This window comes from Muscardinus avellanarius (genome assembly GCF_963383645.1).
Source record: "Muscardinus avellanarius genome assembly, chromosome: 14".
NCBI lineage: Eukaryota > Metazoa > Chordata > Mammalia > Rodentia > Gliridae > Muscardinus > Muscardinus avellanarius.
The window spans coordinates 82251311-82320750 of NC_137800.1; the positions used below are offsets into that span (position 1 = coordinate 82251311).

A 69440-nucleotide genomic window follows, 5' to 3' on the forward strand; every position below is an offset into this window, starting at 1 on the left:
TAGGTTCCTAAAAGGCAGAGCCATGCCTGCTTTCCCTGAGGAACTGCCACCACCCATAGCCAAATGGGGACCACGATTACAGTATGCAGAGCCTGGCAGCTTCCGCTGGTTCATAGATGGCTCAGCCAAGCTGAAACCCCTAGGGCTAAAGTGGGCTGCAGCAGTTGTCAACCTGAAGACGGGGGACATCATCACAGACAGTGGGCAAGGCCGCAGTGCCCAGTGGGCTGAGCTCTATGCAGCATGGCTGGCGGTGTCCCACACCCCCATTGCTGAGCCATGCTACATCTTCACCGAGTCCTGGGCGATAGCCAAAGGCCTGGCAGTGTGGTCTGGAGCTTGGCAATGGGACAACTGGACAATCCTGGGCAAGCCAGTGTGGGGCGCCACCATCTGGCAGAAGCTGGCAACCCGCTCCAATCTTTTTGTTACTTATGTGAATCTCCGCAAGAAGGGCCTGTGGGTCAAGAAAGATCCCCAGGAAGAAGAGGCTAGCCGAGCTTTCACAGAGGAACTGGAGATGCCAGACACCAGGGAAGCGGCAGACATTGCCCGGAGAGTTTCTGTTGCAATTTGGGTACATCACCGAACAGGCCACGCTAACACTGCCACCATGGCCCAGTGGGCCCAGGACCGAGGAATCACTCTTTCGTATTCAGAAGCCACCGATGCCATCAAGAACTGTGAATCTTGTCAACTTCGGGCTTGTGCCCAAAAAGGGCAGTTGATACGCATTCCCGAAGGAGCTGTGCCCACGCGGGTTTGGCACCTGGACTACATAGGGCCGCTGCCCAGCTCCGAGGGGTATCAGTATGCCCTCACTGCTGAGGACACGCACACTGGATACGGACTGGCTTTCCCGGTGCAGCGTCCTACTGCCGCAAACACTGTGGCCACATTAGAAAACAGTCTGTGCCACATTTTTGGGTACCCTGATGCCATTCAGACAGACCAAGGCCCAGCATTCATCACCGAAGCCACACAGTTCTGGGCACGAGCACATGGCATTCGCTGGACCCTCCGTGTGCCCTATGGCCCACAGATGGCAAACCCAGCAGAAAGCTTCAAGGAACGGTTAAAGAAGGCCTTAGAGAAGGAACACCCAGAAGGAAATTTGCAAGGATGGACTACGCAACTGTCAAGGGTCCTCTGGACTTTAAATGCCTCTGTCCAGCGCCAAGGAAGCAAAGCTTCAGGGCACTTGATGGCGTGGCATGCTGCTGGGGTCATAGAAGGAGTCTTGAGGCTGCGGGTGCGGGTGGTGGACAGGCAGGCGCAGAGCGGGGTGGTAAATGCTGAGCAGGAGGCGGATAGGGAACCCACGCGAATGTGGGACCCGGATCACCTCGACAGGCCCAACAGAACCTCTTACCAGTCCTTCTTCCCACTGCAGCCATCCGCATACTTCCCCGAATGGTGGGAGGTGCGCGCTGCTTGGCGGACACCAACGCTGGGAGATTCTAACCTTGAAGTGCTGACCCCACAGGGTGCTGTAGTCCAGTGGACAGGGCCGACTGGACCCCAGGGCTCCATCAGTGACCTGAAGGGGCGACGCGTGGCTCTGGTGGGGCCCCCGGTGACACCAGGGCACATCCTGGGATATCTGAGAGCCATGGTAGTGGTTCCACCCATGGGACCCTCTGACCATGCTGGGAGGAGGGTGTGGGTTAGAAGGGACGCAAGATGGCAGCCAGGAGAAGTGCTGGCCGAAGGCCAGGGACAGACAGACTGGGTCACTACCCCAGATCATCCCTGGCCTTATCTGATAGGCAGGGAACACCTGCGGCCTCGGGAGGGCCGGGGGGTGGGGAAATAACCTGCCAGTCTGCTCTTTCTGCAGGCGCATACAGCACAGGCCTTGAAGCACCATACCCCCTTATGGCTTTCCCAAGCTGCGGCCCCCGAGGGAAACCCGAGGAACCGTTGGATTTGCCGTCCTGGAACTTATTCTGTCACCAGCCAGCCCTTGTCTTGCCAGTAATCACAGAGGCTGGCACGCCGGCACCACGGTGCACATCACAGAACCCAGGCCCTGCTTACCAAGTAAGACCTGGCCCCCACACGTGGAGGGAGCTGGAGTACTCTGTTCTAAGTGAACAGGGGGAAGGCTGCAGAATGCCACACCCACAGCTAACAAAACCGTACGTAGACGCCCTTGTGACTCTGGAGAAGTGTCCCACCAGTGTCCCAGATGCTTCTCTCCTCTGTGCCTCTAGTTCTCAGCGTGCTGTACAACGCGCGGGGAATGCGGGGTCAGCCTGGTGCTGCCTTGGGCAGCCCCAGCTCTGTCCCGGTCTCCCCTAGAAGCAGTTGTTTTTCAAAGCTATCCCAATGACTCCTGCTGCTTCTGAGGTGTAGAACTTCAAGCAGGTGCTTTAAGGGCTTCTCAGCTGCAACATAAATGGTGCATGCACAGTGGAGTTTCCACCCGCCCTCGCCTTGCCTTTCTGCAAGTAATAAACCTGCTTCACATAACTTGTGCAGTTGAGTGTGTTCTGTTGTGGTGAACTCGGGTGATTGGTAAAACCATAGCAAAATGCAGAGGTCAGAAGTGTTAACTCCCCATTCCTAGTGGTAGACACAGAGCTGTTCCACCAACGACCTCTTTCTTCATTACACTTGATATTCTTAGATCTACATATTACTTGCCTCTGTAATATTTCAATTTAAAACTATTCCCATGGGACCCGTTTCCCACATTCTTCCTTCCCTACAACTTCCTTTCTGGGCAGCTCAATCCCAACCTTTAAATGATGCCATTTTCAATTTTCAAGTATTAGTCTCTGGCCTGCTTTTGCTTTCAATCTCTCCCACCCGCCGTGGCACTGGGGATTGAGCCTTGGGACAGTCTGCCTCCCAGCTGTACCCCCATCTCTAATTTATTTTTATTTTGAAACAGGGTCTTGCTAGGCTGATGAGAGTCTCACTACTTGCCGGGCTGTCCTTGAACCTGCGAACCTCCCAAGTACTAGGATTAGAGGTGTGCACCATCATCCCTTAGCTATATGCATCTCTCTTCATACCTGCAATCCAGAACTTGCCTGTTCTCTACTGAGTCTATCTCTTGCCTATTCTTGCCTGAGTCTGTACTCTGTATCCTATTACCCAAGGTGTATCCCTACTTGGGTAACCATGAATCTTAAACTCAGCATATTTAAAACTGAGTACTTAATTTTTTCCCCAGAAATGATTGAGGAAAATCTTGCCCTCTCTCTATTGTTCTCTGTTGCTGCATAACAAGCCATCTCAAATCATGGTGTCTGCTTAAACAATAGTATTTGTTTTGTTCTCAAATCTGCAATTTGGGTAGGCTCAGTTTATCTTTTGTCTACAGCTGGGGGCAGGGGTCAGCTGGAGGACCTACTTTTAAAATGGCTTGCTTACATGGCAGGAACGTCAGGGCTGGCTTTGGCTGGTCATGTAGCCCGTGCCATGTGCCGGGGCTTTGGTTCTTTTCTGAGAGGACACAACCTTGGCTGCTGCAATGGGGTTTATTAGGGTCACTCACCAGGAGGGGGAAGCAGGAGTTATAAAGATCCCTCAGCACTGCATTCCAACTCCTAAAGAGGGTTTCTGGCCCTTGGACCGCGGAACTTACAGCTGCATTATTAGGGAAGCCCCAGCTATAGTATAATGAGCGTCCAATAGTACCACAAAGTAGCAAAACTGGGCTGCCTACCTTGCCAGGTCAGCATTTCTAAGAAAGGGAGCCCCAGCCCTGCCTGCTGCAGAGGGGCTGGAGTATTCGCAGTTTGCATGTGAGAAGCAACCTGGAATTTGTCACCAGTAGATGTGCTTGCAAGAAATGTTAGAAGGACCTCAGAGAGAACGTGATATAGGCCACAAACTCAGATCTACACAAAGAGGAACATTAAAGAGGGAATAAATGAAGGGAAAATAAAGACTTCTATTTCTTTCTTTCTTTCTTTCTTTCTTTTTTTTTTTTTTTTTTGGTGGTACTGGGGTTCCTGGAAACCCTTCTACCACTGGGCTACACTCCTAGACCTATTTTTATACTTTTAATTTGGAATCAGTGTCTCTTAAGCCAGCTCAGCTGGCTTCGAACCTGTGTGATCCTCCTGTCTCCGCCTCCCAAGCGTGGGGATTACAAACATGGATTACAAGCGGGCGCCACCACGCCCGGCTATTTTTCTTATTTTTAATCTAACAGATAACAGCTTGTTTAAAGTAATATGGCAACAATGTTTTCGGTGGTGATAGTTTATGGATAAGTGAAATGAATGAGTAAAATGGTGTCATCAGGAATGCAAATGAAGAACTGGGAATCCTCTGTAAGGTACTTACAGTTCCTGCCAATCGGTACAGTGTTATTTGAAAGTGCACTGGGATTATATTTTAGTCCATTTTATGTTACCCTAGCAGAATGCCACAGACTGAGTAATATGTAATATATAAAGGAAAAAAAGCTTATTTTGGCTCATGGTTCTGGAGGCTGGGAATTCCAAGAGGAGGGACCAGCATCTGGTGCGGGCTTTCATGCTACATTATAACATGGAGTAGGGCATCACATGGCAAGACAGATCGAGGGTCCTAGCTCAGGTCTCCTCGTCTTGTATAGTCACTAACTCCATCACGGGACCCCGCTATTTATTTAATTAATTAATTTATTTGCAGTACTGGGGATTGAACACAGGAGCATTCTAACTCCGAGCTATACCTCAACCAATTTTTTATTCTTTATTTTGAAACAGGGTCTCACTAGGTTGAGAAGGGCCTCACTAAGTAGCTGAGGCTGGCAGTGAACCTGGATCCTCCTGTCTCAGCCTCCCAAGTACTGGGGTTGCAAACATGCATAAGCACGCCCAGCTGGGGACCCCACTTTTATGACCTCTTCTAATCCCAGTTACCTTCCCAAGGGGGCCCACTCTTATGATTTTATCTAGTCCTAATTACCCCACAAAAGCTCCACCTCCAAATGTCATTAACATATAAATTTGGGAATTTTATAACACAGATACATTCCAATGACAGCAGGCTAGTTGTAACTCTGTATTATTAACTCTAGAATGAAAACACACACACACACACACACACACACACACACACACACAGTTAAAAACATTTATAAACCAGGTGTGGTGGTACAAGTTTGTAATCCCAGTACATGGGAGGCTGAGACAGGAGAATTGCAAATTCACAGCCAGCCTCAGCTCCGTAGTGAGGCCCTCCACAATTTAGTGAGATCTTGTTTCAAAATAAAGAATAAAAAATGGGGCTGAGGGTGTAACTCAAAGGTAGAATGTCCCTGAGTTCAATTCCCAGTATTGAAAAAAGAAAGAAAGAAAAAGAAAATAGCAACAAGGATGGTAGATAGATGCTAATTCAAAAACCATTGATGTTGCCTTAAAATACCAGTGGTCTAAACATACCAGCTGAAAGTCAGAGGCTTTTACAATAAATTAGAAAATAAACATGATCTAAGTATATGTTGCTAATAAGAAACTGATTTTAAATATGAAGACACAGAGATGTTAAAAGCAAAGGCATGGAAAATCACATACCATGCCAACTAGTCAAAATAAAATATGACTGGGAATCTAATTTCAGAGTGAGAAGATTATAGAGTTTAGAGAGAGAAAAATAATCAGGAGTAAAGAAGGATACTGCATAATAACTGAAAAGTCAATTCTAGAATGCATAATAATCTTTAAATTTTATATATCTGTGATGGACAGAATTATGTGGTCCCCAGAATTCATTGTTAAAGTTCTAAGCCTCAAAATGTAACCACATTTGTCCCCAGAGTCTTTACAAATGTGATTAAATTAAGGTAATTGGAATGGACCTCAATTCAGTTTGACTGGTATCCTTATAGGAAGAAGAAATTGAGACTCAGACACAAAGGGAAGACCATGTGAAGAAAGAGAAAAGACAATGTCTACCAGCCAAGGAAGAGGCTTGTAACAAAGGCTTCTGCACAGCAATATAGATTTATGGTGTCTAAAAACATTGACCAAACCCAATAATATTGCTTCTATGACTTCAAATACAATTTCTAGAAACACAAAACTCTACATTGCTATCACTGAATATATGACATTTCTATAGTCCATGATACAACAGATATTTTGGAAGGAAATAAGGAAATTTTTATCCCCTCTTTTGTGAATTTAGGCAAAATAAACAACCAGGATTGAGGCAAGTATCTTGATTTAAAGGGGCTTTTCAGACATCAGTACTTTCACTGCATCTTAATTTATTCCAGAAGAATTTTACACTTCAGGACAAATAGTTATATTAATATTCTGAAGAGATGAGATGGATTTTGAAAACTTTGAGGTGAGATTTTTATTTTTTAAAAATTTTTAGTGCTGAAAATTGAACCCAGGGGCATGTTACCTTCATGCTGCAACCCCAGCCCTTTTTATTTTTTATTTTGAAGCAGGGTTTCATAAAGATGAGATCCTGTGAGAGTTTCACTAAGTTGAGGCTGATGGTGAGCCTGAGATCATCTTGTCTCAGCCCTACAAGTACTGGGATTACAGACATGTGCCACTGTGCTCAATAATAGAAAGATGAAGGTTTTTTTGTTTGTTTGTTTGTTTTAATGTGCGGTACTGGGGATTGAACTCGGGGGTATTCTGTCTCCTAGCTACATCCCATCCCTCTTTTATTCTTTTATTTTGAAACAAGTTCTCACTAAGTTGTGGAGGACCTCTCTAGCTGAGATTGACTATGAACATTCAATCCTTCTGTCTCAGCCTCTCAAGCCCTAGGATTACAAGCGTGGACCACCACGGCTGGCTTAGAGAGTGAATCTTACAAGAAAAACAAAGGAGAACTCAGTGTCCACCTACAGGTAAAATATGAGTAAGTGAAACTTAACATTGTACACCTAGAGATGGGCACTTTTAAGAGATAGCGAGAACACGACTGACCCTTTTATAAGACCATCTAGTAGAAGGACCACTGGGAGGAGGGTTTAATACTTGATTTACAATCAAACTCAACCACATCGACACCTGCAGTAGTTTGCTCAGGCCAAAGTACCAAAATGCCACAATCTGGGGGAGGGCTATTTTGTCACTGTTCTAGAGGCAGAAAGCCCAAGACCTGGACGTGGCAGGTTTGTTTCTCCTGAGACCACTTGCTCTCCTTGGCTTGCAGACCCTTAGGCCCTCCTCACCCCTTTCCTCCTGTGCGCACAGCCTGGCGTCTCTGCTCTCTTTTCTGGTGCTGAGTCAGCCCACCTCTGTCTCTCCTAGGACCCTGTTGCAGTAGCGCGCCACCTTTATAACCTCGTTTAACCTCAACCACCTGCTGGAAGGCCCTATCTCCAAACAAGCCTCCTCGAGGGGTAGGGATTCAGCATATAGATTTTGGTAGACACATGCCTATTCCTGGGTTGGCTTAGCCTTAAACAGATACCAAGAGGCGGCACAGTGCGAACAGTTATCGTCCCCAGAGTAGGAGAAGCAGTAAACAAAGGGTGGCCTTTCAGAGTTCTGTTTCCAAAGGTGCGTTCAGGAAGCTGGGCCGCGTCTCCAGCGTGAGCTCCATCAGCTCACCGCCTGGTCCCCAGATCTGCTTGCCAGGAGAGCCGGCGGCCTCCTCGGCAATTAGCCGCAGCCGAGCGCCCCTGACTCCCCTTGGGAAAGTCACCGCGCCCCTAAAGCAGCAGCGAGGCTGACCTGTGGCTTCCCACCCGCAGGTCCCGGTGTGAACCTGAGGGTAAAGGACAGGAGCGTCTGGGGAGGATGGGGTCAAGCCCAGGTCCACACTGAGCATCTTTCCTGGGGGTGGGACGCGATCGCCAGGCCCGGGTCAATTCTGGATCTTGGAAACTGCTGGTTTCCTTTACTTCCCCCGACGCCAACCAGAGCCGCCCATCTTCTCTTTATGAAAAACGGTCCCCGGGGGCAAAAATTTGTTTTCAGCCTTGTTGTCCAAGCACTTACCTGTTTCGTGTAAGCACTAGCTTCTCCTGGAGTAAATTTTCTAAAATTCTCCCTTCATCTTTCTTCCTTCACCTTGTGGAAGTGAGGAAGCGTCCTGATACCCGGGGTCGTGTGCAGGTGAAGGATCTCAGCTGTGTGCTTCAGGGTCCACACCTGGAGAACAAAAACAATCTGTGCGTGGCTCCCCTCCTCTCACTACCTCAGGAAGAGAGGGGTCCACGTGCCAGAACTTAACCCCTTCAGAGAAAAAGCCCCCACGGAGGGTAGGAGGAAAGGGGGGCTTTGGGGAGCAAAAGGTGGGCGGCCTCCGGGTTCTCTCGAGGATTCTCGCGAGGCCTCATGCTATTGGCTCGAGAAGTGTGAGAAAGTGGGTGAACAATTCGAGATGAGAAGGTGTATCTCGGCCCCACAGGGAGGTGGCAGTGTGGCGTTCAGAAAGCTGTGGAGGAGACTTTGCCCACATAGAGAATCAAGGAGTGTGAGAAGCCTCTGTCCAGGCCATTGGTCGGGGACAGCCCACTTTGGCTGAGAATAAGAGATGTCCACTTCCATGATTTCAAGGGCAGGGGCCTGCCCACTACAGCCCAGGTACCGGGGCCAAAGAAGCTGCAAGTATCCTGCTAGTTATGTAAAACAGTCTTGGAGACAGGTAATAGACGGGTTGATATGCTTCCTCCCTAAAGACAGTAGGTCTGACATGCACCTTCCTCAATTCTAAGGAAGAGCTTCTGAGGTCTCAAGTCACCCTGAAGTTAGTTTCTCCTTTGACCTCAAAGCAGGTCTGGAAGAAAAAAGTTTGAAGCATCTTTGGCAGATTGGAAAAACATAATTTGGGTGTGGGTCCTCTGGTTCTTGACAGAATTAGTTTTAGAGGGGCCAAAGAAGGAAGGGGAGAGACAGACAGAGACAGAGAGAGGGAGGGAGAGAGAGAGAAAGAAACATTGAAAAAACAATAGGCCAAACACAGCATGGCTAATATTTTATATGATAAAGAAGAAAAGGGGACTGTTTCTTCTATCAGCAGAGTGGCACAGTGGAAGCATGCTGGGCCCATAACCCAGAGGTCAATGGATTGAAACCATCCTCTGCTATCTTTCCTTTTCTTAAAGTACTTAAGCCGCATTTCACTTCTCTCCCCCTGTTTTTTCTTTAGAAATGTGTTTGACGTATTTCGTTCTCCCTTCAAGTTTTTGCATAATACGTCTTTTACTCATTTCAAGAAGAAGCAAGTCTTACATAGAAAGTGACACATTCCACGTGTAATTCCAGCAAATTAACCTCTTTCTTTCTTATTTCCCTGTGTGGGAAAATGCCAAATATGGGGGTGGGGAGGTGGTCTTGCTCTGGAGCAGTAAAAAGAATGGAAAAAAAAAAGTTGATTAAAAAATCTTACCATTACATACATAGAGGAAAATAAATTAAAAACGGATACAAGAATTCATGGAAACAATATTTCCTGTCAGCAGGCAGAGGTGATTTTGTGTGTGTGTGTGTGTGTGTGTGTGTGTGTGTGTGTGTGTGTGGTACGGGGATTGAACAGACAGCATTCTACACCCCCACCTAGTTTCTTACACTTCTCATAAAAAAACAAAACAAAACAAGATTTTATTTCTTATTTGGTAGAGTCTCATTAGGTTGATGAATCTTACTACTTATTTGCTGAGGTTGTCCTCAAACCTGTCATCCTCCAGTCTCAGTCTCCCAAGTAAGGTGATTGCAAGCATGTGCTACCACTTCTAGCTCAAAGGTGGTTTTGAAATGAATTGCAATGATATATCCAACTTTGCCCGTTGGAGAAAATAAGAATGGACATTTACCAGTCAACTATGTAAAAAGTCAAGTGCTAGAAAGATGAGTGACTTAAACATAAAATATAAAAAAACAAAACATGTGGGTATTAATAAGAGAACTCAGAAGAAAACACTGGTTTGAAACTTATTGCATAAGAAATATTTGAGCAATGAAAGCTTAATAAAATGTTTCAATGAATGCCTACAAAAAATAAAATTTAAATTCTCTTATACGTACACAATTTCACGAAAGAAAGAATCCACTGGGGGAAAAATAATAGAAGAATCTGACATGCTGACAACATTTCCTCTAGCTTCATTGTTTTAATCAAGGACAGTGTCTTTAATCAACTTAATCCTTTAGAGTTTATGATTTGTCACAATATTTTTGTGGTCTCACACATTGTTTTCCACTGATCTTCTAAAATGTTTCTTTATAAATTTAAATTATCCCAGAGAATTGGATTTTTGGCATATATGTGCTAAAATTGAATAGTCTGATTTTTAATGAATTTTGTCCATCAGAGAAACTAGCAATTTTATATGAACTAGAATCCTTTAAAAAATTACTTGGTGTCTAGTGGGGGAGAGGTTACTAAACAAGCAATTTAAACATAAAGTAGAAGCAGTATGTGAGACCCTGTTTCAAAATAAAAATAGAGCTGGAGGTAAAATGCCCCTGGGTTCAACCTCCAGTACATACCAACCAACCAACCAACCAACCAACCCATGAAGTAGGATGTGAAAAGGATTGGCTGTGCTGAGGACACATCAAATGGGTACCTCATAGACCCAGATATAAGGGAACTCAATGAAGACCTTCTAAGAAGGTCTGGAAGCTTTAAGTTAATATTTGAAAAAATGAGTAGAGATCTAGAGCTCATGAGGGCAAAAATGTTTTGTAGGCAGAAAATGAGAAGAGTGTGGAAAAAAATGAATGGATTGAAATAATTTACTTATTTTTAGGTTGTTGGGGCTACGTGTCAAACAGCAATAGTGACTAGCGGAGGCTGGAGATGTGTGTGGGGCACAAGGACAAGGGCTTGTCTGACTCGCGTGGGCTTTGCACTCAGGTGGCTGGCTACCAGTGGTTTGTGAGTCTGGGGATGGAACCCAGAGGCATTTGACCCCTGAGCCACACCCCCTGCCCAATTTTTTTTTAATCCTTTATTTTGAAACAGGGTCTGAGTTGCGAAGGGCCTAAGTAGCTGAGGCTGTGCTACCAGTGGTTTGAAGGACTACACATATCAAATTAACAGAAGTGCAATAAATCCAAGAAAGAACCTAAAATGTGTGCAGCCCTGCTGCGACGAGGAGGCCTAAAAAGGGTGGATCTGTGGGCTGGAATCTATTCCCAATGATAGCGTCCCAAGGAGGAGTAAAGGCTGGAAGAGCAGCTGAGTCCAAGTTTACTGCCTTCAGATCAGAAAGGCATTAGTGTTTAGTTAATATGAGCATTCATTTACAAACAGGCATTTCTTTTAGACCTATACATATTCCTTTCTAGGAATCAAAACAGACACTAGGAAGATGTGCCTCTCATTACCTGAATCCGGACCCCGGTCTCAGGACTGGGGTCCTCTCGTAGATTTCTGAGGACTGACTAAAACAATTACTGCTCTTAAGATCAGGTGGGCTGCATTAAAAGGCGGCTCTAGGTTTAAAGGGGTAAAACCAAAACGATTGCAAGGTCCCACCGAGATTTGAACTCGGATCGCTGGATTCAAAGTCCAGAGTGCTAACCATTACACCATGGGGCCCGTAAATGCGCCATTCAAGCATTATTTTCTTGTGACAAATATGTATTCTCGAGCCGCCAATCTACAAACCGGACTCTGTCGCCCCCCAGAGGAGCATTTTTGAAAATATGTAGGTGTTTTCGCTGTGATCGTCAGGCTTTTTTATCCGTTAGAATCCGCGGGAACTCTTGCAAAGCTCAGCAGTCCTGTACTAAAAACAGCACAACTTTCGCAAAACGGCCTTGAGTTCCCCTTTGCGACTTTTTGAGGCCTTTTTCTAACAGCGAACCCCCTGCTCGTGTAGCCTTCCAGTCATTCTCTTACAATTGGTAACGCTCAGGACCTACCCAGGAGAGCTGCAGGGTGGTGTTCTTGGAGAACGTGACCCATGACCTAAGCGGAGCGAACCAAGCGCAGGATGGCGAGCAGCCATGGCCTTAGTGCACTCACTCAAGAGCTTCGGTGGTTAGCAAGGTTGTTTTAAATTAAGGGAAGGTGCACCAGCTCTTTCTCAAGTAGTGGGTGGCTCTGAAAAGAGCCTTTGGGTTAAGAACGGCAGGACCCGCTCACTTGGCGCTGGTGTACTTGGTGACGGCCTTGGTGCCCTCGGACACCGCGTGCTTGGCCAGCTCCCCGGGCAGCAGCAGGCGCACGGCCGTCTGGATCTCCCGGGACGTGATGGTCGAGCGCTTGTTGTAGTGCGCCAGGCGGGAAGCCTCGCTGGCGATGCGCTCGAAGATGTCGTTCACGAACGAGTTCATGATGCCCATGGCCTTGGACGAGATGCCGGTGTCGGGGTGGACCTGCTTCAGCACCTTGTACACGTACACCGAGTAGCTCTCCTTGCGGCTGCGCTTGCGCTTCTTGCCATCCTTCTTCTGCGCCTTGGTCACGGCTTTCTTGGAGCCCTTCTTCGGGGCGGGAGCAGATCTCGCCGGTTCTGGCATGACTGGAGGTTTGTAGAACAGAAAGAACACCACCAATCTCGCCTCTATTTATAGAGCGTTATGCAAATGAGGTGTAGTAGCAGTCTCTCGTGATTGGTTGATAGATTTTTGACGTCATGTTTCAGTTTTATCCAATCAGAGTATACGTCCTACAACTCGTTCCATTGGTCTAAATGAAAACAAAAACAACCAATCATGCAGATTCCTTTTCGCGCTCAGTGGAGTCTAAACCTTGCAGAATTCGTTTTTTTTTTCAGCCCTAGTTGTTCAGGAAAGTTGGTTTCTGGCCATATCTGGTTGTAAGCAGAACGCCAAAGCGCGAACTAAGGCTAAGATCCCCTCTCACCCGGCGGGGTTGCAGTTTCTTTGGGGTCGGTCCGCAGCCTGTTATGCAATTTTGCTGAGCTAGTTGGCGCCGGCGCGGGGGTCTACTTGGCTGCGATCCTGGAGTACGTGATGGCTGAAATCCTGGAAATGGCGGGAAACGCGGCCGGTGACAAGAAGAAAACTCTTATGTCTCGCGCCACTTGCAGCTGGCCATCCGCTGCTGCTGGGCAAGGTGACCGTGACTCGGGGCGGCGTCCTGCCCAACATCCAGGCCCTGCTTTTAGCCCAAGAAGATAGAGCCACCACAACGCTAGGAACCTAATTACTAAGCTTAAAAGTGCCTTGGAAAAAGGCTCTTTTCAGGGCCATTTTTGTAGTAAGGGGGGTGGACAACAAAAAAACCCAACACTATTCTGCTTTCTTTATGTGTAATAATTCTGGGTGAGTCCGATCATAAAATGCCTTAAGTCTCCTTCCTGTCCACTTTGCCAGACTTAAGCCTTTTTTCTTAGGTAATTGTGAGCAACATGAGGCTGAGCAAGTATTTGCTCAAATAACACTACAATGTACAATGATGAAGTAATTTAATTTAGTTACAGCAAAAGTTTAAATTTAAATTCAAGGATTAAAACCTTTCAAATGGTACAAGTAAAAACATTTCAACCAGCCGGGTTTGGTGGCGCACGCTTGTAATCCCAGCATTTGGGAGGCTGAGACAGGAGGATCTGAATTCGAAGACAGCCTCAGCTCCTCTTAATGAGCCCCTTTGCAAAACTCAATGAAACCCTGTTTCAAAAAAATAATAAAAAGTAGGGCTGGTAGTGTAGCTCGGAGGTAGAATGCCCCTGGATTCTATCCCCAGTGCCACAACAAACAAGCCTTTAAAACGGTATAAGAGCTGGGCGTGATGCCACACGCTTGTAATCCCAGCATTTGGGAGGCTGAGACAGGAGGATCATGTTGTGTGGACAGCCTTAGCTACTAAATGAGGCCCATTGCAACTCAATGAAACCCTGTTTCAAAATAAAGAATAAAAACTAGGGCTGGAGGTGTAGCTCGGCAGTAGAATGCCCCTGGGTTTCATCCCTAGTATCGCAAAAAAAAAAAAAAAAAGAAAGAAAGAAAAAAAAAAGAAAAAAAAAGTATAAGTTGTGTTCTGATACTGACTAGTTTTATTCTTCATGGAATTATAATTCACCTTTTTGTACTTGAGTAATTGCCCAAGTATGGCAGTCCAAATTTGGTTTTAATAATGATGTTACTGTATTCTTGTTAAAGCGGATTCCAAGAGCACTAACTAGTAGGTGGAACCCTCAACTGGAAAAATAGTGAGGTCAAAGACTTGTAATGTTTTATATGTCTGTATGGAATCTTAAGGATGGGACATTTATGCCACATTTCAGTTTTGCCATCTCAGAATATTTTGGCACAAAACCTTTTCTTTTTCCCATTAAGTTCTGATTTAACTCATTCTTTCAAAATCAATTTGATCACACTTAGATGCTATGCGTTAAAGATATATCATTAATCGGACACAAAGTTCCTGCCCTAAAGAACCAACAATCTAATGGAAAGAAATCATAAAAGCAAATAATTAAAATACTGTAGCAAAAATAACCAGAGTAAGCACAGAATGAGAGAAACATAAAGGAATGAAATTTGTAGAAGATATCATCTGATTTGAGGATTAAAGGAAATTGGAAATTGGAGAAAAGTATGGAGATCCAGCAGAGAATGCGTATCACCGAAGACTTGTGGCTCTGATAAGTCAAATGACAAGAAATTTAATATTGGCAATAAAGGAAAAGTTATAAGAGAAAGCCAGAAGAGATTTGTAAGCCATTCTAGATTTAAATACTTTTTATATGCTAATTACCCCAAGTCTTTATGTCCATTTCACACTTACTTCCTCAATGATTTCTATAACAGCAAATAGAATCACTGTCCTTTAGCATGAAGCCAAATAATCTGGCATCACGCAGCGTCCATTTTTGGGTACCTTTTCTATAGTAAAACTCAATTCCTAAATGGGAAGACAGAAGGAAGGATGCTCAAAGTTCAGAAAGAATTTAACTAGAAGGATGCTCAGAAAGAGTTTGGCTAGATTACCAGACGGTTGTCAGCATATGGAATACTTCAGAGACCAGATATGCATGTACATATAAGTAATTACTCACTGTACCTGAATAGTTAAATGGGAGGTGTATATTAGCTCCAAATCTCCAGGAGAGAGTGCCTTATCCAGCCATCAGGGGTATTGATCACTGCAAACCTGTACATTTGTGTGGCCCACCCAGGGGCTTTCTACCTCCAGGCTATACTCCCAGAGAGCCTCCCTAAGAAGCTAAGGCTGGCTTCGAACCTGTGCGAGCCTCCTGTCTCAGCCTCAGTGTGGCCCTTTCTAAGTTAATAGCTCTTAGTTTCTCAGCCCAGAAGAAAAGAATATACTGCTTACACATTCAAGAATACCAATCTGCTTAGCAATTGGCCTTAGTTTAGATCAGCAGACATCCCCCCCCGCCCCCCCACCCCCACACACACCCCTCAGTTATGGGCATTGCTTCCTTCCAAAACAATGCAGCTTCCATTTCAGAGGAGAGCGAATTCTGTGTGTGTGTGTGTGTGTGTGTGTGTGTGTGTGTGTGTGTGTGTGTGATGCTGGGGATGGAACCTAGGGGTATTCTACTTCTGAACTACACCCCCCAGCCCTATTTTTCATTCTTTATTTTGAAGCAAGGAGGTCTCACTAAGTTGCAGAAGGCCTCAGTAGTTGAGGCTGTTCATGAACAGCGATCCTCCTGTCTCAGCCTCCCAAGTACTGGGATTACAAGCATGTGCCACCACGCCAGGCTTCAGAGAGCTAATTCTTGAGAGAAATACTTGATTTATTTTGTTTAAGGTGTTGATTCCAACAGAAAGTGTTAGAACATTAGTTTAACATTGTAAATACTCAAATCATTCAGAATTTCTTATGTAGAGACCATGTAGGCTTTATTTCCAAGGCATAAACACATTGTAATTACTGCAGTATTGATCTTGTTATCTAATTTCAAAATAATGCATTGAGAATACAGTCAGTTCCCATAACTGAGTAGCAAACACAAACCACCAGGTGAAAGAATTCAAATTGCTTTGTAGAATTCCATGATTTTTCTCTTTCACAAACTGACAAGAGCTGGAAATGATGATGTATGTACACAAGTCAATTTGTCAGGTAGTCTTTCATGCTTAGATGAGAATGGAAGGTGAAGAAAGGTTATGGACACTTAAAATTTGGAATGTAGGGCATGCCTGTTACGGTCTGTGAGAGGCTAGTTTTAGCATGTTTAGCAGGTGTTTTTGCTTCATTTACATTTGAGATCTTCCACATTGTTTTTTTTCCCCCCTATTATTGCACGCATAGACTCATTTTTCAATAAAAACATTGAAATGTACAGTACTGGTGGTACGCAAGTAAATGAAAATTCTTCCTTTGAAAATGAACCTGAATTGTAGATTAGACAAACTAGTCAAATAAATCACTGGTATAAGAAATTTATTATAAAACAATGTAAAAAATAAGTAGGGATTTAATGACCGTTGTCAGACAAAAATTTTAATGAGAGGAACATTAGGCAAAATCTTGGGCATTTTTATCATCTGTAAGACCTGTAATAGGCTTAAGACAAACTGATTTTGGATACAGTTCATTATTCTTTAGTCACTGCTAATATAGGTCTACAGAACCTGTGTTCTCTTGTGCAAGGGGGCTAAAAGCTAATGCACATATTTGTATATGTAATTACTCAAGGTACTCAAAACGTCACCAACTACTGAATGGGCTAAAATAGGACAAGTTCAGCTAAAGGTATCGCTCAGGTTCAGAAAAATGTCCAAGCTTTGAGGTACTTCCAGGTGAAGTGGGAGGCAATGACGGTTCCTTGACAGGAACGCACTATTTTAAGTCAATTAACGTCCCATTGCTGCCCTTCGACCCAGAACACTGCATACTACCCAACTACTCACAGGCTAAGAAGGGAACCTTGGAAATACAAAAAGCTCAGGACGTTTCAACACAAACGTACAGTGCAAGCAGTTCTCTTTACGAGTACTTGAGAGTGGCTCTGAAAAGAGCCTTTGGGTATATGGGCAGGGGTGTGGAGCTCATGCCCTCTCCCCGCGGATGCGGCGCGCCAGCTGGATGTCCTTGGGCATGATGGTGACGCGCTTGGCGTGGATGGCGCACAGGTTGGTGTCCTCGAACAGCCCCACCAGGTACGCCTCACTCGCCTCCTGCAGCGCCATCACGGCCGAGCTCTGGAAGCGCAGGTCGGTCTTGAAGTCCTGCGCGATCTCGCGGACCAGGCGCTGGAACGGCAGCTTGCGGATCAGCAGCTCGGTGGACTTCTGGTAGCGGCGGATCTCGCGCAGCGCCACGGTGCCGGGGCGGTAGCGATGGGGCTTCTTGACGCCGCCCGTGGCCGGCGCGCTCTTGCGGGCCGCCTTGGTGGCCAGCTGCTTCCGGGGCGCCTTGCCGCCGGTGGACTTACGGGCAGTCTGCTTCGTACGAGCCATGGCTTGCAGGAATAACAACCCAGGAGAACAAGTTGGCCCATATTTATAGGCAGAGCTTGATGCTGATTGGACAAAACTAGGCCATGCCTTCCCAACTGTTACCGGATTGGTCAAAGACTTTAAATTTTGTTTTATTTTAAATCCCTTGATAGTTTTGTTTATAGCCAGTTTTCCCATTCCCTCCATTGTTTTATACCTGATATTTTCAGTTGGAATAAATGCACAAGATATATATATATTTTTCTGGGAGCCACAGTAGAACAAAATAACACCAGAAAAAAATTAATAATTTGATTAAAACACGCTATATTTTATATATTTTTGTATTTTAATATGTAAGGTTGCTAATTGTTTTGCACTAGTTAAAAATTCAGTGTAGTGTATGTGTATAGCATTTTTGGACTTCCAATTTCTGTGATAATTGACAGTACCTGTCGTGTTTGTCAGTGAAGCTATATATCCCGATCCTAAATTTTCTACCCTTCAAACACTTAAAATTGAATGACTTCATTGTTCAAGGAAACCCAATCTGTATGTAAGGAATCCAGGTCCAATTATTTAATATATTCTTACACAACAGATCTCACTTTGAAATAAAAACCACACAGCAAGATTTACTGTCCCCAAAATCCTGCCCACCCGTTATCCCAGAATTTGGAAGGCTGAGACAGGCGAAGCGAGGTTCGCGGACAGCCTCAGCTAGTGAGGCCCTTTGCAACTCAGACCGTTTTAAATTGAGAGAAAAAAAAAAAAATAGGGTTGGGAGTGTAGCTGAGGTAGAATGCCTCTGGGTTCCATCCTCAGTAGTCCCCTAAAAGTATGTGCATCCTAACTAGAAAAACTCGTGTGGGTTAAGACACTGAAAATACTTCAGAACTGTGTGGCAACAATCTTGTCTTTGGGCCGCGTGCTAAGATTCCGGATCTTTTACTAATAACCCCGAAAGTTATCAAGACCGCTAACAGACACATTAACTAGTTTGCTTTTTGCAAGCAGTTTGAAGTCTTGGTGAACTCAAATATTGAACAAATTTAAGCACCCTGATTCCGTGTCAGCTCAAAATCTAGGCTTCATATGCAAAGTCAAAACGACAAAGTGGAAGGAACAAGTAAATCTGTGCCCAGTTCTTTCCAAAATCTTGTATAGTGGCTCTGAAAAGAGCCTTTGGTCTGGCTATGGCGTTCGCGTAGATTCAAGCAGGTTCTACTTTCCCTTGGCCTTGTGGTGGCTCTCGGTCTTCTTGGGAAGCAGCACGGCCTGAATGTTGGGCAGGACGCCGCCCTGCGCGATGGTCACCTTGCCCAACAGCTTGTTGAGCTCTTCGTCGTTGCGGATGGCCAGCTGCAGATGACGCGGGATGATGCGGGTCTTCTTGTTGTCACGGGCTGCGTTGCCGGCCAACTCTAAGATCTCGGCGGTCAGGTACTCCAGCACAGCAGCTAAGTAGACCGGCGCGCCAGCTCCTACACGCTCAGCATAGTTGCCTTTGCGAAGCAGACGGTGAACCCGGCCGACGGGAAATTGCAGCCCAGCCCGAGACGAGCGGGTCTTTGCTTTAGCGCGCGCTTTGCCGCCCTGTTTACCGCGTCCAGACATGATGCTTAGTCTGTGAGAATGACTAGAGCTGAAGGTGGAATTCTTCACTATTTATATCCTCCACTGAGCGCGAAATGTAAGTTGTACGATTGGTCAGTTTATGTTTTCATTTTGACCAATGAAACTAGGTATAGGACGCGTACTCTGATTGGACAAAATTGGCATTGACGTCATAAAAGCTTAACCACCAATCACCAGAGAACGCTACTACGCCTCATTTGCATATCCCTCTGTGAATATAGGCGAGGTTCTTGAGTCGTAGTTTCATTTCTGCTGTTCTCTCCTCATCATGCCTGAGCCTGCCAAGTCTGCTCCCGCCCCGAAGAAGGGCTCCAAGAAAGCCGTGACGAAGGCGCAGAAGAAGGATGGCAAGAAGCGCAAGCGCAGCCGCAAGGAGAGCTACTCGGTGTACGTGTACAAGGTGCTGAAGCAGGTCCACCCCGACACCGGCATCTCGTCCAAGGCCATGGGCATCATGAACTCGTTCGTGAACGACATCTTCGAGCGCATCGCCAGCGAGGCTTCCCGCCTGGCGCACTACAACAAGCGCTCGACCATCACGTCCCGGGAGATCCAGACGGCCGTGCGCCTGCTGCTGCCCGGGGAGCTGGCCAAGCACGCGGTGTCCGAGGGCACCAAGGCCGTCACCAAGTACACCAGCTCCAAGTGAGCGGCTCCTGCCGTTCTTCGTACAACCCCAAAGGCTCTTTTCAGAGCCACCCACATTTCTTGAAAAAGAGCTACCTCGCTGTTCCTCTAAAATAGAAACTACATTTTCCAATCAGTATGGGGTGCTGTTTCTAGATCGCTGTTTGGGACTCTACGTCTGCTTCATTTTTGCACTAAATAATTTTCTTGACTTAATTCCGCGGCGAATTCCTCTGCACATTGCTAGGCCTGTGGTATTTCAGGTACCTCTCGGAGGATGCCTTGCTGCGGATGGAGGTTACAAAGCGATCTCGTGTTTCTTGGTTATTTGCTTCCCACCGAAACTGCGTTTTATAAGCTACGACATATCCAGCTAGGTAATCCTTTTAGTGTTGTCCTCCGACTGAAGACTTGATCTTTAGTAGGCAGCATAACTTGATTATCCTGTTTGCTAAGGTTGCACCTATTTATATTTATATACGGTGTTCCCACAGGTTGAACCCAGTACTATCTACATTGAGTGACCATTCTTAAAGGAATTAAATGGCCATTATTTGCATTGTGTTAGGCACCTTTTTTTGCGGTGCTGAGTTAGGCTGCCTAAAAGCATCTCTAGTTTGGGACTAGCTAGAGCTAATAGAACTGTGACATCTGCTCAAGTAAAGGATTAGTGTGGGTTACAGGGAAGAAAGGTGTGACCAGCGTGTTTGTTCTTAAGGTACATCTTGAGTTGCTTTTCTTTCACCACACTTTTTCACTCATTTATTCTGCAAATTGGCCTTATGTGCTAAGAAAGGCTTGTAATGGGAAAGTCTTTGGCATCTTTGAACAAAATAGGATAATAAATAGAAACTGGGCAGGAACAAAATGGAACCTCTAGGTAGCCAGGTTAGAGCTGAGCAGACTGGAAGAATTGTTTAGAATTGCTGGAGGTTGAAACCGCTGGGCAAGATGGGCCAGAGGGGGCTTAAGATCCTAAGGGGCTGAAATGATCAGAAATGTATCTACCACGGGAAGGCGCAATTCGGATTGTTTTTTTCTTTTTTCTTTTTTTTTTTTGGTATTAGGGTTTGAACCCAGAGGCTTTCTGTCGAGGGCCATCTTAGAATGCACACACTGAGATTATTATCTTGGAACCGCTCAGTTTGAACACATGGTATTTGGTTGGGTGGGATTTGTCTGCAAGTGGACAGATTCCAAGGGACCTGGAGTGATCTCTGAGGCATCTCTGTTGTCATCTCCACCCAAGAATACTTCCTCCAAGCTCGATACATGCCTGCCTGCCTCACTGACCTTTATTGTAGCTGGTTACAATTATTAGGTTGTGTTTGATTAACTTCTATGACATTTTGTCTTTTTCCCCCCTATATATGCAAGGCCCTGCTTACAGAAGGAAAGAGAATTGTCATCTCTAACCTCCTCCCCAACTCCCCCAATTATTAAAATCTCTTAAAATTATTATATCAGATGTTATGTCATTGTCATACAAGAAAGACCAGTGTTGGGAAGCTGCCCTAGAGCAGTGACCTTCCGTGGTAGAAATAATGGAATAACTCAGGAACTGCAGGGAGCAGCGTCCTTCCATGGCGGGAACCATGGAACAATTAGAGATGCACAAAGCAGCAACCTGCATCAGGACGAGTAGGAGAAAGGGAGTTGCAGGTGAGGAAGAACGATCTGGAATGAGGTACAGGTTGCAGCTTCTGCAACTGAGTGGTCAAGAAAGAATTTATGAGCCGGGCTTGATGGCGCATGCTTGTAATCCCAGCATTCGGGAGGCTGAGACAGGATCTCGGTTGGCAGACAGACTCAGCTACTTATAGTGAGGCCCTTGGCAACTCACTGAGACCCTGTTTCAAAATAAAGAATAAAAAATAGGGCTGGGGGTATAGCTCAGAGGTAGAATGCTTCTGGGTTCCATCCCCAGTACAGAGAGAGAGAGAGAGAGAGAGAGAGAGAGAGAGAGAGAGAGAGAGAGGTTGATTGAGAGAGGTATTATGGATGATGAGCCTGGGAGGGAAGAGAATTTCCTTTTTTCGTTCATTTAGTGAATATTCATGACTTATCTACTATGACTGGGTTTTGTCCTGACAGAGATGGCAGCATTTCAGCATTTTGTGTTTAGCATCACTTAAGTGAACACACAACTACTGATTAGTGCAAGAAATTAAAGACAGGGCTTTAGCCTCAGGCCCTATGCTTTTAGGGGTGTGAACCCTTTGATTGTTCAGCTCTCCCTGGGTTGGTAGAGTAATTTATGTGACAAACCAGTATTTTCTACAGATAATAATGAATCTACTTAACATTTATTGAATCTTACTAAATGATAGGCTATATTTAGGTTTACTTCCTTTAACTCTAATTTTCTAAACAACAGTCTCCTCACTTTTGAGATGAGGAGGTGGAGGGAGGGCCAGCAAGTTACATGAGGTCATGAGGAAATAAACCAAATGGCAGCTTCAAGTGAACAGCAGGTAGAGGCCTACTATGTGAATTCAGCTGGATACGACGGCAGCCACTTTGTATCATGGTTCCCAGAGGAAGCGTACATACAGTTTTTCCTACATAGTTTCTCAGTAAAGAGACAAAACCATTCATTAGTATGGTGTGTGGAGCTTTGCCGAAATATGTCTGACTTCCATTACCTTGAGACAAACCAGCTTTTCCAGCTTGGATGATCACCTTTGTCCTCTAATTACTATGCACGCATCTCCTACTCATCCAAATTGCAGTATCTGCTTAGTGCCGCTGCTGCTGCAGACCATACATAGTATGTGGCACTCCCTCTGCAGGCCTGGATCTGCGAACATCTTACCTACCCTGTTAACTTACCCATTTCTTCCCCTTACCGCAGAGGGTTTAAATTGACCATGTATTCCCCAACATTTTATTTTGAAGATGAACCAAGGGAGTTTAAGAGTTGAATTAAGTATGAGGAAAAAAATTAGTTATTAACACCTGAATAGATAGTTTTTATTTTGTTTTTGTGGTACCAGGATGGAACCCAGGAGCATTCTACCTCAGAGTTACACGTCCAGCCTATTTCTTTCATTATTTTGAAACAAGGTCTTTCTTACTGTGTTGCAAAGGGCCTCATTAGGTAGCTGAGGCTGTCCTCGATCCTTGAACTTCTGGCTCAGCCTCCCAAATGCTGGGATTACAAGTCTGAGCCACCACACCCAGCTAAATGGATAGTTTTAAAATATAAGATTGGGCTGGGCATAGTGGTCCACCTCTGTAACCCCAGTAATTAAGAGGCTGACACAGGAGGATCTTAGGTTTGAGCCCAGCCTCATTATTTTAGCAGAAAAGAACGTGTTTGTAAATAAATAAAGAAAGAATAAAAGAAATATGGGGCTGGGGAGTCTATTCAGAGGTGGAATGCCCTTGGCTTTAGAAGTAAAAATGGGTACAATCATGTGAACCCAGAAACATTCTACCTCTGAACTATACCCCCTAGGTGAGACCAGGCGTGGGGGCTCACACTTGTAATCCCATCATTTGGGAGGTTGAGACACGATTAAGCAGTAAAGTACCTAGGAAGGCCCTTGGCAACAGTAAGACCCTGTTTCAAAATAAAGAATAAAAAATAGGGTCGGAGGTAGAATGCCCCTGGGTTCCATTCCCAGTACTGCAAGCAAAATAAAACTGCGTGGGTCTTGCTAGATTGCTTAGTGTCTCATTACTTTGCTAAGGCTGTCCTCGAATTTGAGATCCTGCTATCTCAGCCCTTCAAGTACTGGGATTAAGGTGTATGCCATCACGCCCAGGTTATATATTTTAATTGGGAGGGAACTAGCCAAGGTTTTATTTTAGACATGTCATGTTAGCCTATTAGACTTCTATAGCCAAGATATAGCTTTCAAATGATTCATTTATTAGGTCGGGCGTGGTGATGCACGCCTGTAAATCTAGTGCTTGGGAGGCCGAGACGGGAGGATCCCACGGTTTCAAAGCCAGCCTCAGCTACTAAGTGAGGCTCTCAGCAACTTCGTGAGACCAGACCATTTCCAAATAAAGTATCAAATAGGTCTGGGAGTATAGCCCGGAGATAGAAAGCCCCTAGGTCTCACCCCTAGTATCACCAAAAAAATTTCATTAATTTTTTTCTAGTAAAAAGCAAATGCCGCGAGCTGAACAGTTGATAATGGGTAGATTGTGATTTAATTGGTTTAAGAACCAGTTAAGGCGGGTATTATAGTGGCACGTTGTTTGTAAGCTCAGTATTTGGGAGGCTGAGATAAAAAGGATTTCAAGCTCCAGCCCAACAATAATAAACTAGTGAAACCATGTCTAGTAAATTAGTGAAGCCATATTCACAAAGTAGTAAGGTGTGGAGGTGAAGCTGGAAAGAGAATCCAATTAACCAAGGGCGTTTGAGAAGTTACAAGCTTTAGTATTGTTGGTAACCTTTGTTGTTTCTTATCAATGCTATTTGAGGCTAGAGCGGGGGGAAATATTTAAGGTAGTACCAAGATAGCCAGAGTACATATACGCAGAAACGTAGAGTAGGACATATTTGGAAATGGAAGCAGTCGCCTAGTGTCGGGCTCCTCAGCGAGCAAGTGCGGCCCTGAAAAGGGCCTTTGTGTGAAGACTGGAGACCTCACGGTGACTCAGCCGCCGAAGCCGTAGAGCGTGCGGCCCTGGCGCTTGAGCGCGTAGACCACGTCCATGGCGGTGACGGTCTTGCGCTTGGCGTGCTCGGTGTAGGTGACGGCGTCGCGGATCACGTTCTCCAGGAACACCTTCAGCACCCCGCGGGTCTCCTCGTAGATGAGGCCGGAGATGCGCTTGACGCCGCCGCGGCGAGCCAGGCGGCGGATGGCGGGCTTGGTGATGCCCTGGATGTTGTCTCGCAGGACCTTGCGGTGGCGCTTGGCGCCCCCCTTGCCTAAGCCCTTGCCCCCTTTCCCTCGTCCAGACATCGCTGCTAGAGAATCAGAACAACGAACTGATGAGCCGGCTGTGGTTGAAATCCTCCTTTATACGCTCTTAACGGACCGAATTGAGAACCGGAAGAAAGGAGCGGGAAGTCCCGCCCATTCTTGTTGGGGGGGGGGAGGGAAAACTAACAAGCCAAAAAAAAAAAAAGGCTTGGCGGCTTTTTGGATACAAATGAAAGGAAATGAAAGCTAGTAAAGATTGCTTTATTATACAGGATACTGTCTTCTAGGAGATAAACATCTCTGAGTAGCTATCTGGTCTAGATACCTTTCCTGATGAGAATTTTCTTTATAAATGTAAGTTTCCTTTAGCCAAGGAGAAATCTATATTTTGTGTGTTTGAAGGTCAAATAAGGTTTTTCCGTGTTGGCTGGTTCTCAATTTCCTTTAGTTCAGAATAATCAACGTTAAAGTAGCTTCTTCAGTGCCCTAACAGCTAAACCTGTAATTGGAAGATTATCACATGAAATGGCCCCTCTTTCCTAAAACCCAACTCAAACATTACTTAACATCAGTAAAGCTGATATTTTCATATGAACTGAGACAATATGCAAAATAGATAAAAGTCTGGAACAGCAGGAGATAGCTATATTCATACAAAACAAGACCTTAGGGGAAAGAGGTTAGAAATGCCTTTTGTGGGGACCTCAGAAATTTGTATGTATTGTTGGGGGCTCTCTAATAACTCTAACCCTAGTTCTTGAGCCTTTTCATGAGTCCCTGCTTTCACCAAAGCACTGGCCCTCCAAATTATTCAAGCTATTTTGATATAGGATACAAGAAAGACAAACAGGAACAGAAAAGGAAAATACAACTTTAATAATATGTATATGAGCCGGGCATGCTGGCACAAACTTGTAATCCCAGTACTTGGGAGGCTGAGAGGATGATCTGGATTGGAGGAACAGCCTCAGCTATTTAGTGAGGCCCTCCGCAGCTAAGTGAGACCCTGTTTCAAAATAAAGAATAAAATTGGGATGGGGATATAGATCAAGGCAATATACCTCTGAGTTCAATCTTCAGTACCGCAAAAAAAAAAGGTAAATAAATAAAAATAAAAATAAAAATAAATAGGGCTGGGGGGTCTCACTCAGAGGTAGATTGTCCCTGGGTTCCATCCCCAGTACCGCAAAATAATAATAGTAATAATAAATCATAGTTTATAGGACACTGTGCCGGTATTAGAAAATTGCTTTGGTGTTTAAAAAACGTAAAAAGTAGTCAGGGCCTGGGTGCTGTGCAGGCACTCAGGCAGGGAGGGGAAGCAGCTTCCCTCTCTATAGTAAAAGTTTTTGATTCAATTGAAGCAATCAGTGCCTCTGTTTATCTCCTCTCCTGTAACCTGGCCTGGCTATAAGAAAGGTAAACTTTGTGTACTGCTTGGAAGCACCTCTAGTTGATGAGCAATCAGTACTGCCTAAATACAATAGAGGCAAAAGCCAGGTAGATTATTAACCCCTGCACTTACCAAGTGCACTGTCCAGAGACAAAGAGGCACCACCTGCCTAAGAAATAAGTTACTAGCCTTGGTAAACGCTGAAAAGAAGATACCAATACAAAATCTATTTAAAAGCTGAGGTCCCAAAAAAAAAAAAAGAGAGTTCCATTTAGGGGCTCTCCAACATGTGTACCAGCTTGCCTTTTCCTTCTCTCTTTCTTACTGCTTTTGTAATAAAAATGTTAAAGCTGCACAGGAGCTGCCTATTACTTTTAAGTTTTTCTATTCAACAAACTTTAGTTGACTAAGAAGAGCCCTCAGCTCCATTTAAACCACTCTAATTTGTTAATCAGATAATAAGACCTCAATCCGCCTGAGGGCCCTATGAATGAGCCGATCACCAGAAACTGCCTTGGGACTACTGGACTGAGATCACCCTCATACCTTCTCTAGCCAACCCTGGGTAAAAGTTCCCTGCGAGCCCTGCGTTTTCCAAGGTATTGCTCGAGATGGCCCCCATTCTCTCTTGAATGTGTATTTCCTACTTTCTTAAATCTACCTCAGCCTCTGGCCCGTGATGAAATTATTTCTGTCACGTTAGCCAAGGACACCGCTGCTGATCCCGAGTTCTGGAGTTGAGGAATGGATTCGTCACCCCAAGAGTCTCATCTTTTTTATTAGTAGTTCTATTAACCAGCAATGTTTATTTAAAGTGAGGTCTTCTGCAGGTTGGAGAAAGCAGCAACTACCCACGCAGTTCAAGCTATTCCCGGATGAAATGAAGCTTTAAGAATCTTGCTGTTTAGAACCCCTGATGTTTAGATTGCTGCCTCCAGTTTACTTCCTCAAATATTATAACATACTCATTTAACTGAGTGCCCTTCACTCATTAACTCACTCTACGTACTGTAGTCCACTCAACAGAAAAAAGTTCAGTACATAATGCACTCTCTGCTCAAGCCGGCTTCCCTGGATGAAACACGGGGAAACACAAGTTTATGGGCGGGACAATTTCTTTTAAACTGCCTACCTCTGAATTTTACTTCTAGAATTCAAGGACTCAATGCCACCATGCTTGTGTAAAGAGATTCTATAGTTGACAACTTAGTGCCCTTGCTATTTATAAGGAACTTTGTGATTCACTTTCCCATACAAAGCTGTAGCATGGCTCTTCCTCGTGATAAAAGTAGGTGGCTCTGAAAAGAGCCTTTTGGTGTGAACAGAAGGTATGCGTTGTAAAACTGCAACAGACCTCACTTTCCCTTGGCCTTGTGGTGGCTCTCGGTCTTCTTGGGCAGCAGCACCGCCTGGATGTTGGGCAGGACGCCGCCCTGCGCGATGGTCACTTTGCCCAGCAACTTGTTGAGCTCCTCGTCGTTGCGGATGGCCAGCTGCAGGTGGCGCGGGATGATGCGGGTCTTCTTGTTGTCGCGGGCTGCGTTGCCCGCCAGCTCCAGGATCTCGGCGGTCAGGTACTCCAGCACCGCTGCCAGGTAGACCGGGGCGCCGGCGCCGACGCGCTCGGCATAGTTGCCCTTGCGGAGCAGGCGGTGGACTCGGCCCACGGGGAACTGCAGCCCAGCCCGGGAGGAGCGGGTCTTGGCCTTGGCTCGCGCCTTGCCACCCTGTTTGCCACGTCCAGACATGACGACCTTAAGTTGCTGCAAGCAGATGTCAAAGCCAAGCTTGAGGCACTTTTTATAATCTCTATTGGGCGCGAAAAAGGAGACTTGCCGTTGCCTAAGATTGTACCTTTAATTTAGCCAATAGGAAGGCGGTTTTGAGAATTCTTCGCTCTGATTGGGCAAAACGTGGCGTCGACGTTTTTATGACTAGCCACCAATTAGAACATGAGCTTAACTGCACCTTATTTGCATACGCAGTTCTATATATTCATGACGCGTCTCGCTTTTTGTTAGTTGCTGTTTTTCGTTCCTTCGTCGTGCAAGCTTTCTTCAAAATGCCTGATCCAGCGAAGTCCGCTCCCGCCCCGAAGAAGGGCTCCAAGAAAGCCGTGACGAAGGCGCAGAAGAAGGACGGCAAGAAGCGCAAGCGCAGCCGCAAGGAGAGCTACTCGGTGTACGTGTACAAGGTGCTGAAGCAGGTCCACCCCGACACCGGCATCTCGTCCAAGGCCATGGGCATCATGAACTCGTTCGTCAACGACATCTTCGAGCGCATCGCCAGCGAGGCTTCCCGCCTGGCGCACTACAACAAGCGCTCGACCATCACGTCCCGGGAGATCCAGACGGCCGTGCGCCTGCTGCTGCCGGGGGAGCTGGCCAAGCACGCGGTGTCCGAGGGCACCAAGGCCGTCACCAAGTACACCAGCTCCAAGTGAGCGGCTCCTGCCGTTCTTCGTACAACCCCAAAGGCTCTTTTCAGAGCCACTTAATCCTTTTAAAGAGAGCTGACACTAAAGTTTTGCAAAGTTTGTCTGTACGCATTCTTGGGTTTCCAGTCTTACTGAAGATAGTGTTTTGCTTCAATATGCGAGGTACGGTGACGGTTTAAAAGGTAGTTTCAGTAAAGTTTAGGCAAACCTGTTAAACTTAAAATTCCAGTAGTTGGGAGGATTTCGGGTACTTGTAGGTATTCGAGTACTTAATGCTCTTTGCATTCCCAGTTCCGCAAAATAATGCATTAAAGTGAAGTACACTTAGTAAGTTAGAGGTGGTTGACCTATAATGTGCACTTTGGTAATGGGGTCCGCAATAGGTTAGTGTAGCCTTTAGGTCTTCTGAGGTCTGCTGCTGCTGAGTTTTCCAATTAAAGTAGTCAATAGTCCAGTTTGGGGTCTTTAGCGGGATCGGTGTCAGTGGCCAATCCTGACGCTCCGCGGGCAATTTCAAAACAGGTCTTCAGTTTCTTTATGAATGAGGAGTGCTTGGCGCGCAGTGTGCTTGCGGAACTGCCTTTTTATCCACTGCTTTGTCTACAGTGAGATTCTTCATGGATTAGATTCGTTTCTGTGCTCCATTTCTCCTGCTGTGGTACATTTCAGTTTGTCACTGATTTGCTGTGTAATTGGAAGGAATTTTTTAAAGTGAAAGTAGAGCAGATGGATGTCCTCCTGGATGTCCCTCCAATTCCTCAATTCAAAACAAATCAGCGCTGTTTTGGGCTGTTAGGGATGGCAACTTTGAAGATTTTCTTTTATTATTCTTTTATTATTATTTTTTTTTTTTTTTTAGTGGTAATGGGTATGGAACCCAGGGGCATTAAACCTCTGAGCTACACCCCCAGCCCTACCTATTTTTTCTTCTTAATTGCAACAGGATCTCACTTGAGTTCCAGAAGGCCTCACCAAGTAACCGAGGGTGTTCGCAAACTGCGATCCTCCTGTCACAGCTTCTTAAATGCTGGCATCACAAGCGTGGGACACCATGTCCAGCTAAGATTATTTGCCCTCTGCTAAGAATCAGAGAACCTGTCCTCTGAATTTTCTTTGGTGGTTTCTGATGTTAATCTGTATCCATTTAGTACACTAGTGACAGTTTGACCTTTTAGTTGTTTACATAATATTCTGTACACATGCAATGAAGATAAACAAGAACTGAACAACAGTTTTCTTGACAGCAAAACATAGAAGCGAGCTCATGTTTATTGTGTAAAGAATAAATTCATTTGTTGAGGCAAAATCACAATGCAATATCATTTGAGGCAAATGCAAACTGTAGCTCACATTCTATGTCCAGTGAGAAGTCTGCTCTTGGTTTGACATAATTTGATTTTTACTTTATGCGCGCGCGTGCGCGTGTGTGTGTTACTGAGGGATGAAACCCAAGGGTGTTCTACCTCAGCTATACCCTCGGCCCTAGTTTTTTCTCCAGTTTGAAACTGAGTCACATTGTTACCAGTGCTAGCTTTGAACCTGCAGTGCTGGGTCTCAGGCTCCATGTGTTATAATTAATTATAGGTATGTATCACACAGTGCCTGGCTTGCTTTACACTTTTAAAGTGTGCATTATTTATACTTTCTTTCACATATCAAATATCATACTGAAAATAGATACAGTGAAAGAACCCTGGATAAAAGAAATTTCAAACTTCCTCTAGTTCAGGTAAAGAAAAATCTATATGTGAGACACCCACACTCCTAATAATGTTTTTCTAGACAATAGGGAGGAGGAAAAGAAAAACATTGACATAGGCCATTAAAAAGGATCCATGGATTCAGAAAACTTTTGAGGTTTTAGCTAAGAGTCAGCAGCCAATCTCAAGACAAGATATCCTTGCTCCTGAATCTGCCGACTGAAGTCCGAATGAAGAGCCCCAATTCCCAAGAAGTACTTGGGGACACTGACATGATTTCATCTGAGTTGTTTTCTTCATGGTACAGATGCGCAGAATTGGTAATAATCATGCTTCATGAAATCCTGTGAAGTAAATGGTCTTACCTGTCCGTCTCCACCTATCCAAATGCCAACCTACTCTCGAGCCCTCTCGTGTCCCAGCAATTCCCTGAATCCCTCTCTGAATTTTGTTTCTGCAGTTCCTCCAGCTCTTATAAAGGTCACAGCTACTCTGCTTCTTTCAAAATCTTTGTGATATCTCTGGCAGTTTTGTGTATGTCAATGCATTTTGTATATATGCTATATATTCCTTGTTCCCTGCAGATTCTGCTTGAAGGTGGCTCCCCATATTCTTGGCACTGTAGAGGGGCTTCTCTCCATCCTGACAGCCTCTAAGCACAATTCCATGCAAGCTCTCCCAGGAGATGTGGCAGGCACAGGAAGGCTCACAGATTATGTGGTGAGATGCTCAAATCAGTTTGTTAAATTGATTAAAACATACAGCAAGCAAGGAGCAGAGGGGAAAGGAAGAGCAAATTAACACCTTAGTGTGCACGTAGGATCTGAATCAAGTGGGTGCATTTCTGCGCCTGTCAGGTGGCCCTCACTCACTCCCCCAGTCAGCCAGTGGGGTGGTGGGTGGAGACCAGCAGGCCTGCCTTACTGGCCTCCACAACAGCTGTGGGGTTCGTGTTTTTTGTTGAGTATAGAATTCAAGGTGTCCCTACCGTGTGCCTGACTTCAGGCCTCCTGAGTGCTTCAATTCTGTGTGCCTGTTAATTCTGAATATTTAGCTCTTCTTGCATATTTTGTGCATATGGATCCTTCTATCCCTTCTAAGTTAAACAACATATGCCCTATATTGTAATACTTGTTTGAAATGAATTTAAAACAGTCTAAGGGTTTTTGCCTATCTTTCAGGGACTAAAAGATGTTTATTTTTCATAATAAAATTGCTACTGTACAGAGCTAAACGTATGCTATGGTCTGTATTGTTTGAGTATCCATTGCAGGCAATAGGCACTCAATAAATTTGTGTTGAATGGAAGAACAGTTCTGTCCTCCACTGCCAAGACTTTGCTGCCCACTCCATCTCGGCATCTACATGTGTGAGAATCCATGTAGTCATCGGCGATTAGCCCGGAGAGAGGGCATCGTCTCTGGCCAAAAAACTCCTCCACTCTTAGATATTCTTTCATAACTATTATTCTTTTAGTAATGATTCTTTTTAACTTTCCACATGAAATTGCTCCGGTGGAAAAAAGATCAGGACTGTGAGTGAAAATCGAATCCACGTCCTTCCAGTAAACTTTCAGCCTTGCTCAAATGGTAATTAGATGAGCCTTGTTCAAATGATAATTAGAAGCAGCATTCCAGTCCACCTTTGACCTTGGCTTTTAAGCGTAGTAATAGTGATGCCTGGAGTTACAGCGACACCACCTGGTTAAAAAATAGCTATGTCAAAACAAAGGACAGATAAAATAGATGTGTAAAGATGAAAGAAAGAAAGAAAATATGGTGAGAATAAGAAAGTATTTTGTATGAAGAAGAGCTTATCCTGAGATTGGCCCGAATGGGAAAGAGAGAATTAGGATAATCAGAAAAGAAAGTTGCAGAAGGTTAGTGATAGGAATATGGATTATTAAAAGAGGGAAAATGCTCAGCTGCTAGAGAAATATACCTGACAACTAAAATCTAAAGACTTCATGTTATTTCTTGATGTTTATCTGCTAAACTGTTTCATGAGTTTGTTTAAGTTTTCAGACAGCGGATAGTATTGCAGACAAAATCCAGCAGACATTCATCGAAATTCCTTAAATCATCATAAAGAAACACAGACGATAACTATATGAAAGCTGGAATCTCGGACTTCGTCCCCCATTATATATAAAGGAGGACATTGGACTAAGCCCTAGGAATGAGAGCTCCGAGAAAGGGTTAAAGAAAAAAACTGGATTCTTCAAGTGATCCTAAAAACTAAATTCTTCAAAGGATTTTGGGTGTAACTTTTAGCCAAATAGAAGCCTCTGCAGCTGCAAGGCCAAAGGGGGCTGGGCTCCCGAGCACAAGGCCCACCTGAGATAATGGGACTGATTTCAAACACAAAGACCTGGAATATCCCAGGCTTTACTTTTGTCTTGTTCAGGGTTGGTAATTTGCATGTGTATCTCTCTTTTGTACCTTGGGTGTTTTGCACTTCTTTTTACTAGAAATTCACTGGGAGAGGGGAATATATAAAAAATCTTGTGTCCAAAATAAAGTGTTCGATTGCACAAGAAGCATCGATCCATGTCAGGTTCTTTTTAAAGCGCCGATCATAGGATTATTTTCCTAGGAAAGAACCGCTACAGATAAGAATCTGAAGAAAATCACTCTATCCTTCCCCACCTTTACTGAGACCATCGACCTCGAGCAAGCGCCCCATTGGACTAGCTGGCCTTCGGCACTCCACCTTGTACTTCTACACACACACACACACACACACACACACACACACACACACACACACAGCTTTGGACAGGATTCCCAGAGACTTGGGTTCTCGTGTGAGAGTGCACTTGCCATTTAGCCTCTTGGGTTTCCATTTCTTCAGTTGTAATGAGGGCAGGGTTTTTTTGTTTTTGTTTTTGTTGGTACCGGGGTTTCTGGAAACCCTTCTACGTCCGGGTTATACTCCCAGACCTATTTATATATTTTTATTTAGAAACAGGGTCTCTTAAGCCAGTGAGGCTGGCTTCGAACCAGCACCATCTACCTGTCTCCGCCTCCCAAGTGCAGGGATTACAAGCGTGGGCCACCACACTCAGCTGAGGGCAGTGTTTAACAAGATACTTGCGGGATTTAGGGCTGCACCAGCGATGTATTTGTCCCTCTGCTCTAGGATGTCTCCAGATGGTGGCTTAACCTGAGCCTCTCAAATCAAAAGCCTTGTTTTTACCGTCACTATTGCTAGCAGGGTCACTTCAAAGTGGAGGAAACTTCCTATAGAGCACAGTTGATTTCTGCATAAAGAAATCTAAAAAAGGAGATAGATTAAATTTAAAAAAGTTTTTAAAGTAACACGGGGTCAAAACAATCATATTTATAGTTAAATATATGGAACTTTTCAAAGTTCCTGTATTTATTTATTTATTTATTTATTTATTTATTTATTTATTTATTTATTTATGGTACTGGAGATTCAACCCACCATCACTCTACATCTCCAGCCCTTTTTATTTTTGTTTTGAAACAGATGTCTCTCTAGATTTGCAAAGAGTCATGCTATGTTGCTGAGGCTAGCCTTGGACCAGTGATCTTCCCGTCTCAGCTTCCCAAGTACTGGGATTACAGGTGTGTACCACACCTGACCAGAGCTCTTTTTTTTTACTTTTTATTGGTGCATTATATTCATACATCACATTGGGGTAAAACCGTGTATGTACATTACATGTACACATCACGGACTTAACCCCTACCCAATTCCCACCCCATTCCCTCCCCATCCCTCCTTCCCTTGCTTGGCTTAGTGGTTGACTTCGATATGTTTAAGTACATTGTGTGTTTTAGAGATTTTCCTTCTTCCCCCTTCCCATCCCCTCATTTAGGTTGTCTTGTTTGCTCCTCTATAGGATTTCCTTTTTCACCTAGAGTTCCTCCTATGACCCATTTCTCCTTAGCTTTCATATATTAGGGAAAGCATCTGATTTCTTATTTTTTGTGACTGACTAATCTCACTTAGCATAATGTCCTCCAGGTCCATCCATTTCCCTGAAACTGATGTAATTGAGGTTTTTTTTAATGGCTGAGTAAAATTCCATTGTGTACATATCCCACAGTTTTGTAATCCATTCATCTGTTGATGGACAACTTGGCTGGTTCCATAGTTTGGCTATGATGAATTGTGCAGCTATGAACAGAGATACACATGCATTAATTTGGTAGTTTAGTTTCCTTTCTTTTCGGTAGATACCCAGAAGTGGTATTGCTGGATCAAATGGTAGATTTGTTCCCATTCTTCTAAGGATTCTCCATACTGTTTTCCAAAGTGGTTGCACTAATTTGCAATCCCACCAACAATGTAGTCGAGTTGAGTTCCCACTTCTCCATATCCTCGCCAGCATCTGTTGTTGTTTGTGTTTTGAATGATTGCCATTCTAGTTGGAGTTAGGTGAAATCTCAGGGTATTTTGATTTGCATCTCTCTGATTGCCAATGATGTTGAGCATTTTTTCATGCATTTATTGGCCATTTGAATTTCACCAGAGCCCTCTTTAACTATTCAAAAAAATAGAGCAACAATTTTAATGAAATGAATAATAACAACTAAGTAACTTTATATATTGCCATCACATAGAAAATAAGAATTAACAGGCTTTTATTTTCAGAGCTGGTGAGAGAATTCAGGGCCTATCTCGTGCTATACCTCTACCACTGAATTGTAATTTAGCTTTTGTGCATTTCTTATCTTTTAGCTTTTAAACTTCCAAGACACCTGTTACTCAAGAACAGTAACAACACAAACACATAATTCTAACAATAAACCAGTTGCACTAGGTTGCAGAGTGCCTCACTAAGTAGCTGAGGCTGGCTGCAAACCTGCAATCCTCCTGTCTCACCTCCCAAGTACTGGGATTACAAGTGTGAGACACCACACTGTATTAAGCTGTTTTATTTTGAAACAGGGTCTCACTAAGTTGCTGAGGCTGGCCTTGAGCACCCCAAGTATTAGGATTACAGGTGTGACCACTGTACCTGGCTTACTATATCTGCTTAACAGTAGAATTAAGACAGCATTTACAACTGAAGGGATAGGTGTGGTCTATAGATGCATAAAATTTTAATAAAAATAAGTTATTCAACAATGCAAACCTCCTAAAGTCTCTGCACTTGCCTAAGGGAAAAAAGTATAAGATTATGCCTCAGTGATCTTAACTAATGTTTAGACTAGTTAAATGTGATGTTAATATGGAGTTGTATCCAAAATACACTGTGATCTAATTACACTAAACTTTTACTAGTAGGCTCTTATGAAGAGGCGTTACCAGAATGTGAAGCTATATAAATTATCCCACTCAAATCTTGGAGGTAACATTGTATAACTGTAAAACTGGGTTTAATTTAAAAATTGATGTTTATTTGATTGCAATATATCTAAATCTACAATAAATTATTTTTTTCCAACATTTTAAATTTCTATCTTGAAAAATTAACTTAGTAGAATGTCAAGGTACTCTACATTAAGGTATTTATTTGTATTTGACCACCCTGTTTTGTGCTTATGGTATAAAAAAGCGAATGAAACCCAGAATACAGATGGATTCAGTCTCTTAAAGCTTTAGCTATGTTTTCCATAAGCCAAAAGACATGTCATACACATAAATACTGAACATAACATTAATGTTGTACTATTTGTATTATTGGAGTTAATGGAATACTCAGAAACTAGACAGTCAATGTCTTTGTATTTGTGGGTGTTCTCTCAGAGTAAGGATGCTAAAAAAGTAAAATTTCATTTTGTTTTCAAATAATTAATACAAATTAGATGTAATAAAATAAATAATTTGTTAGTATACATTGCAAGACAATAAAGCATTGTAAAGAATTCTCATAGTTATTAACTGAGGACTATGTTAATTCTTTCAAAATCTCAAACTGCAATAGCATAATTACTTATGTGCTATAGGTACTCTCTTACTATACACCTAGATAAGAGACCTCTGTGAGTTTTCTGGATTTTTTGATAACAGTATTCTTTAAATGCATTATTTAGATTTACAACCCATAATGGGGTAAATTAATCCTGGTAAAATGACATTTGCTGTAACAGAATAAAGCTTTTAGATCAAGAAGAAAAGTGAGCTAGATTTTTTTTTTAATGTTTTTAATATTCGGACAAGATAGAGGACCTCCAGTGCACTTAGCCTTTAAAAGCAGGGTTTTGGCCTGTCAGTACAGAGGTCTTAAAGCCTCTGTCAGCCAGGTCCATCTGTGCATCTATGCTCACAGAGAACAATCGGACCTAAGTCCTATTTTGGAGATTTCAGTCCCTATTGCAGATCCCAGAGTTCTGGATGAGGATGTGAATACTAGTTTTGAGGCTGAGGACATCCAGATAGGAGGGCGACAACATGCTAGCTGAAGGCACGGATGACCTCAGATGCCAGGAGAATAAATAACAGTATCAGGGCTGGAGAGGCTAAAAGTCTGTAAGATTCCTCACTGTGTAAGTTTAACTGCAGTGCACTGGAATAGAATCTTCCTGTAAAAAGCCCAGAATCAGGCGTGGTGGCCGCACTTGTAATCCTAGCATCTGGAGGCTGAGACAGGAGGATCATGATTCGTAGACAGCTTCAGCTACTTAGAGAGGCCCATGCAACTCAGTGAGATCCTGTTTCAAAATAAAGAATAAAAATAGGCTGGGGGTTTATCTTGGAGGTAGAATGCCCCTGGCTTCCATCCACAGTATGGCAAAATAAAATAAAATAAAAATTAAAGCCCAGAATCCATAATGATCAATTGGAACAAATTCTTGGATGACCTAGACAAGTTTACACAGGTGTCTCATGATTCACCTTTTCCCAGGGTATTGTGTCTTGAACCTGTATCATTTTTCCCAGGAAGCTCCCATTCTTGTACTTTTAAGGCTCTGTTGTATTTACTTTAGGTTTCATATCCGACAGTATGATAGGTCAAAGCTCCAGTGAGTGAGAGGTATCTGGGAATCTCAGGGATGCTTCTTCCTTGAAACGCTGCGTCAGGAGAGTATAATTTCTTTTTAATGGCTGCTGTTAAAGGAAATCCAATCCCTACTTCCCAAGACTTTCTTACATTATTCTCCACATTGGCCTGCCTCTGCCATAGCCATTTGTAACAGTACCGCCAACATGGTTATAGACAAGTAATAAAATATTAGCTTTCTTTTCTTCATAAGGCCAGTGATAAACCTTAATGATAACAATAGCAGTAGCCCTCAAAATGTGGTCTGGGGACTTCTACGGGTCCCTGAGATGCTTTTAGTGGGTCCATGAAGCTAGTTATTTTTATAATCCTGAAACTTATGTTCCTTTTATACTGTTATTTTTTTTTTTTACATGAGTTATAGCAACAGATTGAATGCAGAAAAAAAGATTATTGGCTCTGTAATTCTTCCCTGAAGTTCAGAAAATGCCTTTAAACTCAGGGCACTTGGGTAGCAGATGAAGGGAGGGGCTCTCTCTGAATCCTCCTTATCTTTCTGCAGTTAGATCTTTTCTTGCAGGAACTTAGTAGAACCCCCCCACCCCCCCCACCCTCGCCCCAGGAATCTCCTCCAGAAGACTAACTGGCACCTCAGAGAGAAGACAGATCAGTGGGACCCATCCCACTGCCAGACTGTCCTCATCTCTTCACCAGGGAATTCATCTTCCTCCAAATCATAGTCCCCTGTGTTGACCACACTGCCCCCTCTGTCCTTAAGAGAGTATTTAAGCTTCCAAGTCCCACTGTTCTCCCCTTTTTTTCTTCTTGTGATGCTCTCATGCACATAGTAAATTTAGGCACCTTTTCTCCAATTAATCTGCCTGCCAATTGATTTCATAGATTTGATTATTGATTTTTCAGGGAGTAAAGGCAAAGCCTTTTGTCCCCTACAGTCCCAATCAGCTTGTTTTCTAGTCGTTCTAACCATCAGAGTTGATCTGAGCCATGTGGTCTACTGAAAATAGAATCCCATAGAACTGTACTGTTGAAATGTTTTATAAATGCTAATATTCAATTTTTTTCTAGGACTTTCAATCCTTTAAATCTTTAAAATGCAATTGTATAAGGGTTATTTCATCAGTCCGCAGCTAATAACTAAGGATGCTGTTATATGCTACTTTTCAGTATATACTTTTAAATGATGCTCCCAGCCATTATCAGAGATACATGTTATTAGAAAAGAAAATGAAAGTTTAATTTTTCTAGCACACTTACTCTGACACACACACACACACACACACACACACACACACACACGGGCCCTAGCTGTCCAGTTTCTGATTATATTGCATTAATTTTAACACATGTTCCATAAAGAATATAAGACCAATAATATATTTAGTGTTTATGTGTGTAAAGTGTCTTTCAGCTCATGGAATATGCAGCTTAAGCCTAAAGGTACTGAATTTAGCTATATTCTCGGTCTCACTTGGTGTTTTCTACATCATGAGTAAAAGAAAATACTTTATTTTTCCTGACACAGCCATCTACAAGCTAAGGAGAGAGGCCTTAGAAGAAACCAGTGTTGCCAACACCTTGGTCAGATTCCAGAGCTGTTAGAAAATAAGTCTCCTCAGAAGGATCCAGGTTTTCGGACAGCCTCAGCTACTTAGTGAGGCCCTCTGCAACTTAGTGAGACGCTGTTCCAAAATAAAGAATAAAAAATAGGGCTGGAGGTGTAGCTAGGAGGTACAATCCCATGGGTTCCAACCCCAGCACTGCAAATACATACATACATACATACATACATACAAACATACATACACACATACATTCATACATATTCGGATTAAGTGAGAAAGTGACAATTTGGTGTTGGTGAGTATTGGGAAAAAGGACAAGGGATGCAGTTCAACAGCAAAAAGAGACAGCTTTTAATAAGACTGGAAGCGATTCTCTGGCAGAGCAGAAAGAGCCCATGTTCAGCCTAGGGTAAGTGCTTTTCTGGGGAGGTGGGACAATGGGGGGGTATCAGTCCAAAGAGGACCTAATTTAGGACTAGAATAGATGACAGGTGCTGATTAGGTCAGACTGGTGCGGTTTTCAATCCTTCGGTGTCATATCAGCTCATCAGGTGACATTCTGAGGTTTGTTCTGCCTTTTATCCAGTGGGTAGTTTTCCATTAGTTGTTTTTGTCATTAGCTATTTGTGCAGAGTTCCTTCATTTTAGACTCTGGTTCAATGATGAGAAGGTAGAGCCATTTTCTCTTGGTGACTTCTGGCTGAGCAGGGGGTTGCCTTTGTGAGGGAGGGAGAGGCTCTTGTTGGGGTCTGGGGAGGAGGGGAGCAGCAGCCACTTGATTATCTGTCACTGGGGAGACTGCAGTTCTGCAGGGGGTTAGAAACCTCTGGGGGACACTTGTAGTACATGGTAAGAACATAAGCCCCAAGACCAGCATTCCAGGGGATCCAGGAAAGGGAGCAAGCCACTGCTGGAGGGGACTGTAGCCCCTTTCCAGCCCCTTTGAGGTCACGGGTCTGTATTCTGAGGGAGGCAGTACCATCTCAAACCAAGCTGATTTATTAGCAAAGAGACAGCATTGTTCTTGGAGAAGGGTGCTGATGCCTCCAGGAGCTGCCATTTTTATAAGTCAAGTCCTTGGCCCACACATAGACACTAAATATATTATTGGTTTTATTTGAGAGGAGCCCCGATGCTAGGGAGTCCATGTGATCCTGGAGATCAAGTGGTCAGTTACCTCTTTCAGGCTTTTCTTCTAGTCTTGTGGATAGGGTAGGAGAGAGGTATGCCATAGTGCAGGTTCCAGTCCAGTTGGTGTGGAGACAGAGATAAACTGAGGATCCGCACACCCAGAAAATGCCAGGCGTGTGGTGGTGACAGGCAGGGATGGAGGTCAGCCTTAAAGAATTTGGGAATCAAGCTTGGTATGGTGGCACATGTTTAACTTCATTACTCGGGAGGCTGAGCGAGGAGGACAGATTCCGCCAGTCTCTGCTACTCAGCGAGGCCCTCTGCAACTTAGTGAGACCGTTTCAAAATAATAAAAATAGGGCTGAGGGTGTAGCTCAGAAGTAGAAATGCTCTGAGTTCAATCACTAGCGCCCCCCACCTCCCCGCATATACACACAAATTGGGGAATTGGAAGTGTCATTTTCCAGGTCAGGTCATGGCTGCCATCACAAGGCGGTACTGGGGCCAGGCAGTATTATAACAGAAGAAAAGCACACATTTCTTATATTCATACCTCCTTCAAGGCTGAGAGAAGTCATTAGAGGAGACAGACAAATGGAAACTGAGGGCAGTTTGGAGGTCTGAGAGCCCACAGTGAGAAGTCGGGGGCAACCTAATCAACATGTGGGGTGTAGCCCACGGAACAGGGGTCTGGCAAAGGTCTAAGTGACTGGTGGCACAAGAGAAGGTGAGAGGCTCCCCCTTAAGATTTTTCTTGTCAAGGTAACCTTCCTGGATGGTTAGGAGCGTTTCTAGAAAGGCGCCTGAGCCGGGCGTGGTGGCCTAAGCTTGTAATCCTTGTACTTAGGAGGCTGAGACCGGGGGGGGGGGGGGGGGGGGGGGGGGGGGGTGTCGCAGGCTCAAAGCCAGCCTGGGCAATTTAGGCTTTCAACAACTTAGTGACACCCTGTTTTCAAGTTTCCAAATAAAGTTGTGGCAGGGGTGTAGTTTGGAGGTAAAATACTCCTGGGTTTAACCCCCAGTAAAAAAAAAAAAAAAAAAAAAATTGGAAAGGCGGCGGGAGACCTTTTCTCTTAGCTAGAGGGAAATAATATAGGAGGGCTGGAGCGAAGAGACTTACCAGAGGGAGTCTCAGGCTTAATAATGACTGCTGATGCATGCAGACAGGAACAGCAAAGGTTCGGTGGCAGAAGCCGCGTTTAACAGGTGAGACACCTGAATCGGACCGTCTGGAGTAGGGACCGAGAACTTCGCGGCGTTGAGAACTTACAGGAGAGACGCCCTAATCAGAACCTCACAATACCCGCCAAGGTGGAACTCTAGGCGAGTCACTTGGGGTGAGGACTGGAATCGAGGATGTAACACAGGAACCTCTGGAGATGCATGGAGGTGTCCTCTGTCCAGCGACTCTCCCTATTTTCGGCACCAAATGCAGGAGGAAAAGAAAGACAAGGGACGAGACTCAATAGCAGGTAGTTTTAAATCAAAGTCCCGCAGGGAGATATTCCAGGAGAGCTGAAGAATCCTGCAGGGATTAGGGTGGGGGCGGAGGGAGGGTTGATCCCAGGAGGACCTAAGGGCAAAGTAGTTGCGGATTGGGTCAGATCGGCGCAGTTTTCAATCCTTCATTAGCATATCAAGACGTTCTGTGGTTTGGATAGTACAGTAAAAGTGTTTTTATTGTCCTTACATGATTTCCTGCTTTTGTTATCTTTTATCGGGTAGTTATTTTTCCACCAGCTATTCTTGTCTTTAGTTATTGTGCTGTGTTCCTTCAATGGAGATTTAAGATTTTATTAACACTTAACTTCCTTTTTCCCAGGTTGAGTCTAAGGCGGAAAACTGCATACAAGTAGAATTAATAATAGTCTTATGTTTAGGGAAAAGGGATTTTCTCCTTCGTTAGTAATATAACGTTACCTTTTAATAATTGACTTTACTTGCTAAAGAGTATCATTAAAATACTAAGCATATAATAATATATATTGTATCCAAAGCTGGGTGTGGTGGCACACACTTTTAATCCCAGCCTTTGGGAGGCTGAGACTGGAGGATAGAGGTTCATGGCCAGCCTCAGCTACTTAGTGAGGCCCTTGCAACTCAGTGAGACCCTGTTTTAAAATATAGAATAAAACATACGGCTGGGAGTGTCACTCGGAGGTAGAATGTAGCTGGGTTACGTCCCCAGTACGGCAAAAATAATAATATAGATTATATTCAGACGCATCAGAATGGAAAGCAATAGTAATGCGCCTTATTTAAGGCATGAAGATGAGTATGGGAGAGATATACAAGTAATAAAAAATAATGAGGCAGTTCGAGTTCTTTACGGCGTATGCAAATTAGGTGACAAACAAGATGGTTTCTGATTTGTGACTATTGATGACGTCAAGTGTTTTCTATGTCCAATCAAAGTACGTCTATTTCATACCAAAAAAGCCATTGGTTTAAGCAAAAGAAGAACTGTAGCCAATGGCTCAGCTGCATTTTCGCGCCCTGTATTAACTATAAGTAGCAAAGCTTTGGCTTTCTTGGTATCGGTTGTATTTTAACTCCGTTCTAAGTATTTGAAAATGTCTGGACGTGGCAAGCAGGGTGGCAAGGCCAGGGCCAAGGCCAAGACCCGCTCCTCTCGCGCTGGGCTGCAGTTCCCCGTGGGCCGTGTCCACCGCCTGCTCCGCAAGGGCAACTATGCCGAGCGCGTCGGCGCCGGCGCCCCGGTCTACCTGGCAGCGGTGCTGGAGTACCTGACCGCCGAGATCCTGGAGCTGGCGGGCAACGCGGCTCGCGACAACAAGAAGACCCGCATCATCCCGCGCCATCTGCAGCTGGCCATCCGCAACGACGAGGAGCTCAACAAGCTGCTGGGCAAAGTGACCATCGCGCAGGGCGGCGTCCTGCCCAACATCCAGGCGGTGCTGCTGCCCAAGAAGACCGAGAGCCACCACAAGGCCAAGGGAAAGTGAGGTGGTCCACAGCAAAAGTAAAACCCAAAGGCTCTTTTCAGAGCCACACAACTTCCGAAGGAAGAGCTGTCTCACATTTGCCCTATGCGCTTTGCTTATGTCTCCCGAGTCCCGAACATCTTTTGAATTATGCATTCATTGCTTATACCCAAAGTGAATGGAGGTGCAAAATTAGGGCAATGTATGTGGGAATTTAAAATGAGTGCACAGCCACTTTACTGGAGATCTCTGGGTGGCTCTGAAAAGAGCCTTTGGGGCTTTGTTGCTATAATCACGCGCCGCCTTCCTACTTCTTCTTGGAAGCCGCCTTCTTTGCCTTCGTGGCTTTGGGCTTGGCGGCCTTGGGTTTAGCAGCCTTGGGCTTAGCTGCCTTCGGCTTCACCGCCTTGGGCTTGGCTGGGCTCTTGGCGGCCTTCTTGGGCTTGGAGGCAGCTTTAGCCTTCTTCGGGCTTTTGGTCACTTTTTTGACGCCAGCCGCCGCAGGCTTCTTCGCCTTCTTAGGCGTCTTCTTCACCGTCTTCTTCGCTCCAGCTGTCTTTTTGGGTTTCTTAGGGGTGCTCCCTGCGGGCTTCTTAGCTTTAGCCGCGCCCGCCTTCTTGGCCTTGGGTTTGGCCTCGCCGGAGGTCGCCTTCTTGTTGAGCTTAAAAGAGCCAGATGCGCCGGTGCCCTTGGTCTGCACCAGGGTACCCTTGCTCACCAGGCTCTTAAGGCCCAACTTGATGCGGCTGTTGTTCTTTTCCACGTCGTAGCCGCCAGCTGCTAAGGCCTTCTTGAGCGCGGCCAAAGAGAGGCCATTGCGCTCCTTAGAAGCAGCCACCGCTTTGGTGATGAGCTCGGACACAGGGGGTCCGGTCGCCTTGCGCTTCGCAGCGCCAGCGCCAGCCGCCTTCTTGGTAGCCTTCTTCTTAGCTGGAGACTTCTCCACAGGTGCCGGGGCGGCAGTCTCGGCAGGAGCGGTTTCCGACATGACGGTCCGTGAAACTGCTGAGGAACAAGACACGAAATGTAAAGACTCAAGTTTGCAATGCTGCTTTAGCCCAGCCCGGGGCTTATATAAGCCGGAGCTGGCCTGTGATTGGTGGAGCTGCCGATCCACCACCGCCCTCGGGCCGCCGCAGCGCAGGGTTAGATTTCAAAATTGTGTTTCTTAGTCCCTAAAATTTGATTAAATGCTTAAAACAACAGCCCGGAATTTGGTGCTTTGAAGCGTGAAAACGAAGATAACAGGCTTCAGGTCCACATACTGGTTTGTGTTTTCACAAATCAAAAGTAGTTGACGAAAGATATTTTTTTAAATCCCTTCAGTTTTTCCTAAGAAGACATGGGGCTGAAGGAATCTTGAAAGTTAGTTGCAAGTTGCAATAAGTATCCAATGAACACGATTTAAAAGGTTTTGTCCACAGATTAGGTTCTTGGATTTTGCAGGAGGAAAGACAATTGATTCTTTGGTTTGGGCATTAACTTTGCTTGTAGCTGTATTAAGTAACACAGGCACAGGGTTAGATGCCCACAGCCTGAAATTAACCACATACACCTTAAAAAAAAAAAAAAAAAAAAAACCGGTTCTGCTTCCTAGTAGATTCCACATGCTGCTATTTTAGAGAATGAGATTTTGCAAAAGTTCAGTTGTTACAGTGACTTCTTTTTCTTTGCATTAGGAAAATTGGAAACTGTGCTTATTCCAGAAACTAATCCATGAAGTCAAACTTAAGTTTAGCATCTTTTCTGATTGAATTTGCTTTAGAAAAACTAAAATCTGCAGAAACGTCTTCAAGAACTGCCTGAACTCTTAGAATAAAAAAGGTTTTCAGATAGGAACCTGGGACGTTTTCAAAGCTTTCTTCTCAGTGCTAACACTGACATCTCCAGCAACATTTAATAGGATGCCCCATTAGGGAATACTATTCTAAAGTATACTCATGTAGATTTATAAGAGCGTACTTATGGATTCGCGAGTATGCTTTTATACGTGTAGAGAATACTCTTCTATAGGCAGCCAGGATAAAAATGTGTTTTTGTGTGTTTAGGTGCAGGCGGACCCCCCATGTTGGGCAGTGGAATTGATTATTGAGTGAATATTATAGACGTTCAAGAGAATCAGAAAAATATGACTGAGGTAATGACCATGAGGTTAGGATGGGCACGGCACTTGCTATTTTGGGGGGAAGGGGAAATGGACAATTTTTTGTCAGTGTGATAAATGAGATGGATAGATTTAGATCCCTCATAAAATCAGGTTGTAAAAAGGTTCTTTTGACAATAAAAAAGTTTAATTCTTTCTTTCCAATGAAAAGCTGTGCAGAGCTTTAAGTGGCAAATATATGTCATCTCTCCAGAAGGCCCAGGAGGGGTTGGGGACATACCCATATCTGGGCAGAGGCCTGTTTTTTGTATGGCTCTTAAGCTAAGAATTTTTAAGGATAAAATATATGTATGTATATATCAGAGATCAATGTGACTTGCAAAAACTAAAATTACTTACTGCCTGGCCATTCTGCTGCTAATATTCTATCCAAGCACTTACTTCAATTGCTACTTTCAGAATATTTAGGGATGAACCACTCAAAACTCCACTACTAAGGGGTGGAAGGAACACAGCAATAACGGCTAAACTTCATTATTTACCAGCTGCCTTGAATTAATCCAAGAAAAATTCACTATCAAGATACCCAATAAAGTGAACTCTTACCAATGACAAACACGAACAGGGTAGTTACCTCCGAAGAGCATATAAACAGAGGTGACACTATGAAAAAGGGTGCTAATCTTAAATGCGTCGTCATTTATGCCTCACACTGACCACCTATCGGATAAGGGTTGTAAACACTGGAACAGGATTTAGTGCAACTGGGAAAGATAATTGAGCCCATTTTATACAAGGATTACTATACAGAAGCATGAAATTGCTAGTATAATACCGGTGGCTAGATATAACAATGTACTGTTGCGGACGCACCGTTTATCGAGTCTTGCTTTAAAGGGAAAAGTAGACTGCGTTTGTCGTAGCCTAGCCCTTTTTATGAAATTTTAGGGGCTCTGAAAAGAGCCTTTTGTGGATATTTCACTCTGGCAAGTGGAGACTTAAGCTCTCTCCCCGCGGATGCGGCGCGCCAGCTGAATGTCCTTGGGCATGATGGTGACGCGCTTGGCGTGGATGGCGCACAGGTTGGTGTCCTCGAACAGCCCCACCAGGTACGCCTCGCACGCCTCCTGCAGCGCCATCACGGCCGAGCTCTGGAAGCGCAGGTCGGTCTTGAAGTCCTGCGCGATCTCGCGGACCAGGCGCTGGAACGGCAGCTTGCGGATCAGCAGCTCGGTGGACTTCTGGTAGCGGCGGATCTCGCGCAGCGCCACGGTGCCGGGGCGGTAGCGATGGGGCTTCTTGACGCCGCCCGTGGCCGGCGCGCTCTTGCGGGCCGCCTTGGTGGCCAGCTGCTTGCGGGGCGCTTTGCCGCCGGTGGACTTCCGCGCAGTTTGCTTGGTGCGAGCCATAGCGAGGAGAAGCTGGAGCAACTGTTCAAGAAGAGTGAACTAAAGGCGCGTTAACCTCAGTATTTATAACAAGTCTCCCGTTCTGATTGGGCCGCAGGCTACAGCCCTCCCCTTTCCACCCACTGATTGGTTCCCGCGTAAATCTTCTAAAAGAAAGGGAAACGTTTCCAGCCTCTACATCAGTTTTAAGGAAATGGACAAAGAAATTCTTGATTAATAAAATAAGAACAGGCTTCTAGGATTTTTTCATGCATTAGAACTCTTCAGAGGTTGGTTTGAGTATGCGCCTGGCATGATTTTGAGCCAGGTGCGTCATTATTAATATTGACGAATTTCAAAGCCGACTGACATACACGAAAAGGAACGGTGAAATACTTGTGTGTGGAATGTTTGTGATTCAAAATTGACGTCGCGTCATGCCGGCACTTCTCTCAAATTTGATCATCCCTAAAAACCGCTTTAAACTATGAGCTGGCAAACTTTTCCTTAAGTCGTTTTGAGTTGTGAAGCAAGTAAACCACAGGAAGGGGATCGCCTTTTCTTTAACGTGTAAAACCGCAAGATTCGGGTCAAAGCCTAACTTGTTTTTGTACATTTGGAAACAGGAACCCGCAGTTGTGGAGGTACCGCGCTCTGGTGTCAACCCTGAAACTTCTGTCCTAGCACAAACTGCTGCGGTTTCCCTCGAACCAAGGGGCCTAAACATTCTTGCCACCTCTCATGCTAATGAGTTACGATTTTTTCTGAGTATCTGGGGATAGAACCCAGGGGCATTCAACCTCCAAGGTACACCTCATGCCGTTTTGTAATTTTGAAACTGGCCCTCACCGAGTTGTAGAGGGTCTAAGTAGCTGAAGCTGCCAAACCCATCATCCTCTGTGGTCTCAACCTCCCGAATGCTGGGATTACAAGCGTGCGCCATCACGCCCGGTTTAAAGTCGACTTTACTTAAAGGAAATCAAGGAGAAACCCCCCGCTTTTACTCTCGGGTGATAGTAAACTTGTAATACAGTGCGTACAGCTTTTTAAAGATTTGGTGGGCGGCCCTGAAAAGGGCCTTTGGTAATTATCATAGCTGAGCCAGGGACTTAGCCGCCAAAGCCATACAGAGTGCGGCCCTGACGCTTGAGCGCGTAGACCACGTCCATGGCGGTGACGGTCTTGCGCTTGGCGTGCTCGGTGTAGGTGACGGCGTCGCGGATCACGTTCTCCAGGAACACCTTCAGCACCCCGCGGGTCTCCTCGTAGATGAGGCCGGAGATGCGCTTCACGCCGCCGCGGCGAGCCAGGCGGCGGATGGCGGGCTTGGTGATGCCCTGGATGTTGTCCCGCAGAACTTTGCGGTGGCGTTTAGCACCGCCCTTGCCAAGGCCTTTGCCTCCTTTGCCGCGTCCAGACATGGTTGCTGTGCTTCAGTTGTCGGCCTCAGGCGTAAGATAGTTTATATAAGGGTCTCTCGGACCTGATTGAGAACCGAACGCGCGCGCGCGCTTCTGATTTTGTAAACGCCCGGCGGAAGTCCCGCCCATATACCTAGGGAAGAGAAAGGGGGGGGGGAAATGGGTGGTGCTTGAACCTAAAAGCGCGCGGTCCTTGTTCTGTTTCCCGCTGCGCTTCCCCATTTTGGGTCAGGACTTGAGTGTAATGTAAGTTACTTGTGGCTGGAGTATTTCAGCGGCCATGAGAGCGTTCCCGACATCGCGCGGATTTGTGTAGCAGTCTTTAAGTTCTCTGCTAGCACGTAGCCCGCCTGGGCGGCTGCTCAGGTCCCACCTTGATCAAGTTTGGTTCCCCCGCGACGCCACGTTGTGGGAGGGGTGATTTTTAATATTTCCCTCATTCCAAGGATAGTTCATCTTTTCGTTAGCAAGTCAAGCAAGTGAAAGTGCATCTCAGAGACCCAGAGGGTTCCGCTAGAGCCGAAAGAAATCTGTGCCCAGAGCCTCCCTTAGGTTTCCAAATAAGAGGCACAGTGCAGAAGCCAGGGTGACTCTGCCAGAAGGAAGTCTTTCAAAGGCACTGTCTTGCCTCCCTGATCCAAGTAGGACTGGTGTCCTCTGGCCCTCCCAGCTCTTCCCAGTCAAGTCGTTTCTCCTGCCCACCTTCTTCATTCTCTCCTATTACCCCACTGTCTGTTAGGTTTACCATTCATGTTTCAAACGTGCATGTTTTTACTCCTTGAACAAATGCCATTTTGTTTCAGGAGTCAGCCTCTCCGAGTGTGTCTCCTCTGTGGTTATTGTGCATGCAAAGCGTCGCGTGCTCCTGTGCTATTAGATCTCGCTGAGCTTCCAGGCTGGCCTTCTCCCCCGCAAAAAAAAAAAAAAAAAAGGGACCCAAGTGTTAGGGCTGGAGATGTGGGGCGGTTATCTTTTGAAGTGCGCTCAGCAGTCCCTGTGGAACTATTTAAAAACGAAGTCACAGTCTGCCTTAGTAAGTAGCAATTGTTGAGTGTGTCTAAAATGAACATTTAACCTAGAAGTGCCCCGTTATCTGGTGAAGAAAATGATAGGGGAAGAAGAAAATGATAGGGGAAGAAGGAACTTGCAAATTAGGATAAAGAAATTTCTAAAGGGAGAGGCACGTTAAATATGCACAACTGGATGGAAAGCCCACAGAAGAAAATTGAGGTGACGCATATAAGCCATTTTAAAGGAAGAGGGTAAATTGTAGAAAATACATAGGGTAAATTAAAGGGAAGCAAAGGTCCTGTAGTAAAAGTTGGTATGCTGATTCTAATCTCAGGTGATGAGAAGGAGCTCTTAAGACGAGAGGAAGGACATGGTTGCTAAGAAAAATTCTTTTACAAATTAAGGGTTTGCTCCGTTTTGCATTTTGTTGTTATTTCTATTTCTCAAAGAAATCAACTTGAGATAATTCCCTGACCCAAGCAGCACATTTGGAGTGGAATATTCTGGTCCACTATGTAGGACTCTGTGGTTTTGATATTGGTTTGCTTTGGAAACATTTGCATTGCTGAAGATCTTACCTCCCGCCCCATCCCCCCCAAAGCAAGTTACAGAAACCAGTCTCTTCCTGCAAGGCAAGTAGTAAATAGAACTCTCTCCAAAGCCAAAGAACCTAGAAGTCACTCTCCTTTTAACCTTTAAATCCCTCATTCCAAAAGGCCAGGCCTCACGCTAATAGGAAAGACCGCTACAGAAATGGCAAGAATATGGAGCGAACAAAGCTGGCTGGGTTTCCCTCAGTCTACTACCAAACTCTGCACTCTTCCCCCTATCACATTTCTTACAGCCACTTTTCATAAAATTTAATAGGCATTTTCCCCTGCGCCCTCGGGTCTATTTCTACTCATGGTTCCTCAGTAACTTAACGTAAGCCACGTCCTTTGCAAGTCGCCTAAGAAGCACTGATTTTCTCTTGTGGAAATGGGGGCTAAAACCCTGGGAAATTAAAACTCAGTAGCCTGGTTCTAAACAGGAGACATTTCAGCCGGATTGTGGCAGCGCTCTCATTGAGAACCTTGGTGGCTCTGAAAAGAGCCTTTGGTCAAATGAACCGAAGGTTGAGTCAGCAGCTTATGCCCTCTCCCCGCGGATGCGGCGCGCCAGCTGGATGTCCTTGGGCATGATGGTGACGCGCTTGGCGTGGATGGCGCACAGGTTGGTGTCCTCGAACAGCCCCACCAGGTACGCCTCGCACGCCTCCTGCAGCGCCATCACGGCCGAGCTCTGGAAGCGCAGGTCGGTCTTGAAGTCCTGCGCGATCTCGCGGACCAGGCGCTGGAACGGCAGCTTGCGGATCAGCAGCTCGGTGGACTTCTGGTAGCGGCGGATCTCGCGCAGCGCCACAGTGCCGGGGCGGTAGCGATGGGGCTTCTTGACGCCGCCGGTGGCCGGCGCGCTCTTGCGGGCCGCCTTGGTGGCCAGCTGCTTCCGGGGCGCCTTGCCGCCGGTGGACTTGCGAGCTGTCTGCTTAGTGCGAGCCATGCTGAAGAAAGCAGGAAACGAGAAAAGCGCGCCGCCAGCAGCTTTTATACAGTGGTTCTGATCCTGATTGGTCAGAATTATTGCAGGATGAATTTGATTGGTCTTTAACCCAATCTTTGTTTCCAACCACTGAATTATTGCAGGATGAATTTGATTGGTCTTTAACCCAATCTTTGTTTCCAACCACTCCTCATAAGGGTGCTGCTTTCTTGCTTTTTTAAATTTCATTATTCTGTGATTCTGTTTTCTGTTTTTCGAGCAGTCATACTAATATCCCCCCAATTAAAAGAAAAATCGGCGCTGAAATTAGTGTAAGTCCGTCTGAACTGTCCCTAAAGGAAAGCATTTTCACTGGAGTCTCTTTTACTACTTCAGATAACGTATTTCATGTAGAATGATGTATTCATTATTCTGTTTTTGAGTTCCGTTTGATAACTGTTTAACGACTGCACCAAGATCCACAAATAAGACGATTTTCCTTTTTTCTTTTTCTTTTTTGGTGGTACTGGGGTTCCTGAAAACCCTTCTATCTCCGGGCTACACTCCCAGAACTATTTTATATTTTTTTATTTGGAAACGTTATCTTAAGCCAGCGCGGCTGGCTTCGAACCTGGCGATCCTCCTGACTCTGCCTCCCAAGAGCGGGGATTACAAGCGTGCGCCACGACGCTCCGCTAAAACGATTTTCAAATACATTGGCACATTGGCCCTTGGGACATGGAAAGTTTGATTTGCCCAGCATGATTTGGAGATATCAAGTAGCTGCTTGTTACGTTAACCGTGTACATCATTTTCTCTGACCTCGCAAAGCGATTAGTCTCCTGCAGTTAAGGTATATTTTGGATGGATAAACGGTCAACATATTCATACCTTCGGGAGTAAGTAAAATGCTCAACCCTGTAACTTGTTTTGTAGAAAAGGGATAATGCCCGAGGGTAGGTTTATGGTCTTACGAGTTAAAACAGGTTTTTACCCGACTTGCGTTCATGCTTATGAGTTACCGCTTGTACTTCGACTCGGCTTGTTAGCTACTTCAGATCAAGAATGTTTAGCTCTTTCTTAGAAATGGTGGTGGCTCTTAAAAGAGCCTTTTTTTAAAACACCTTTTGAGGTGAGACCTCACTTTCCCTTGGCCTTGTGGTGGCTCTCGGTCTTCTTGGGCAGCAGCACCGCCTGGATGTTGGGCAGGACGCCGCCCTGCGCGATGGTCACTTTGCCCAACAGCTTGTTGAGCTCCTCGTCGTTGCGGATGGCCAGCTGCAGATGGCGCGGGATGATGCGGGTCTTCTTGTTGTCGCGGGCCGCGTTGCCCGCCAGCTCCAGGATCTCGGCGGTCAGGTACTCCAGCACCGCTGCCAGGTAGACCGGGGCGCCGGCGCCGACGCGCTCGGCATAGTTGCCCTTGCGGAGCAGGCGGTGGACGCGGCCCACGGGGAACTGCAGCCCGGCACGGGAGGAGCGGGTCTTGGCCTTAGCGCGAGCTTTACCACCCTGCTTGCCGCGTCCAGACATGATGTGCTCTTTCAGGTCCAAGGAACAAGGATACTGAGGCAGCCTGAGCTTGGTTACTTATAGTCACCACAGGGCGCGAAAATGCAGCTGTGTCATTGGCTACAAGTCTTCTTTCGCTTAAACCAATAGAATCGTGGTTTTCGAAATACGTTTCATTTGATTGGACGAAGTTAGTAAAGGATGTTTGCGAAAGAAGAGGAAGTTCTACGCCTGGAACTTTTTACTTCTGTTTTCCAAATTTTGATCGCTTACTTTTGAGTTTCTCTGATGGTCTCTGAGCTCGACAATCCTCTCGTCCTGGAAGTTCCAGACGGCTGTGTGCCTGCTGCTGCCCGGGGAGCTGGCCAAGCACACCAGCAGTGCCTAGTGAACTCGCACTAATCAGGGCACAGCCAGGGAGGCTGTGAAAGGCTTTATTTGGAGAGTAAAACTGAATTTTGTTAACTGCGGGAATGCACGGGGTTCTGATTTCTCGGTGTCCACGTCCTGCCGTCCTGTAATGCTGCAGAGATAACAGGGCGAGTCAAAGTGACAAGCCCAACAGGGACCTTAAAGGCCAGGGTAGCTCCTTGAGGGTAAAAAGTAAGACAAGGAACCAAGTTTGGGAAAACTGCTTTCTTAAGACCTAGTCAGCAGGGCCTGAGCAGGGAGGGAGGGGGCGCTTGGGCTAGGATCTGAGACCCTACAACAGAAGCCGGACAACCTCACGTTTAAGGAAGCGGCCCCAGCAAAGGCCGCCGAGTAGGAGGTGAGCGGATAGCGTGGGCTCGCTGGAAATACTCGGGAGACCTTCAGCACGGTCGAAAGTCCTCCCGCTCCCTTTCCATCTCAACGGTGCCTGAATTGTCCTTCCCGGCATTCCATAGCATTAACAGCCTCTGCCATCTGCTATCCGCTTTCTCCGGTGGACCTCTGGCATTGCAATTCTCGTTTCCAGGTAGAGCAACGTACGTCCTTGCACCACAGCCCCACTCAGGCTTCAGTGGCCACTTTCCTTCTGGGCGGGTGGTCTCTGTCTCTGAGGTCGTCCTGTGTCTCAGGCCACTAAGAACTGAAGGCATGCTGGCTGGCCAGAGGGTCTTGCAAATTACACGAATTTATTGTTCACTTTCTTAAAACGAGGGTTCTTTCCCTGTCCTGTGGCCCGCCACGCTTGGTGCACTGGGATTGACAGCGTCCTTGGAAGGCTGCTTTGCTTGTTTGGGAAGCAACTTCTCTCTTTCCTTGTATTCCGGAACTAGCAGGTCCTCTCCGGTCATCTTGGCTCTCTTACCAAACATTTCCCCATTTTAGCGCGAAGACACCCCGCGCAGCCGCGGGCCAGACATGTTGGTCCTCTCCTGCCATCTCGTGGGCAGAACCCGAAGTACAGGTGCAAGGCACTGCTTTTTCCAGCCAGAAAAAAAAGGCTTCCTCCTGACTTTATACTGACAGTCAGTAGGACAGAGCTGGTCGCCATTCTATTTTCTTTTAAATTAATTTCTCCTAGAGTAATTTCAACATGGTCGAGGGGAGGGGTGCGGGAGTGGGGGAAATAAGAGTCCAAAAGAAAAACAATCCAAAATAGTCTATCCTAAAATAAATGAATAGGATCATGCTTTCTAGTTCTGGCCTTCAAGATAATAAATACCTGGACGTTTCCTGTGAACTTGAACGCCTAAGGAAAACGATGATCTGGTTTTGGCTAAGCTGCTGTTCGAGTCCTCACCTGGCTAACATAAACGTGTACATCTCAGTCAATTTGCAGGTTTTCTTTCCCTGTGTGTGTAGGGGGTGGGGGGACCTTTGTTTCGGTTTTGGTTTCCCCTCCTTCTCCAATGTTTGACTCTCAGGCCCTCTTTGCTGGTTGACTTTTCTTTTTCATTAGTTTCTGTCTCTTGGTCCTCCTTTGCCAGTTTCTAACTATGTTCTACTAAAACAACTTGTATTCGTTTGACAGGGTAGACATAACATACTACAGACTGGATAGATCAAACAGCAGAAAGTGAGTTTCCCATAGATCTGGGGGTCTGCAGTTCAAGATCAAGGTGTGGGCACCTCTGGCTACGCTGAGGCCTCTCTCCCTGGCTTTCTGTCTGTGTACACTCACCCCTGTGTCTTCCTATTGTAAGAACATCAGCCCTACTAAATTAGAGCCCCACCTTTATGACCTCCGGCTGTTTAGTTACCTCTTTAAAGACCCTGTCACCAAATAAAATTGCACTGGAGGACTGAGCATAAATGTATTAGTCTGGGCAACACAATTCAGTCCAAGAGAACACTTAAGACCATTTTCCATGTTTTGATCCCAACCTACTATTCCAAATTCTCTTTTAAAAAAGTCTACATTTAGTTTAAATTACAGCTAAAGTCACAATTGTGATATTTTATTTCCTAAATGAGAATTCCCACCCTGGAAGTAGGAATAAAACTGACAAGACATTAGAAACCCTGCCTCATTGCCACAAAGAAAGGTGCTCTTTGCTATTTTTCTAAAACCCACACCTTCTGACACTACTATTTTTTTTTTTAAGGGGTTCTTTTTTGTCTTTTTGGAGCCAGGGATCAAACCCAGAGCACCACACCTAGAAAACAGGCACTTTGCCCCTGAGTTACATCCTGGCCCCCTGACACTACTATTTATTTATTTATTATTTATTTATATGTTTTTTTCTTATTTTGTGTACTGGCGATTGAACCCAGGGACATTCTACCTCCAAGCTATACCCTCAGTGCTATTTTTTATTCTTTATTTTGAAACAGGGTCTCACTAAGTTGTGGAGGGCCTTACAAGTTTTTGAGGCTGGCCTCGACCCTGCAATCCTCCTGTCTCAGCCTCCCAAGTACTGGGATCACAAGTGTGTGCCACCAAGCCCGGCTTATTTTTCCAGTTTTGATAGAGATATGGACTAAAGACCCATTTCACCATTCTTTTAGTTTTTCTATAAGAACACCTGCTATACAAGCACAACAAATTTCAGCTAACACATGAAAACTGACAGGGCCAGTGGGAAATTAGAAGAGCTGAAGAACAGAACCTGAGCAGGAGTTTAATTGCTGGCATCTTGCAGCCTCAGACATAGGGACAGGGAGGCTTCCAACCTTTCAGATGCATTTTCATATGAAACATTCTAAATTTTGAGTACGGGCAACTAAATAAAAATTATACCTGTTGTAGGTCAAACAAACCAGAAATGACTACTGACTTTGCCCAGGCCTTCAATCTGAAGTGGAGATCTCTGGATATTAAATTAACAAGTTTTGTGCCCCTGACAAGCTGTTAGTCAACTCTGAAGTCAAGGCCTAGATTAAACGCCCAGACCTTCCTGGGCTTCTAAATCCTCTGCTGAAGGGAATCCATTTTCTACCTGGCTCCTCTTAGCACTGTACAGGGCTTCACACAGTAGGCATTCAAGGGCTATTTTTTTTTTTTTTTTTTTTTGCTTGTTCAGTAAACTGAAAAAATGAACTAAGAAAAATAAAATTCTTAGCTCACTAACAGCAATGTGGTGAAAGGCTTTAAAATTTTTGTTGTGTATTGAACAATTATTTGAATGGATGAACACACCCATTCTTATTCTATGTTTATTTGGGGGGGGGTAATTGGGGATTGAACCCAGAGACATTCTCCCCTGCGCTACACCCCAGCCCCCCCTTTTTTTTTTGGCTGTTGTTGGGTTTTATTTGTAAACAGGATATCACTAGGTTTCTGAGACTGGTCTTCAATTTTCAATTGCCCTATCTCAACTTGAAGTACGGAGATTACAGGCATGCAATGGCACATTTATCTTATTATTAATTAATGTTATTTTATTTTATTTTATTTTTATTTATTTTATTTTATTTATTTATTTATTTATTTTATTTATTTTTGTGTGTGTGTGTGTGGTTGGTACTGAGGTTCCTGGAAGCCCTTCTACCTCCGGGCTACACTCCCAGACCTATTTTTACATTTTTATTTGGAAACAGGGTCTCTTAAACCAGCGCGGCTGGCTTCGAACCTGCGCGATCCTCCTGTCTCTGCCTCCCAAGAGCCGGGATTACAAGCGTGCGTCACCACGCCCCGCATTAATGTTATTTTAAATGAATGGATCAGAGTTGTTGCATTAATGAGACAGAGTTGGGGTTTTACTTTGTATATTCAATGTGGAATGTCTAAATTAGAATGAGTCTGTCGCCTCACCTACCTTTGTCTTCCTGTGGTACACTCTCTTTAGCCTGTTGTCCTTTGGTCCTGCCTCTAAAACTCTCTCCCTTCTTCGATAGTTGTTCCCTTCTCTTCTGTCTTAAAATAACTAAAAGTAAAGAAGAAGGCAGCGGTGGTAAGAACCGCACACCCCGGCCAGGCTCTTCCCCCTTGGTGCGATCCCTCCTGGCCAAGACCCTCCCTGGATTCCTCAGCTGCGTTGTCTCTCAGCCTACAGCCCACTTAAATGAGACATGGGATCTCAAATTATGTTTGAATCAGCTATCTAAATAAGTCATTGATTTCATTTTTTAAAGTTTATCTCCACTTATTTGTGAGAAGTAGAATCAGTTGTCTTGTAGCTTAAAAGAATGTCATAAAGATTATGATTTTGATGGGAAAAGTAGATGTCAATGTGCATCTTATAAAACAACGCATTTATTTTAAGGAGGAAAATTATCACTGGCAGACATTTACACTTTTTTTTTTTTTAAAGACAGGATTTTAGTATTAGTTGCTGTGTCTATTTATGGTGCTGGTTGGTGGCAGTGTCAGTCCTTTCTCCAGCTGAAAAATCACTTTTTGGCACCCACCCACAGGTAAAAGTAGGTCCAAAACTAGAAGCTTGGCATGGAGAAATAAGTAAGTAGCACAGCGTAGATAATCATAAATAAGGTAACACGGCTTTTTTTCCCTTAACTCACATTGCAGGAATGTGTTTATGACCTTATGTCAGTTGTCGCTGACGCTCTTCTTTGTACAACAGGATTTCTAAAAGGTGAGGGGAAACTACATTCCAAATTGGATTTGTGGCGAGAAAACAATTAGCAGAGGATGGTTTCGATCCATCGACCTCTGGGTTATGGGCCCAGCACGCTTCCGCTGCGCCACTCTGCTTCATGTTGAGAATGATTCCGATTAAAACTATACCATTACCAAATTACCCTCAGACGATGGTCTTTTTCTTTTCTTCTTCCTTTTTTTTTTTTTTTTTTGGTCAAATAGAATAATTGGATTGATTCGTCCATCAAGAGAAGTTCAGAGAACATACACTCTCAAACATTCCGATAGAAAGGAAATTCGACGTTTCTATAAAGAAAACAGCCTTTTGCTAACGTTTGTTCCTTTAATCTGGAAAAAAGCTGCTTGAGCAGAATATTTGGGTTTGCTAAAAATCACAATGAGAAGGTATTTCACATCTGAAATGTAGCAAACTTTCAAAGAACTTAAAAGAAAAAAAGTTCAAAATGAAGATTCTTGCATTGGCCGGGAATCGAACCCGGGCCTCCCGCGTGGCAGGCGAGAATTCTACCACTGAACCACCAATGCTTGGCACGAGTGTTTCGCCGCCGGATTTAAGACTATTCTCTGCGTCCGTTTTTATTTGAGTGCTAATATATGTTTTCTTTCCAAAAATACATTTAGATCGGTTTTCACAACAGAAGTTCTTAATGCTCTTTTTCCCTTTCGTTTCAGGAACAAGCATCTCAGGAGCATCGGGGCAGCGCGGGAGGCGGGCACGGCGGGTCAGCCCCAGGGTGCAGCCCCGCGACGCCAGTCCCGGGCGGGGAGCCGCGGGGCTCGACACTGGGAGGCGCTCCTCCCGGGGCTCTGGAGTTAAGGGAATCCTGAGAAACCCCGCAGAGAGTGAAGAGGGAGAAGCCTGCGGAGGAGGCCAAGGAGGGAGGAGCCTGGAAGCAGGATCCAGGGGACTAGGTGGAGGAGGTGGGAGGAGTCCTGGGAAAGATCAGCTTCATGCCTTTGAGTTACTTTTAACACCCATTTAGCAGCCACTCCCTTTATCTCTGCTATAGATAAGGCCTGCAACAGACTGGAGTCAGAATTGTTGCATAATTTGTTTCTCAGAAATGTGGAGGCCACTTTGATCCACTTCTCACCACTGAAACCGCTGACTTCCCTTGGGCCTGCGGGAGGGTCTGATTCTACAGCCTTTCGGATAACCCCATTACCTCTGTGCTCCTAATGTTCATGAACTTTTACAAATTAGCATGCCTTCTTGCGTGTGTGTGCGTGTGCGTGTGCGTGTGCGTGTGCGTGTGCGTGTGCGTGTGTGTGTGTGTGTGTACTGAAGATTGAGCCTAGGGGCATTCTACCTCTGAGCTCCATCAGAGTAGTAGCTCTGAGTAGGAGCTACTGGGAGGTAGCCTGAGGTTTTAGTTAAGGAAGCCCTTGCCAATATTAGAGTTAAGGGAATATTATATAAGGTTAGGATAAGAAGGTAGCAGTTTGTGTAAGCAATGAATTGAATAAATGGGCAAACTTCTTACTTCTGTTATAACCTGCTTAAGACCCTGGCTGAGGTACCGGAGATAAGTGTCAAGAGATAGCTACCTCCCAGTCCTACTTTATTAAGAAATAGGGTCTCGCTAGGCTACTTTTATTTAGAAATAAGGTCTCACTACTTGCTGAGGCTGTGCTCTCTAACCCCCCATCCTCCAGACAAAGCCTTCTGAGTACTAAGATTGCCGGTGTGGGCCCCCTCACCAGGCTGAAACTCCACTTTCAGGGCTCGCTGAGGGCTCGCAGTGCCCTGGAATGTATCCCACAACTGAGAAGCATTCAACCCTCACACCTTAAAAAAGAAACGCCCCATCTTCTGCACAATAGATTGGCCTGAGGACAAATGAGAGGGTGGTGAAGTATGGTAGAAACACCATATCTCTCTATCTCTATCTCTAATAATAAAGAGAGCCCTTTTGCAAATGTGCTGAGAGTCCCAACCTTTGTAAGAAGGTCCAGGCAGGTCCCACACTTCCCCAGGCAGTCAGCACTGCAGGCCCTTTACCCTGAGGAGCTGGCCTTCTTTGCTGGCAAAACCCCATTCCCCAGGCTCTGACTCCCTCCACCTCATAGCCACACATGTACTTTCTCCCAAAGGACATAATAAAGATAAAGCCAACTTGGAGAAGTTCTCAGATGGCCTCGATAAGTATCTAGATGGATTCTTAAAATCAGGCCAAATTTTTCATGTAACTTGGAGGGATGTCATATTAATCCTAGGGCAGACCTTCTCTCTCTCTCTCTCTCTCTCTCTCTCTCTCTCTCTCTCTCTCTCACACACACACACACACACACACACACACACACACACACACTGTTCTAGACAATGCCATCACTTATGGAGATAATGTTTATTCAACTGATTCCTCTCGCAGAGCAATCAGGTGGTACATCCTCAAAATCCTAAGTGGGTCGGCAGGGTGGCGCACGCTTGTCATCCCCACACTTGGGAGGCTGAGACAAGAGGATCGCACAGGTTCGAAGCCAGCCTCTGCTACTTAGTGAGGCTCTCAGCAACTTAGTAAGGCCCTATTTCTAAATAAATAGAATATAAAAATAATAGAATATAAAAGTAAATAGAATATAAAAACAGGTCTGGGAATATAGCTCAGAGGTAGAAAACCCCTGAGTTCCATCCTCAGTGCCACCAAAAAAAGAAAAAAAAAAAAAAAAAAAACCTAAGTGAGACTCTAATTTGGAGGAATAGAGATTCACAGCTGTCTTTCTATTTCTCTGTAGCAGAAGGCCTTTAAACAGGCAAGTCCAAACCCCTCAACTGTATCAAACTTTCTATCATTGACCAAGGACCATAGGAGAATCTCAGGATGTTTCTGAAACACCTAAGGGAAGCTTTAAAAAAGTCTACTGTAGGAATGCAGGAAGAAAAGTCTTCCCCAGCCTGAGGTTTTAGTTAAGGAAGCCCTTGCCAATATTAGAGTTAAGGGAATATTATATAAGGTTAGGATAAGAAGGTAGCAGTTTGTGTAAGCAATGAATTGAATAAATGGGCAAACTTCTTACTTCTGTTATAACCTGCTTAAGACCCTGGCTGGGGTACCGGAGATAAGTTGAAGGAATGCAGGAAGAAGAATCTAAGATATTGACAATACTAGTATAGGGAATCTACTAGAAATAAGAAAGCAGGATATTAGAATTAAAATAGGACCCTTGTAGAAGTAAGAGAGTAACAAAAACATGTGAGAGTACTGTGAGGAAACATTCCCCTCTCCTGATAAAATTAAAATGTGAAGAATTAACCTAGAATAAAACTGTGAGTCTCTGCTTCGGTAACCCCACTTGCCAATATAAAGTACAACTTGTAAGTTCCTGCTTATGATAACTGCCTGAGTTCTGGCTTCTGTGAAACTGCTTGCTTATGTCCCAGCTACCTTAATGTTAAAAGTTGTTTTAATTTAAAAACCTAGGTTACTATTAGAAATTATTTTAAGGATAGACTTGTTTTTCAAAATTCTTGATGTTAAGAATTGTTTTTTAAAGTTTGAGATATTTTAAAATAGTATAAAGTAATTTAGGGAATGAAGCTATTTTTCTTGGAAGTGAGGCCCAAGCTCACCGCAACTTTATCTCAAGGAAGCACCCGGAGGGCTCCTCAAACGGTCAGTACTCAGGGGCCGAGCTGAAGGTTGCCATAGTAACCAAGCATAAAAGAGAAAGTCACTCTTTGGCGGGCAGTGACGTAGAAAGGCTGTCATTTAAGACTATTTGCTGTAATTCAAGTGTGTGTGTGCTTTCTTTTGAAATTATTGGTTGTACTTGTTTACCTTTTTATCTGATTGGTTATATCCTACCTTTTGGCGGGCTGTGACGTGTGTAACCACCCCTCCAGGGGCTATAAAAATAGAGCCTGAAGTGTGCTCAGGGTCGAGCTCCGACCACTTTCCTTGCTGTCTACTGAGGCTGAACGCTAGCTCGGCCAGAGGCTCCCTCTGGTAGCTGCTGGGCAATTCCTCTACTGACAGTCAAGCTAGTGAAGGAGTCTCGACCCTGGCATGCCAGTGAGAGCTGCAGCACTATAAACTCTGCTTGTGAGTTGCAACCTTGGTGTGTCCTTCGTTATTTGGGTAAGGGGGTGACTCTCGGACCCTAACAAAGTGTCAAGAGATAGCCGTTTGTCCAAGCAGAGGAGATAGCCATTTGTTTCAGACAGGGGTGAAAGAATGTTGGGAGCTGTAAAAGTTTATCTGACGGGAAACATCTGTCAGCTAGGGGCGGCTCCGGAAGCACAGGTGCACATCCCCCATAGGGAAGACAAAGGAGACCCTTGGCGGGCAATGACGTAGGGAGGCAGCTCTGTGAAACCATTTGCTGTAATTCAAATGTATGTGTAATTGCTTTAAACTTAGTGCTTGTATTGTTTACCAGTTTAATTGATTGGATGTATCTTTTGCGGGCTCTGGTGTGTGTGCCCACCCCGTACTCTGGCTATAAAGTTAGAGGGAACCAGAGGCTAGCGGCCGCCGGACGCGACTGACTCCTCCTCCCCACGGGTGAGTGCCGTTGATCCCGGAAGGCCCCTTGCTGGCAAGGAACATGCTGCAGCAATAAACCCTGCTTGGGATTACATCCCTTGTGTGTTCTCCGTTATTTGGGAAGGTGGGCAAATCTCGAACTCTTCACTACCTCAGTAGACCCAGATTCCATTGAAAAGCCAATCCTCATAAGACAGAATTAAAACAGCAAAGGCACTGGGATAGATCGTGTAAATTCAATCTCTATTTTACATAGATTTTTTTTGTTCTCCCATATTTCCAGCAGTGAGAAACTACTTTTATTATGGTACAATGTTAATATTTTTTGAGTCCTTTATGCCATGCTAAAATTAATTTTTACCCATTAGTAGAAAATCTGACCTTTTATTTTATAAAATAAAGCATCCTCTGTTCTTTACTGTCCTTTCCACGCTTGAAAAATACTGCATCGCTCCCTGGCAAAGCATTTTCTACTCCTTGCAAACAAATCCTTGCCTTCAAAAGTCCTTCAGCAAGCGTGATGTTCCGCCTCTGCCATGCTCAGTCTTTGCTCCATGCAAGCATTTTAGTTTTGTAATGCTACACTTTGTTTATTTATTTATTTTTATTTTGCAATAATGGAGATTAAACTCAGGGGTGTAGGGGTGCTGGAAAGTGGGCTAGAAGAAGCGCTTTCCCCCCAGTATTAGAAATTAACTAGAGAAGTCTTCTTCCATATTAGGATTAGAAATAAGGTATTAAAATAGAGTTAAGGTATAGAAGTAAGGTATAGAAGTAAAATAGAGTTAAGATATAGAAGTAAGGTAGGATTGGAAATATAATGGAGATCTATAAGCCCAGCTGCCCAGGTTGCAGGATTCAAGGACCAGGGTAGGGGACCCACAAGGTCAAAGCCTCTAATCTCCAGCTTGCCAGCCAAGGTCTTTGTAAATGGGACCCCATCCCCATATCTCTGAGCTAGATCAGCAAACAAGGCCAGGCTAATCTGTTCTTCAGTGCAGAGATGAGCCTGGCCCAGCCAAGGTGGGTGGGAAAGGCAGAGCAGGCTCTGACGTGTGTGGATGCATGTTTTAAAATTATTGGTTGTACTTGTTTGTCCCTGTATCTGATTGGTTGTATTCTAAGGTTGGCGGGCTCTGACGTGTGTAACCACTCCCTCATGTGTAACCACTCCCTCCTAGGGTTATAAAATTCAGAGCGTGGAGTGGGGAGGGGTCGAACCTCGGCCATGGTGTCTTGGTCTTGACCCCTGGCTAGCCGGGACAATAAACCTCGCTTGCATTTTTACATCTCTTGTGAGTCCTTCGATATTTGGGTTGGTGGGCAATTCTTGGACCCTTCAAGGGGCATTCTACCTCCGGGCTACACCCTCAACCCTATTTTTTATTCTTTATTTTGAAACAGGGTCTCACTAAGTTGCAAAGGGCTTCACTAAGTAAGTTGAGGCTGGCGGTGAACTGTGATCCTCCCGTCTCGGCCTCCCTAGTACTGGGATTACAAGCAAGCGCATTCACACCCAGTTTCTGTAATGTTATCTTTTAATATTTTAAAATGTAAATCCCTAGCCGGGCGTGGTGGTGCACGCTTGTAATCCCTGCACTTGGGAGGCTGAGACAGGAGGATCGCGCAGGTTCGAAGCCAGCCTCAGCAACTTAGTGAGACCCTGTTTCCAAATAAAATATAAAATGGGTCTGGGAGTATAGCCCGGAGGTAGAACGCCTCCGGGTTCCAACCCCAGTACCACCAATAAATAAATAAATAAATAAATAAATAAATAAATAAATAAAATAAAAAATAATGTAAATCCCAGAAGTAAAACCCGTAATCAGAATCTGTTAGTATCGGTATGTGTCCCAGGTGAGTTTTTTTTTCTCTTCTTTTTTTCTTTTTTCTTTTTTTTTTTGCAGTACTGGGGATGGAACCCAGAGGCATTCTACCTCTGAGCTACACCTCCAGCCCTATTTTTTATTCTTTATTTTGAAACTGGGTCTCACTGAGTTGCAAAGGGCCTCACTAAGTAGCTGAGGTTGTCCACAAACCCTGATCCTCCTGTCTCAGCCTCCCAAATGCTGGGATTACAAACGTGCGCCACCACGCCCGGCTATGCAGTTGAGAGATTCATGGGCTTCACTGCCAGCCATATTGCTACTATTGTAGGGGTGCTGGAAAGCAGGCTGGAAGGAGCGCCCCCCCCCCCAGCATGAGAAGTTAACTAGAGAAGTCTTCTCCCATATTAGGATTAGAAATAAGATATTAGAATATAGAGTTAAGATATAGAAGTAAGGTAGGATTAGACACAGAATGAAGATCCGTAAGCCCAGCTGCCCAGGTTGCAGGATTCAAGGACGAGGGCAGGGGACCCACCAGGTCAAAGCTTCTAATCTCCAGCTTGCCGGCCAAGGTCTTTGAACATGGGCCCCATCCCCATATCTCTGAGCCTGATCAGCAAACAAGGCCATGCTAATCTGCTTTCCAGGCAGAGTCCTCAGTGCAGAGATAAGCCTGGCCCAGCCAAGGTGGGTGGGAAATGCAGCCCTAGGGAATAAACACATACCATAAGGGAGATAAGCAGTCTTTAGCAGGCTCTGACGTGTATGGATGCATGTTTTTAAATTATTGGTTGTACTTGTTTGTCCTTGTATCTGATTGGTTGTATTCTAAGGTTGACGGGCTCAGACTTTTGGCGGGCTCTGACGTTGTAACCACTCCCTCCAGGGGCTATAAATCCAGACTGTGGAGTGAGCTCTGGGTCGAAACCTCGACCATTTAGTGTCTTGGTCTCGACCCCTGGCTAACTGGGACAGAGCTGCAGCACAATAAACCTCGCTTGCATTTTACATCTCTTGTGAGTCCTTCGTTATTTGGGTTGGTGGGCGATTCTCGGACCCTTCAATATATCATATATGTATGTATATTTATGAATTATTTTTATTATATACTTACAAATATTTTGGTAGCAAATCTTTCATGGAATTTTGTCAAGAATCTTTTTAAAAATTTACCAATATGAAATGTGTTGAATTAGTTATTTTTCAATTTAAAAATATAAAATGCTCTTCAATTTCCTTCACTCTGGTTTCTTTGCTAGTTTTTTTTATAATTCTTTAGAGGGCCCTGACATTGATTTTGGGATGACATCAAAATTTATCTCAGGAGAGCTGGTTAAGCATTTATTTAGACTTGAAGATAAAGATGCATTTTCATTAGAGAATGTCTTCATATTTATTTATTTATTTATTTATTTATTTATTTATTTATTGGTACTGGGAATTGAACTCAGGGTTTTCTACTTCTGAGCTCCATCCCCAGCCCTATTTTATTTTTCAGTTTTGAAACAGGGCCTTACTAGGTTACTAAGGGCCTAGCTAAGTTGCTGAGGCTGGCCTCAAACCTTTGATCCTCCTGTCTCAGCCTCCCAAGTACTGGAATTATAGGTGTGCACCACCAGGCTCAGCTTCTCTCATATTTTAATATATGTTTTGTGTGGTCTGTCCCATTTTTTTCTTTAATTATAACTCTCCTTGATAGAAATATGTGAGAGGAACTCAGCAAACACGTTAACTGTTAGCACAGTAGTTCTTACAGTCTGATCCCCTGAATGGCAAAATCGGTACTTCCTGGGAATTTGTAGAAATGAAAGTTCTCAGGCCCCGTCCCAGACCTACTTGAGAAACTCTGTGGGGCGGGGGGGGGGGGGGGGAGGAGGGTGGTGACTCACAACAATCTGGATTTTAAAAGCCAGCCAGGTGGCCCTAAAGCAAGCTAAAGTTTTAAGATAGACCATGATGTGCTAGAATTACCCTGAGGCAAAAATGTAAGCTGTTACTCTATGGTTTTAAGGCACAAGGTTCTAATTGTATTTCTCAGTTCCTGCATTTTGTTTTTCATGATACATTTGGAGAAGAAAAAAGTAGAAAAAGAAGGCTAGTGAATAAGCAGTTAATTATAGCACAATGACTCACAAAATCAACCAAATAAGCAACTTATAGTGTGTAGATATTTTCCTCAGTACTTTGATGAGTTCTAAAGACCATATTAAAAATGTAAATTATAGCCTGTGCTACCTCAAGGGAACAAACTGAGTTAATAAGCTTTTCTCCTTACATAAGAAAAATGCACTAAACCATCAGGGGATATCACCACATGAAATGCTTTCATGTGAGATTTAAACTACTAGTACTTTAGGGTTAAAAGGAGAGGTAATATATATATTACCTGTGTGTATATATGTATATATATGTATATATGTATATATATGAATATATATGAATATATATGTGTATATATGTATATTTATATGAATATATATGTATATATGGGAAAACATAATATAATGATTATATATTAGAGAAAACAATCATATAATAATTACATATGTTATATATAATATATAATAATTATATATGTTATATATAATTATATATTAGGGAAAGCATAATTATATATTAGGGACAAACATTAAAAATGTCAAAAATCAATTAACTCAGGTCTAAACCGTAGGTACAATTTTATTTGGTAGATGGGAATAAAATAGGATTTCATTACTGGAGAAATAAAGAGTACAAAAGAAAAAGAAAGGAAGAGCTAAGTAAAACTGGGGGGGGGGGAATCACTATAGATTTTAATAGCAAGTCCATGTAGAAATAATGTTAATTTAAGCTAGGGCTACTAACCTTATATTTATAATTAAGACAAGGGGGGGGCTATAGAGGTTTTTAGAGACTTCTGTTCTGTCTACAAATGTCCAAAAAATTGTATTGGGTGTATCAAAATTTGTATAAAAGTATTTTGGTTTTGGACCAAGGATTCCTAAGCTCTTATTTTAGTTTCAAAGAGGTCTAAGAGTCTTCCCTAAACATACAAAGCAGTGGTAAAAATTTTGAGAAGCAAAAGATACTAAGGCCACACAACTGGGGGGATTGTAAAGGACCAGGTCTCAGTATTTGTGCGACAAATATATTTAGGCCATAGAAAATAAAAGTAGTTCCCTACATTTTGTTTGCAGAAGGGCACCATAATCTAGTGAGATTGTGTAGTGAGAGCAAAGCGACTTAGAAAGTAGACTGAGCTATAGAAATCTTAAGTTGTTGACAAGGCCTCTCGTTTTATAGTCCTTACTTTTTTATTCCAAAGGCCCTCGACATCAATCTTTTAAAAGCTCCTTTTACCTCTTTGTTCCTCAGCGTGTAGATGAGGGGGTTCAGCATGGGCGTGATGATCCCATAAAACAGGGACACCATCTTTCCCCGGTCTTTGGAGGTGGGGGATGGCGGTTGCAGGTACATATAGATGGCGGTGCCATAAAAAAGTGTCACCACAATTAGGTGGGAGCCACAAGTCCCGAAGGCCTTCTTCCGGCCTTCAGCTGACTGTATCCTCAGCACGGCCTTGACAATAAACGCGTAGGATATAAGGATGAGCGTGACAGGTATCAGAAGGAAGAGCACGCTGATAAAGAAGAGCTCTGCTTCGTTTGCCGTTGTGTCCACGCAGGACAACTTAAGCAGGGCGGGGACCTCGCAGAAGAAATGATCGACTTCCTTGTGACCACACAGTGGCATCTGAAGGGTCCAGGTGGACTGCAGGACTGAGTTGCTGAAGCCACTGATCCAAGATGCGGCCGCCAGCTGCAGGCAGAGCTTTTGGTGCATGATAACTGAGTAGTGCAGAGGCCGGCAAATGGCCACGAACCTGTCAAAGGACATGACACCCAGGAGGAGGCATTCAGTGGAGCCCAAGGCCAGGAAAATGAACAGCTGGGCCACGCAGCCGCCGTAGCTGATGACCTTCCGGGTGCTGCAGATGTTGACCAGCATTTGTGGAACTGTGCTTGTGGTGTAGCAAAGATCCAGGAGCGAGAGATTGGTGAGGAAGAAGTACATGGGGGTGTGAAGTTTGGAGTCCAGGCGTGACACCAGGATTATGGACATATTGCCAAAAATGGTCAGGATATAGGAAACCAGGAATACCACAAAGAGTGGGAGCTCTAGCCAGGGCCGATCTGAGAACCCCAAGAGAATAAACTCCGGAGGTGTGCTCCCATTCACCTCGTTCATGTTTATGGTTCAGCTTTTGGTTTCCTGAAGAAAAAAAAAATCAGTAGGTTAACAGACATGTAATTGTTGACTCTGTTGCTTTGTAATCACTTTGCTAGTGACTTGCATAAGTTTATAGATTGACCCTATTAATAATATGAAAAAATACAATGGTGCACATATAAAATTTTTCTGTCCAAATATTTCAAAAGGGTTAATATATTTTAACAGTTTCCTAGCAGAGCGATTTTCAAAAAGTTTAAAGCATTTATTACAAAGTTCTACTTTGTGTGTGTGTGTGTGTGTGTGGTTCTGGGCGTGGAACCCAGAGGCTTTTTACCTCCGGGCTATACTCCCAGACCTATTTTCTATTTTATTTGGAAACAGGGTCTCACTAAGTTGCTGAGAGCCTCACTAAGTAGCTGAGGCTGGCTTCGAACCTGTGTGATCCTCCTGTCTCAGCCTCCCAAGCGCAGGGATTACAAGCGTGCGCCACCACGCCCGGCTCAAAGTTCTACATTCTCAGAATGCTTCCTTTGGGATTTCTTGTTTCATAAATGGATTGGTCTTACTGTTTTCCATCTGGTTATTTGCCGTCAGGCAGATGTAGATACTGTTCCTGCTGTTTGAATTCATTCAAATTTCTCCTAAATGCACACTTGTAATCCCAGTATTTGGGAGGCTGAGACCGAAGGAGTAAAGATTTGAAGCCAGCCTCAGAAACCCAACAAGGCTCCCAGCAATTTAGCAAGACCCTGTTTCTAAATAGGGCTGGGGGTGTAGCTTGAAGGTAGAATGCCTCTGGATTCAATCCCCAGTACCATACACACACACACACACACACACACACACACACACACACACACACAAATACAATATAACACTGACTTATTTAAAAACTTATCTGTTGCTTTTGTTGTAGTTGTTGCTGCTGCTGCTGTTCTAATATCTAATAAGTAGACATTACTTTTGTGATTTTTTTTAATTGCTCTACTCACCAATTTATTCTGTGTATTCTTCTCTCTGATTAGCCTTGCTTTAGTTAAGCCTTCCACCTCCACGAGGGTACAAATCTTTATAAGAAATTTAACTTCTTAAAACCTCTTAAGACTTCCTTAAAATTCAGTCTGAATTTATGAAGAGTGATTTGGGGATATTTGAGTTAGATTTCACATACTTCACGGTTTTCTTGAGTTGTACAAGTCCTGAGCAGATTCTCTCAAACCCGCAGGCCTCAGTGTACCAAGGATGGGGCATACGCACGCACGCTGTCCTGAGAAGTTCCTAATAGTGCCACTTCTGCTTCCAGGTGCGTTTCTGTTTGTATAAGTTTTGGGTTCTTCCTGACCGTAATTTGAAGAGTGAAGTGACTGTGTTATTGCTGGGGCGGTAGCTCACCACTGAGGATGTCGCGTGATTTCTCTTCTAACACGCCCGCCCCGTGGACTTGCGTAGCTAGCCTTCTATTTGGTTTCTCCAAAGAACTCAGGAAAACATGGCTTCTCAATGCAGCCCTCCCTGCGGAAGGATTATAGGTGGAGAGAAAATTGGCAAAATCCTTTTTAATCAGTTGACCTCCTTGTTCTGAGATTAAGACCTTATTAAAGTAATGAGTTGCTTTTTAAACATAATACACCGGTTTATCTGCTGTAAGTAATATCTTCTCGTGTTCTATAGTCTGGGTATCAGGGAGTTGGGAATGTTTATCAATAACAGGAAGTCCTGAAACAGAATAATAATGGGGAGCCACACGGGGAGGACATGGAGGTTTTAAAGCAGGGAATTCCCACACCCTGTTTTACTCAGTTTTTTACACCTCAGACCTTCTGCCAAATACACAGTAATGGCTGGGTGTGGTAGTGCAAATTTATAATTCCAGTACTTGGAAGGCTGAGACCGGAGGATTGCAGGTTTGAAGGCAACCTCAGCAATTTGGGGAGGCTGTCAGCAGCTTAGCAAGACTTATTTCTAAATAAAATTTTAATTAAATAGGGCTGGGAAGGTAGGTCAGAGGTAGAATGCCCTGAATTTAATTCCCAGCAACATGAAACACACACAAACACACACCAAATATACACACACACACACCAAATACACAGTAACCTTAAATATTTATCGACTCTTAAGTTGTGCTATCATTTTATGTTTTAGAAGTTTTAAGTAATTTGAATTCTGTTTATATCACTAATTTTTAGAATTGAAGTGTTTGTTAATAATTTAAAAACAAACAAACAAGCCGGGCGTGGTGGCGCACACTTGTAATCCCCGCGCTTGGAAGGCAGAGACAGGAGGATCGCGCAGGTTCGAAGCCAGCCGCGCGCACTGGCTTAGGAGACCCTGTTTCCAAATTTTAAAAAATGTAAAAATAGGTCTGGGAGTGTAGCCCGGAGGTAGAAGGGCTTCCAGGAACCCCAGTACCACCAAAAACAAACAAACAAACAAAATAGGATGTCTTCT

At 44.5% G+C, this 69440-nt stretch overlaps 14 protein-coding genes across 14 annotated transcripts; 3 read left to right on the forward strand and 11 right to left on the reverse strand.

Moving 5' to 3' along the window:
- Positions 1–12014: 12014 nt before the first annotated feature.
- On the reverse strand, positions 12015–12395 carry LOC308272868 (histone H2B type 1-K; the record flags this gene model as incomplete). Its single annotated transcript, XM_080709899.1, has 1 exon — positions 12015–12395. The coding sequence occupies one exon, from the start codon at positions 12393–12395 to the stop codon at positions 12015–12017; it is 381 nt and encodes a 126-aa protein (XP_080566025.1).
- A 4470-nt stretch (positions 12396–16865) lies between these two features.
- Positions 16866–17276, reverse strand: LOC308272967 (histone H3.2; the record flags this gene model as incomplete). The annotated part of the gene is made up of 1 exon (XM_080710020.1): positions 16866–17276. One exon carries the CDS (start codon positions 17274–17276, stop codon positions 16866–16868), a length of 411 nt encoding a protein of 136 aa, XP_080566146.1.
- A 1203-nt stretch (positions 17277–18479) lies between these two features.
- LOC308273041 (histone H2A type 1) lies at positions 18480–18872 on the reverse strand (the record flags this gene model as incomplete). The annotated part of the gene is made up of 1 exon (XM_080710146.1): positions 18480–18872. The coding sequence occupies one exon, from the start codon at positions 18870–18872 to the stop codon at positions 18480–18482; it is 393 nt and encodes a 130-aa protein (XP_080566272.1).
- A 289-nt stretch (positions 18873–19161) lies between these two features.
- Positions 19162–19542, forward strand: LOC308273388 (histone H2B type 1-F/J/L; the record flags this gene model as incomplete). Its single annotated transcript, XM_080710485.1, has 1 exon — positions 19162–19542. One exon carries the CDS (start codon positions 19162–19164, stop codon positions 19540–19542), a length of 381 nt encoding a protein of 126 aa, XP_080566611.1.
- Positions 19543–24136: 4594 nt separating this feature from the next.
- LOC308273008 (histone H4) lies at positions 24137–24448 on the reverse strand (the record flags this gene model as incomplete). Its single annotated transcript, XM_080710090.1, has 1 exon — positions 24137–24448. The coding sequence occupies one exon, from the start codon at positions 24446–24448 to the stop codon at positions 24137–24139; it is 312 nt and encodes a 103-aa protein (XP_080566216.1).
- A 2709-nt stretch (positions 24449–27157) lies between these two features.
- On the reverse strand, positions 27158–27550 carry LOC308273437 (histone H2A type 1; the record flags this gene model as incomplete). Its single annotated transcript, XM_080710550.1, has 1 exon — positions 27158–27550. The coding sequence occupies one exon, from the start codon at positions 27548–27550 to the stop codon at positions 27158–27160; it is 393 nt and encodes a 130-aa protein (XP_080566676.1).
- Positions 27551–27864: 314 nt separating this feature from the next.
- On the forward strand, positions 27865–28245 carry LOC308273474 (histone H2B type 1-F/J/L-like; the record flags this gene model as incomplete). Its single annotated transcript, XM_080710592.1, has 1 exon — positions 27865–28245. The coding sequence occupies one exon, from the start codon at positions 27865–27867 to the stop codon at positions 28243–28245; it is 381 nt and encodes a 126-aa protein (XP_080566718.1).
- A 13900-nt stretch (positions 28246–42145) lies between these two features.
- Positions 42146–42538, forward strand: LOC308273572 (histone H2A type 1; the record flags this gene model as incomplete). The annotated part of the gene is made up of 1 exon (XM_080710761.1): positions 42146–42538. One exon carries the CDS (start codon positions 42146–42148, stop codon positions 42536–42538), a length of 393 nt encoding a protein of 130 aa, XP_080566887.1.
- A 286-nt stretch (positions 42539–42824) lies between these two features.
- Positions 42825–43505, reverse strand: H1-5 (H1.5 linker histone, cluster member; the record flags this gene model as incomplete). Its single annotated transcript, XM_080710814.1, has 1 exon — positions 42825–43505. One exon carries the CDS (start codon positions 43503–43505, stop codon positions 42825–42827), a length of 681 nt encoding a protein of 226 aa, XP_080566940.1.
- Positions 43506–45619: 2114 nt separating this feature from the next.
- LOC308273630 (histone H3.1) lies at positions 45620–46030 on the reverse strand (the record flags this gene model as incomplete). The annotated part of the gene is made up of 1 exon (XM_080710880.1): positions 45620–46030. The coding sequence occupies one exon, from the start codon at positions 46028–46030 to the stop codon at positions 45620–45622; it is 411 nt and encodes a 136-aa protein (XP_080567006.1).
- A 1088-nt stretch (positions 46031–47118) lies between these two features.
- LOC308273687 (histone H4) lies at positions 47119–47430 on the reverse strand (the record flags this gene model as incomplete). The annotated part of the gene is made up of 1 exon (XM_080710941.1): positions 47119–47430. The coding sequence occupies one exon, from the start codon at positions 47428–47430 to the stop codon at positions 47119–47121; it is 312 nt and encodes a 103-aa protein (XP_080567067.1).
- A 2139-nt stretch (positions 47431–49569) lies between these two features.
- LOC308272755 (histone H3.1) lies at positions 49570–49980 on the reverse strand (the record flags this gene model as incomplete). The annotated part of the gene is made up of 1 exon (XM_080709713.1): positions 49570–49980. One exon carries the CDS (start codon positions 49978–49980, stop codon positions 49570–49572), a length of 411 nt encoding a protein of 136 aa, XP_080565839.1.
- A 1119-nt stretch (positions 49981–51099) lies between these two features.
- LOC308272826 (histone H2A type 1) lies at positions 51100–51492 on the reverse strand (the record flags this gene model as incomplete). The annotated part of the gene is made up of 1 exon (XM_080709840.1): positions 51100–51492. One exon carries the CDS (start codon positions 51490–51492, stop codon positions 51100–51102), a length of 393 nt encoding a protein of 130 aa, XP_080565966.1.
- A 14570-nt stretch (positions 51493–66062) lies between these two features.
- LOC308273453 (olfactory receptor 2B2) lies at positions 66063–67024 on the reverse strand (the record flags this gene model as incomplete). The annotated part of the gene is made up of 1 exon (XM_080710570.1): positions 66063–67024. Exon 1 carries the CDS (start codon positions 67002–67004, stop codon positions 66063–66065), a length of 942 nt encoding a protein of 313 aa, XP_080566696.1. The 5' UTR covers positions 67005–67024.
- Positions 67025–69440: the final 2416 nt, after the last annotated feature.